Source organism: Melopsittacus undulatus, chromosome 14 (assembly GCF_012275295.1).
Source record: "Melopsittacus undulatus isolate bMelUnd1 chromosome 14, bMelUnd1.mat.Z, whole genome shotgun sequence".
NCBI lineage: Eukaryota > Metazoa > Chordata > Aves > Psittaciformes > Psittaculidae > Melopsittacus > Melopsittacus undulatus.
The window spans coordinates 4,188,392-4,249,876 of record NC_047540.1 but is presented as its reverse complement, the minus strand read 5'-3'; the positions used below and the strand labels follow the sequence as shown (position 1 = coordinate 4,249,876).

Here is a 61,485-nt window from a genome sequence, read left to right as displayed (position 1 = left end):
CATGGAAACTCCGTAAAATTCCTTATTCTACAAATCCTCCTGGATGTTAAACAGCATTGAATCTGGCAGAAAACAGTGTCAGTAAAGCCCAGAGAGGATCGGAAGCATTTTTCTGGTGCCGGCTTCAATCAGACTTTGAAATGGCATCCAGAAACATGATGGAGCTGCTAGCAACTTGGCAAAAAGAAGGCATAATGCAACAGGAACAACAGTGCTCAGAACCAGGCAGATCAAGTCCACTATGATGGAAAGGTCTCTCCTACCCCAAGGGTATTCTGATGTCCATGACCGGGTATAAATAGACTTTGAAGAGGGCAAAGACAGCAACTTGGCAGCATTCCCTGGCATCTTCTTGAGCTGACGTAAGCCAACATCCCGACCGGCCCTGGAGCGGCAGAGGGAATCCCGGGTGATGGATGTGTGGTGTTTCTCCAGGAGCCTGTCACTGCAGGCTGTCCTGCCCCACAGGGACCATGCTGCCTTTCTTGCTGCCTTGGTTCCTGCTGCTTTGAATGACACCCATAAACCTTCCAGGGTTCTGGGCCTGGCACCATGATAAATGCATAAATCAAACATCATTAAAAAAGACATGTTTTATTCCAGCTTTCCTGCAGACACTTCATTAAGATGATTATTCACTTGTACCACTCAAATGAAGTCACTGCAACCGCTGTTCCCAGTGGTGGGCCCAGAATGACAGAAACTGGCAGGGTGGTCATGCATCAGCCCGAATTCTTTTGTTCCTGTTTGCTTTCCATCTGCACACCCATCCATCAGGCCAGATGCCCCCATGGACTCCAGCTGTGGATCTCTCATCCCTGTGTCTGCCCACAGGAAAGTTCCTCTTTTTGGATGATTCCAGAGTCTTTATTACTGCATCTTCCTTCCCATACCTCTTTTGTATGACTGTCTACATCCAGCAGGTATGTTGGCTCATTCACCTTAGAGAAAAGAGCTACCCACATAGTGGCCTTCATCTCTTGATGGAATCAAGAGATCATCTTTAAGGTCCCTTTCAACCACAACCATTCTATGATATGGTGATCCCATGATCTTTACAAGTGCTAAGCCTTATATTGTTGTTTTGTTCAAGCAGTTTAGTAAGTTAGATGTAACTTCTGGTCCAGGCCAGCATTGTTGGTGGAGAAATCAAGACAGGGAGGACATGAGCTGCCCAAGGTTTTGCAGGTGGTCAGCAGGAGAGCCAGGAATAGTGCCCAGGAGGTAACTCAGTCCCAAGGGGAAGATGTGGGCCAGGTTAACACAGCAAATAAAAAATGATCCCTCTGAAATAAATGTGACCCATAAAATGCATAAGCACTGCCTACCTATAAACAGCATTTACTGTTTACAGCATCAAAGCACAAGTATATTTGCCAGCCATTTGCAGCTTAAAGGATAAACAGCAGTTCTTTTGATCCTGAGTTGTCAAAAAGGTTATATTTAAAGCCATTCATTCCTCCCCAGTCTTTGTCCCTTTACATCATTTCTTTTATGCCTTGCACTGATCCCACTGCTGTAAATACCACTTTTGCCATAGAGTGGTGGTGTAGTAAATATCATCTCTGGTAATGAAGCAGGCGGGGAGGGACTCCTGAACTCCCTGTAACAACCTGAAATAGAAACACCATGGGGATAAAGTATGAGAACTGGAACTTTGACTAAATAGCAGCTTTTGTCACCATTTCTCTGAGCATTTGAAGAATGGAGGCTGCGAATCCAGCTCCGAAACACTCACCTGGGTACATCAAAGAGAAAGATAAGAGAGTTACTGAGCATTTTGCTCAACCTTGGAGTTTGCTGGTGGCTGGAGGGTGAGAAAGCTGTTGGAGATAGAACAGGTTTGTTTAGAATGAAATACACGTCTTACACAGTAGCAAACTACACAGCATTTGGCTGCTTGTCCCATCCCAAACCTCTTCTTGCGCTGCTGCTTCAACTGGTGTGACCTGGCCACATTTCCACATCACTTCTAAGAATGGTCCAGGGCTACAAGCACTGTCCTTAATTTTGAACTCTATTGGAAGTCTGGAAATGTCTTGGGATCTCTGAAGTCTGATTTCCCTTTTTCCCTCAGAAAACCATCACATTCTTCTGGGTTATACACATGGATGTGCCAGAGGAACTGGTTCATTTGATGTTATCATTTGAGTTGGTTGCAGTGTGCAATGTAGCCTAAGCTATTAAATGGAATAATTATATGTTTATTGGAAATACGGAAATAGAAACCAAATATACTGGTTTAAAATAAAACCCGAGCAAAGCAAATTGGAAAAGGAAAATGCCAAATGAAAACAAAGCACGTCTGTGCTATTGAAATTAAAATGTCATTTTTCTTGGCTTTTCCCATCCGATTCCTGTGAAATGTTATGCATGTATTGATAGAGAAATAATCTCTATTTGTACAGTTTATGCTATCAGACTTGCTTGGTTTATGACAAATGAGAAGTTAGCACTTCTCCCAGTTGCAATGCATATTATAGATGTGCTGGCTTTTTGGTACTTTTAGCACTTAAACTGGGCTTTGCTCTTTCCTGGCCCATCCCAAGGCTGGCAGATTCGACTATCCAAAGAATGAAGGCATCCAGCAGAGTGGTATTTTAGCATTGGGATTTTACAAACCAGAAGAACGTTTTAGAAAGACAAGGAAGGATCCGAAGGAGGATACAGCAAGCAAGGAAAACCTCTCTCTTGCCTGGGTGGCAGTGGATGATGCTTCCCCAGCTGGTCATGCTGGGGAGGGTAAACTGCATTTAGTGGCTTCACAGTGGAGTCTTCTGCTGGACCTGTCTGCATTTGGAAAGCTGTTTGTTTTAATTCAGCCTCTCACCCACAGGCAGAAGCTTTGGCTGTCGTTAGGTGTGTTGGTGGTTAAGGCAGTGCAAAGGCTCTCCAGCCCTGCTAAGCACTTATGATATTCCATTCCAGCTGAAGTCTCCCAGCAGTTTAAGCACTTGACAGTGAGCTTCATGCTGCCATGTTGTTAAACGTGTCTCATTCGTGCTGTGACATCCAGACCCTGCAGCCAAGCTCATTCATCCAAACTGGCCAACAAAGGCATCAGTGCCATGGTCTCACAATAGCAACAAGAAGACGGCCCCAGCAGCTCCTGCCGGTGGGAGCACAGAGGCTGCATCCATCAGCAAAGGGTTTTTACCCATAGTGTTGGTGGAGCAGAGCACTATGCGTGCTGGAGATGTCTCCAAAAATGGTATTTGTCAGCTCCATCCTGAGAATAGTCCCAATGGTCATAATCTGTGGGTGCAAACCCAGGTCAGAAATAGCCATGTGGAATTTAACTTCTTTCTTTGTGTAAGCTTTGAGGCAGCTGCCTCACAACAACACCTTCGGCTTGACAGTGGGGAGGGAATCCTCCATCTCATTTCACAGAATGGTTTGTATTGGAAGGGACCTTGAAGCTCCTCCAGCTCCAGCCTCTGCCACAGGCAGGGACCCCTTCCACTGGAGCAGCTGCTCCAAGCCCCTGTGTCCAACCTGGCCTTGAGCACTGCCAGGGATGGGGCAGCCACAGCTTCTCTGGGCACCTGTGCCAGCGCCTCAGCACCCTCACAGGGAACAGCTTGTGCCTAAGAGCTCAGCTCAGCCTCCCCTCGGGCAGGTTAAAGCCATTCCCCTTGGCCTGTCCTTGCTTGCTTCTGCTGACCATCCTGCTGTGGAAGGAAAGAGGGGATCTGGTATTTAAAACAAGCCCTTTTTTAGTAAGGAGGCATGGATGTGACTGTGCTGGAGGGAAAGGCAAACCCTCCTTGTGCCAGGACATGTGAAGCCAGCAATAGTGGCTGTGCAGAACGACAGAGCTGCTCCGGGGCCAGCATCAGCCGTTAATGGTTTGTCTGTTACGGTGCAAACAGGCTCGGGAAGAGCTTTAAATGCATATTTTCCTCTCGAAATATTGAATTCGGTGTTCTCATGGGGAAAAGTTATGTTTCATATTTTCAAAGTAAACAGGGTTTTACAGAGGCGTACATGCAGAGCTCTGCTGTCCAGCACACCTTCGCCTCTCGCCGCCTTCTCAAAGCTTTAATGTTGCTTGGGTGCCGCAAGCTCTGCTAGTGAAAATATTCACCTGAAATGTATTTATCTTCCTTTGCTAATTAACAGCAAAATGACACAGAGAAACTTTATATTTTCCTCTGCGAGAACAGCCATAGAGACTTCATTTATGGAGCGCTCTGAATGATCCCTATTCATGGCAAGCGAGGACTGTCTGCACCAATAGATCCTTGTATGCATGGCAGAGCAACAGGAGAAACCCCATCGCAGACAGGGCTGGAGGTAAAATCTCCCTGATTTTATGGTTTTATTTCATGTTGTTCCCTAACTGTTGTCAATGTACCAGTGTGGCTGTTCTAGGTATTGGGGGAGCAAATGCATCTGTGTGCCTATAAGCACACAAGGATGTCTGTGAATAGTAATTATACATCTTAGCAGCCATGTGCATCCATGCATATAGAAACACATCCATGAAATATATGCATAGAGTTATATGCATGCATGTATGTGCACACATGCATATTTATATGCAGAAACACATATGCAATCATGTTTATGTGCATGTATGGTATATTTTTATGCATCCATTCACAGGCATGAGCATTTACAGATGAAGTTTTCACACTGAGCTCTTTTTGCATGCACAGGTATACGTGAATGTGTGTGTGTTCTATACTGCTCCATGACCATAGTTGCAATTTTCACATCATTCATGTCAGTCCTTTTAATCCCAGGGGCTCTGAAATAATAAGCAAATAAACAAGATGTTACAAAGCTTGGGGAAAGGGGCTCAAAGACAGAAAGAGGGGAAATGGGAGCAAAAAAAACCTCTCATCACCTGGACCATTTTCTCCTTCTGGCTAAAAATGTCCAGCTAAGGCCAGAGATGGATGAAGGCCTGTGATTGATGGGGGGTACCTGGAAAGACAGCAGTGGGGCAAATCTGTGCTGATTTTGCATGAGAACATAGCTACATTTTATGTTTTCATTAACACTTTTAATGTTAAAAGAGTTAAGAATACCTGGCAGCTTCACTAAGGACAGGTCCTTTATTTCCTAATCAAAGGGCTTTTCTCCACAGGAGCTCTCAGTCTCTATTGAAGCACTTTGGGAGTAAAGAGTGAATCTGGATACAGAAAGAGAAACTGGGCTTTGAATTAAAGGTAGTTTGCCACAGCACTGCACTAACACAATGCAGATTAAATGGATGAGTGCTCCAAGGGTGTGTGACTGGAAAGGTGAGCAAAGACTAATCCATCTTTAGAAGGGCTTCAATCAACTGACAATATTACAATATGGTACTTAGAGAATAGATGCACTGCTTTGCGATGAACCCATCATTAAATTCCCCTTCCTCTGGTACCAAATTTCCCTGCTGCTCTGCCATAAAGAAAACATTGGATTTCTGCTCACTTGCAGCATCATCAGCCTTATTTGTTGGTTTAGATTATTGGCTTTCTGTGGCTGTATCCCCTCATGTGCAGAGACCCAAAAGCTACACTGTAAGAAAGAAATCAAACTTCTAATCTGTTTGTCTATGCTGAGTTTCTGGTCTATTTATCTAGTTTAGGCTACTGAGTTCTTTCTTTCCCTCCCTCCTCTGCTGCACAGGGGCACAGACTCATAGAGAAGCAACTGTTTCCCGCAGGAAGGAATTTGTTCTGCATCCGTTGCTGTCGCTCCTTCCTCCTCCCCAAACCTTGCTCTCCTCTTCCTCTCCCCTCCTCCTCCAACTATGCCAAGGCAGCCAAGTCCCCTGGTCCCTCAGGCTGGTTTCCAGCCCTGTGCTTGGCAAAGGGATGATTTGTGTGATGCTATTCCCGTGCCCCCCTTCCCACCATCACCCCTCCCTGGGCTTAGGCGGAGGAAGGACACGAGCCTGACACGCTGCAGTTTGCTTACAGTGGCAAAGCCCAGGGTTTGAGGCAGGAGCTGGTGATTGACAGGTTAACCCCAGTTCCCCAGGGCTGGTTTCACTGCTCCCACTGTTACGGTCCCAGATTCCCCACATACCATGCTGTTGCGGGTCTCTTTATAGCTTCCCATCCCCTTCACCAGCAATGAATCCATTGTGGAGGGGATGGGGGCAGGCAGAGCTGGACATCCCCCCCCCCTTCCCCATCTTCATGCAATATTTCCTAGTCCTCCTTGCTTGTCCCTCACCCCTCGGTGCCCCCCCCAGCCCTTCACACGTGTCAGGGGCTGGCCCCATGCCTCCCCGAGGAAGGGCAGGTTAATACCTCTGGGCCAAGGCTCGTGCTTGCTACTCTGCATCCAGGCACTGGCTCCTGCACAGCCATGGACGGGATTTTCTCTGCCTTGCTGCTCTCTTTGCTGCTTCTCCTCCAGAGCTATGGAGTTTGTGGGACACCTCCACAGCAGAGAGGTAAGTGGGGAGCATGGCATGGGATGCACGGTGCTGGTCCTCTACCTCCTTGCCACCAGCCTGCTTTAGGACCAGGAAGGAGGTGAAGGAAGAGGAAACACCCAACATTAGTCAAGGAAGCAAAGGAGCTTCCCAAGTGTTTTCCCAAGGCAGCAAAGGCTGGAGATGGGTTCGCTTCTGCCCCTTACACTGCTTTAGGGAAACAGTGGGAGGCACAGCAAAGGTGGCAGCAGGTCAGCCTTAGCTCCCAGCATAGCAGCAGTCTGAGCTGTAGGAGGCTTAGGCAGGAGAAGGGCTCCCCTCTGCTTCCAGAACTGCTTCTCCTCCACACATTGCCTTCAGGTGGAGCTGGCCAGACATCCCAGGCTCTGGTTAACCTCTCTGAGCAGGAAGGTCTGGGTCAGGCTGCTGAGGATGGGCCTTTCCCCTCATCCGTTCTTGAGCAAAATCCTGCCCTGTTTGTCTTTCCAAGTGGGGTGTGGAGCAGCCAGATGAGAGAAGAGCTGCCTGCTCTTTAGTTTGCACGGTCTCTGACTCCTGGTTTGCAATTAGTGCCAGCAAGTACCAAACACAAAGGGAAAGGCTGGAGGGGCTGGTGGTGAGGAAGCCAGGAGCAGGATGCTGATGATGCTGATGATGCTCTAGCCAGCCTGGGGAGCTCAGTGCAGGAGAGGAGGCCGAGGCAAAAGTTACTGCTGGGTTCTAAAACTGTTTGAATGATCTTATGATGATGCATAATGCATATACCTGGGCAGCTTGACAACTGTAAAAGAGGCATGACAGTGACTGCAGCGTTAGCTGTTGCTCATGGAGTTTGCTGACATACAGAGCAGCTTCTCCTCAGTAATTTGGAAAGGGAGAGTTATCTTTGCTGCAGAACCATTAAGCACTACTGAAGGCAGGAAACTAAACAGACTGGTCTTTCAACTCAGCCCTACCGTGAGCAATCGCTGCTTCTAGAATAAACACCTAATTCTGACTTACCAGGCAGGTTTCCCGTTCTTCTAATGAATATGGCCCTAAAAGAGATTTTCTGCTAAATCAGTGCATGAAATTCAGTCCTTCCTGAACTACTCCAAGTGTGGAGGTTGTTAAAAATAGAGGAGCATTTTCTTTCTGGTTTAATTCAACTCTAAGATCAACTCTGCTGGGTCAAGATGTCAATGAGAGCAAGAGTGCCTGACTGTCACCTCCTGGGGATAACCAAGGCCTGTCCTGCAGACCGATGTGTGCAGGGGGCTCTGACCAGGCAGGCTGAAATCCCAAAGCTCCCATCTGATATCTCTTCATTGCCCTGAGATATACTTCATTCTCATAAAAAGAGGTTAAAAAAGTTATTTAGGGCAAAATCACTGAGTTTCCATAAAGAAAAATCATAAATCTTGAAAACTCCTATTGGATCCAAATGCTTCTAGGGAAAAAAAACCCAACTTTCTTACTTGGTTTGTCACTAAAACCAGAGGAGGTTCATTAGTTACAGTGGCAAAGGGGAATCTGCTCTTTATTTCTGACAGAACTGATTGCAAGGCTTTGAGCCTTTCTCTGTACCTTCATTTCTCACCTGTAAACTAGGCATAAGCAACCCCCGCTAAAGGGATTTGCGATGCTGCAGATAGATTGCCAACTGAGTTTTTCCTTCCTCTGCAACGAATTATGGTGGCAAAGTGGAAGTCACCCACATGGGAAAAGGTTATATTGCATTTTAGGGGACACTAGAGCATCTGACAAAGTAAGCACTGCCTGCATCCCTTCCCCACACAGCATCTTTGAGAGAGACCTTTCTGGGAGCCAGAAGCACATTCAGTGTTAGTGTCTCTCTGGAAACTAACCTGATTAGATCCTTTATGGATCCATCACAGGGTATTTATTTGTATCTGTCTGAAAGACTGAAAGCTCCATTACATCTCACGCCGAGGACCAGCTGTAATATTTATGTCATCATTTGGAACAGATTTGTTGGCCCAAAAGCTCACATCTAAAAATCTATCCACAGAAATCGCCTTTATGATCTAACCTATATCGTCCCTCTCTGCAGAAATCAAATATTAACAGAACTCTTGATGCCCCTACAGAGACAAGCTAAATGACAGAAAGAAATGAAAAGAGCAGAATGCTATAGATCTGGGGGGGGGGAAATGGGGCAATTCATTTAGAAAACCATAAAAAACGCCAGTCCTTTTTATGTTTTGTCACAGCTGAAATTTAAGATGGAAACAGCATGAAAATGAGAAATTAAAACCAAAATAAAATCACTCAGCTTTTTTTTTGCAATGCTAATGCTTCCTGTTTGTGCCATTTACTTTTTACAGTGGATATTCATGTCTTATTATGGGGTTGAAGAGATTAACTATCAATTACATGGTTCTATGTCTCTCTATTGTATTGTACTTCACCAGCTCACAGAAACAAAACAGTGCTGGTCTTTGCTGTGGTACAGTATTTCCTAGTCCACAGTTGAACAACATGAGACCGGTTCATGGTATGCTGGTTAGATAACCTGGGTATCTCAAGCCACAGCTGAATCTGAGCTGCTGAGTTCCATGCCTGCTTCTGGTCATGCATGATGAAGATATAATCTCATTAATTAACATCCATGGGGATTGCTTATCCATGTCTGAAATGTGGTAACTCCTTTTTAGATGCTGTTTGATGCCAAAGGGCACACACAGGCTGCACTTCACAGGCTGCTGTAAGTGAATTAAGTTTCATGTAGACATTAGCAATAGCCTGGGGTGACAAGGGGTAACCTGCTCCCACAAGCGCAGTGCCAGCGTCTCATCAGCTTGCTCCCTCAGAAGCACATGTTGTGGACCAGTAATGATGCTTTCCTTACAGATGCTTTTCTATGACAGGAAAAAGAACATTTAGGATTATTAGGTTAAAGTGCTCTCACTTGGCCTCTCTGACACAGGCAGAGAAAGGATGGAAGCTCTCAGGTCCTCTACCCTCCAACGAGACCTTTCATTCCCTCCCGGGATCCTTTCCTCTGCTTTTCCTTTCATTTTTCTCCTCCCTCCTTATCCCTTTCCAGGCACCTTGTGCAGAACCAAACCCACCGACCTGGTGTTCATCATCGACAGCTCCCGCAGCGTGCGCCCGCATGAGTTCGACAAGGTCAAAGTCTTCATGTCCCGAGTGATTGAGGGGCTGGACGTGGGCCCCAACTCCACTCGGGTGGGTGTCATCAACTACGCCAGTGCTGTCAAGAACGAGTTCTCCCTCAAGACCCACCAAACCAAAGCCGCGCTGCTGCAGGCGGTGCGAAGGATAGAGCCGCTCTCCACTGGGACTATGACCGGCCTGGCTATCCAGTTTGCCATCAGCAGGGCTTTCAGTGACTCCGAAGGGGCCAGGGTGAGGTCTCCCAATTTTAATAAGGTAAGAAAATGATCTGTTCCTTGGAAGCTCCTTTTTGCTTGTGCCTTATCATGGAGCAGCAGGGAAAAGGATTTCTCTGTGCTTTGGTTGTGTGGGGACAAGAGCGGGGTAATTGGCAAAGGTGGAAAACCTTTGGAAGGTGGGAACCTCTCAACTCGTCTTGAAAACCAAGCTCAGTAGGTAGGCATGAACACACAGGGTTATCGATGCACGCCTTAGGGTCATAGAATGGTTAAGGTTGGAAAGGACCTTAAGAACATCCAGTTCCAACCCCACTGCTATAGGCAGGGACACCTTCCACTAGACTAGGTCTCACCGTGTTGATCTATCAGCAACTTGCAACTACAGATGATCCCATCCTCATATGGTCTCTTCTTGCAGAGCTCACAGTGGGGGAAATTATCTGAATATATATATGTCTAACTCACCTCTTCCACACCATTGAAGTAACCATTTCTTCATGTACTGTCTTCCTGCTCTTGTCTACTCTGCAACTGGGCTGCCAGACAACTCATCCAACATGCTCCTGCAATCCTTGCTGTTTCCTGCTATCTCAATGCACATAGGAGCTGCTGTGTCCTACTAATGCGTCAAACAAACCTTTAGCTTAAGTATCTGAACTCTTAAAAAGCAAACCTCATTTATTCTGTGGATGGCTAAAGCATCAGTGCTTGTGTGGACGGTGGTACAAAGATCTCTGAAGCTGCTTTGTCTCCCTAAAACCTTATTTCCTGGGCATCTGAAAAAGCAGAATAGTGAGGGGCTGATTTATCTCAGGCATTTAAAAAGAAGCAAATAAGATCACCATCTGCTTCTCCCTCTTCCTTTCCACTTTGGAGCTGATCACAGAAAGGCTGAGGCTGGAAGGGGCCTCTGGAGTCATAGTGACCATGCTCAAGCAGGGCCACCTAGAGCTGGCTGCCCAGGATCATGTTGAGATGGCTTTTGAGTATCTCCAAGGTGGAAGCCTCCACAACCACTTGCATTCCTTGGTTTCCTGGTTATGCTTTGCCTTTTTCCATGATGTCTTGAAGCCTAGCACACTTTTCCCTGCTGTCATTCTCATGCTGCCCAAGGTGACTCAGTCATCCGCCTTGGGTCATGCAGTAATGGAGGGAGGTGAAGCTTCCAGAAGCATTGGACATGGTTCTTCCTCCTTTACACAGCAGAAATCCAGCAAGGCCTTGTGAAAACCTGTGCTCTGTTTGCAACCATGTGGGATACTGGTCAAAACATCACAAGATCCTCATCTGATCTCGCTGTGCTCTGTGTGGCAAATGTCACCCCAGGACAAGGGAAAGCACCGTTTCTGTCTGCAGGAGCTCAGGGCAGAGTCTGTTTACACTCTCATCAAGAACTACAGGGGTGCCCAAATACTTTTATCTTTCTTTAGGAAGAACAGCAAATAGGATGTCAAAATCCTGAGAAAATCAAGGGCTTATTCAGCTTTCTGCCCAATTCTCCTTTCAGCACTGCTGCACCGTTCACATTACACACTGCATAATGAGACACAGCTAGCTCATTAGCTGCTGGGTTGCCTACCCTGAAATAGGAATACCTAGGGATGCTTGGGAATGCTCTGGGGTCTTAGTTAACCAAGAATAAATTGTGTCATGAGACCATGGGGGGATTTCTTTATGACAGAAGTAACACATGAAGGATCCAGATTGAAGGGAGATTAGAAAGGTGGTGCTTAATATGAGTAAAAGTTTTGACCTTGAAAAGCAAAACGTTGTGAGTTTCCTTAGGGAAAAACTGAGGATCCTGTTTAGCTCTTTGAGACAGCAAATGTGTTCACCCTTTCCTGATTCTCCTCCCATGGCTACCTGCTGATGCCAGCACAAGCCCTCTGCAGTGTCAGCCGCTCCGGGATGCAGCGGTTGCTCCTTTTCTCTTTCCTAAACAAGGCACATTCCAGGACTCTCAGCTCTTTAAATGAGACAAGGTCACAACAGAGGGAGCTACACAAATCCTGTGCCCGCAGAGGGTTTGGAGGTAGGTTAAAACCCCAGGATGCTGGGTTTTTCCATACTAGAGCTCCCTGCCTCAGGCTGGCAGGAAAGGCAGGTGCCTGGAGGGGGATGCTAGGGAAAACTCAGGATTTCCTGAATATCAAGATTACTCCATAGGAAAACAAGATCACGTTGTCCTTGTTCTATTCCTTACTCGGTCTATAAGCTCCAGTGCCTGTTCACAGACAGGCTCCCTGGCTGGTTGGTGCTTGCTCTGAATCACTACTCCATCCATTACAGCCATGGCTTCACTGGTGAATTCCTGATGCCTCATCCAGACTCTTTGTACCCAGAAGTTTTGTTTTCCCAACAGCAACATGAATTCTGAGTGTTCTGTAGCAGATTTTCACATAGATGAACTATGAGGACCTTTTCCATCTGATCCACATGTGGATGCTGCTAGCAGACACCTGGGTCACATCTGAGGCTCACACCTATGTGAGGATGCCACCCTGATGGGCGGAATGAAAGGAGCTGGTTAAACCTGGAGAATCACTTTGTTTAGACAGAGAAATGCCAGAAGGACATGCAACACCTCATCCTGTGACACACACCACAAGGAAGATGCGCAGCTACTGACAGAAACCTGCTCACAGGCTGGTGTTGCTGCTTGTTAATACACCTTGTTTCCTGACAGGTTGGCTTTTGATAAGCTCTAATTGGCAGCCCCTATCTCGGTGCATGCAGGAAGCAGAGTTGCTGAGTCGAGGGCTCCATCTCCGGGCACAAAGCAGAATTGCATGGCTGGCTCGGCTTGGCTTGGCTGGTGGTCCGGCATCCACCCCAGGGCTTCTTTTGGTCTCTCTGATTGTCATGTTCATTCCACCTTCACATCACACACTCACATCTGCCACAGGGGACGCTTCTCCTTATTTTGGTCACAAGCAGAAGAGAAATACTTGAATGTATTTCTTGATTCCCTTGGAATGAGCCAGTTACAGAACTGATGTTACTAGGAACTTTTGCTTTTGTAGCCCTTAGGAAGCACGGATACACACCTGAACTTACAGCCCTGCATCAGAATGAAAAGCTCTACATTCTTCCTGTTTCACCTAAGTTTTGCATACAAGAAAAGCTCTGAACAGGGCACCAGATTAGTATTGCAGTGCTACTTTGGGACAGATGACTGCAGCATCCATCCACCCACCTACCCACCCATCCATCCATCCACCAATCCATCCATCCATCCACCCACCCACCCATCCATCCATCACTCCCTCAGCAGAAGGGTAGGCAGAGAGGTAAAGAGACCACTTCATCTGCATGGTCAGCACCCCTTGGATGAGTAGGGCAGGGAATCCCACTCCTGACCATCCACCTGAGGATATAAAATAGCCATCACACTGAGCAGCTGGTGGGTCTGATTTATATAGAGGAGAACAGCAAATACTGCCTTAATGACCAGATGATGGCTCATTTAAACTCACTGTTGCTGCCAGTTGGATTTTTCATTTCATCTTTCTTTACTTTCCATATTTCCAAGGGTATTTGCCTGGAATGTGGAGCTTTCTTCTGCTTAGCAGCTCACCTGCTCCTGCTGGTTGTATTTCTCCACACTGCATTACAACCCAATCACTGCCTTTGGAGGTGGAAGCAGTGTCACTATAAAGGAGTTGTAAGGAAAAGGGGCAGGAGCAGATGAACTGGCAAAGAATAAAACTTCAGGTTTTGTGACAATGTCACGTATCAGAAGGAGAATAGAGAGGAAAATGGACAAACAAGCAACAGGAGCAGGACTCTTGGGGGATTTCCACTGGTTCAGAGCTCCATCTAATCCAAGGTGAAAACCAGTTTCCACTTAAACCAGCTGTCACTTTAACGCTGATGTTAGTAGAGGTAGGATTCCATGTCTGCTCTTTATTGCAGAACAAGGTAACGCACTGACACACAGCAGGACCATAGGCAGATCTCTTCCCCTTCATCTGCTTCAGCTTCTCCATGTACAAAATGGGGCAAAGTCTTCCTCTCGTGATGCTTCCATGACATTTCCTATCTTTAAAGTCCCACACTGAGTTAAAGTTGTCCTTAGGTCAGCAGGGGGCTCATGAAGATAGTTAGAGTTTGGCTTGAGTGTTAGTTTGCCATTGAAGAATGTAACCTTCACTTTAGTTTCCTTAAGAGTGAGATGCACCAGTTATCCCTTAACTAAATCAGCCAGGTCCCTGGCGGTTTAACCTTTGCAGCTCAAAAAGTAACAAATCCCACATGAAAGAATGACTTGTGTGATCTCAGGAAGAACGGGAAGAGGAGGAGGAGAGGGTGGCATTTCCTTTCTCTTCACTTTTAGAAACAGAAACCTTCTTTCCCAACCCATCCCATTCCACAAGCAGCAGTGCCATCAAGCACCCACCTTGCCTCTACCCTCCTCTGCATAGGTGGCGATCGTTGTGACTGACGGGCGGCCCCAGGATGGGGTGCAGGATGTGGCAGCGAGGGCCAGAGCAGCCGGCATCGAGATCTTTGCCATCGGGGTCGGCCGGGTGGACATGCACACGCTGCGGCAGATAGCCAGCCAGCCCCAGGATGACCATGTGGACTATGTGGAGAGCTACAGTGTGATAGAGAAGCTGACCCACAAGTTCCAAGAAGCCTTCTGTGGTAAGTCCTTGCCACACAACCCTTGGGTTCCTGGCCCAGAGCTGCCAGGAGCTGCCAGCTTTTCACATGGGAGCTGTAGGTGTGAGCATCCTTCATCCATCTGCTTCCTTGTTCCAAGGACTGGGGTCTGCAGGAGCATCAAGCAGTATGGAAGATGGATGACTTTGAAGTTGCCTTTGAAGTAGTTCAGGTTTGGGTTAGGGAATTGCCTGGTTTAGTTAAGGAAGTCTCCAGTTTGTAAACCTGACCCACATGCTCCTTGAGGCCTTGAAAAAGAACCTGTAAAACACATTCTTTATAGAGTTAAAACAATCAGCCTTATGTTTAAGCCAATCTGGGCAGTCCTGAGAATCTGGCTTTGTCATTTCCCCCTCCCCATTATTGTCTTCGGAATTCCCACTTCAGCAAGGGAATAGTTTCATTTCCCTGCTAGAAGCTGAACTGCCTTTGCTGACTACGCTATTGGCTTTGCAAGCCTTGTGAGGCAGGAGACCCTCCTGACTACTGCAGTATCTAACACCCTTCTGCACAGCATATAAAGAGCCTGACTCTCCTGCAAACACATACTCACTCCTACATAAACCAGTGAATGGAGTGAGAAAGCTTTATTACTTTCAAACGTACCCACAAGGCTGTAGGAGGTGGCCTATAAATATCCATTTAATGTGTCAGCAAGAGAGGCTCGGAGGGTTCGCATGCCCATCTCATGTGGCAACACCTTTTAAAAGGTGTGATACACCACGGTGCCTATGGCAAGGTATTGCAAACACATACACGCAGATGGACCTGTGAAACTCCAATTCCTTCCAGAGGTGAAAGATTTCATGGTTCAGGCTGGAAGTGATGGGGGGGAAGAAGCTGCTTATGGAGGTAAATTTCCTCCTCTGCAGGAAGGAGGAATATTCTGCTTATAAAGTGAGTTGTGTGCTGTAATCTGGTGTCACTGCACCAGAAGCACATGAAAGAGGGGAACAAATATTTCATACTAAAGGGATAGAGGTGAAGCTTCAGAAGGTGGGATCCAGGCCATGAGTATTTGCAGGAGTTGGTGTTGGCTGCCCTGGAGGCAGCCTGAGACAGAGAGGGCTGACAAAGTGTTTTGAAGCTCTGGCACTGATGCCATTCCAAAAGATAAAGAGGAAAAAGCCCCTTTCTGTGCTTTGCTGTTCCAATTCCTAACATGCAGATGACAAAGTGCTCCCCATGGTAAAAACCCTCAGAGGTGCATCCAAGGGAAGCGCTGCACTAAGGGTTATTACAGCACATTAACTGCCAAGTGAGCTGTTATCATGCTATGCAAGCAGCTGCATGAAACCATCCTTGGAGATGTACCCAAACACCACCTGCTGTTGCAAAGCACGGTCTGTGGGTACTGACAGCAGGAAGGACTGTGCTGCAATGTCCGAGCTGTTTCCCATAGTGCTCAGCAAACACATGGCAAAAAGGGAGACCCTTGGCAATCTACCCATTAGTTTGACTAATAAGATCTCTGTAGGCTTCAGAGAACTCAACCTGGAGTCCAGCTTTACAGCCAGCTGCATGGTTAGTGATATTCCCAATGATGCGAGCTCTGTCTATGCAGGACAGACCTACCAGCCCTACCACAATCTGCACACATGTGGATTGGGAAGACCGGAAGAAGTACAAAACATATGCAGAGCAAAACACAAACAACTTGAAAGAACAAATAGAAGCCCCTTGACTTTTGATAGGCCTCAATGCTCAGTTTTCTGCACAGATTTCCCTGGTATTCATAAATGAACTTGCTTCAACCAGACCTGTTTACTTCTGAGTTTGTTTTCCATCACCATTGCAGTAGCTGTGACAGTGTTGTCAGTCACAGGATGCTGCTGGCTCAAACTGCTGCCATCCAGCTCCTGTTTGCTCAGCATCCCAGGAGTCAGATCCAGGTTAAGATCAGCAGGGGAAGTGTTTGTAGAGTGAATCTGAAAGCTGCACATGAGGGGGGCTCTGAAGTGAATGCATGTGGATCCCATCCAGGAAAGACAACTGTACATGGGGCTGATCTCACTAATCATATTTGTATGACATAGCTGGAAATAATGGGTATTGGCCAGCCCAGATGGCAGCAAACCTCATCCAGTAGCTCTGGAGAGTGAAGGATATTGTGATATGCTCCACAGACAGATGGGTTTTGCCTTCAGAATGGAGTCCTGGCTGTGCCTTTGAGTCAGGAGACTTGTGTAAACTTCTTGTATTGCAGTCACTATCCTCTGCTGTTTTGTCTTGCTGCAGAATGGACTGAGTTATGCTCAGGGTAGGGGACAAATATCATGCTTTGTGCATGAGCTGGGTTGAGAAGCCTTGGCATGGTCTCTGGTTTTAATCTCCCCCTTTGCTTACAGTGGTGTCAGACCTGTGCGCCACTGGGGACCACGACTGTGAGCAGATCTGCATCAGCACCCCAGGAGCATACACTTGTGCCTGCAGAGAAGGTTTCACACTGAACAGTGATGGGAAGACCTGCAGTGGTATGTAATCATTTCCATTCACATGGAGCCGAGCTGTGATCTGCAATGCTGTGGTGGGGACAGGACTGGGACACAGTAGATGTGTTCTGTTCAGGAAAGCCACTTATAACCAGGGGTTATTTCGAAGCCCTGAGTGTGAGCTGTGGTTTGAGTTCTGATTCATTAAACCTATTCCATCAGCAATAAAATGACTCTCAGGTAACATCTTCCTGCACAATTAACTGGGGTCTCGGCTGCTGTTTCCTTCTGCCCTCAGCTTGCAGCGGTGGGTCAGGATCTGCTCTGGATCTCGTTTTCCTCATCGATGGCTCCAAGAGTGTGCGGCCTGAGAACTTTGAGCTGGTGAAGAAATTCATCAACCAGATTGTGGACTCGCTGGAGGTGTCGGACAAGCAGGCTCAGGTCGGCCTGGTTCAGTACTCCAGCTCTGTGAGACAGGAGTTCCCACTGGGGCAGTTCAAGAACAAGAAGGACATCAAAGCTGCAGTCAAGAAAATGGCCTACATGGAGAAAGGAACAATGACGGGTCAGGCTCTGAAGTATCTCATTGACAGTTCCTTTTCCATCATCAATGGAGCCAGGCCCGGGGTCCCCAAGGTGGGCATAGTCTTCACTGATGGACGGTCACAGGATTACATCACTGATGCTGCTAAGAAAGCCAAAGACTTAGGTAGGTGTCTTGAATTCTCAGGGTCTTGTTTCTCCCTTGGATCAGGTACTGCACCTAGCATAATCCTAGGTATGCCTGGAGAGATGCCTTAGGGTAAACATGTTACTATGGAGTGACTTTGAGATGCTGCCTGACTGTGGATGCATGTTCATATAGAACTTGGAGCAACTCTGGCTGGGGTTCAGACTAATCTTGATTTGCCAGCCCTCTGTGTCTTCAGCCCAAGCCTGCTGGGGTCTCTGTGCTGGGCAGGATGGAGCTTCACACATTTGGTATGGGATGCAGACTGGGCTAGCATGGCTCACACAGATGTGAAGGAAACCGCAGGGGGAAGCTGAGGATTTGTCTGATGTTGGTAATCAAAGTCAGGTCAGCAGCAGTGGCACTTGTGGTGAGGTGAAGCCAACCATCAGAGAACCCCTTAGAGAACAATGGGAGCTGTAGGGCCAAGTGTGGCTCGGCTGTATCAGCCTGAAGGAAAAGATGAAACAAGAAACAAAGCAGAAACATGGATTAAGAGGGTATCCATGAACTCCCTGCTCAAATCCCAGGCACACTAATAAGGAACTTTACCCAGCTTCTGCTGTGCACAGTGGCCACATACTGATGTATTTATATGTCTAAACAGAGTGAAGTATAAATAGCTTGAGATCTGCCCCTTTGCTGACCTGCTGAGCAAGTTCCCAGTCTTCTGACATCTCTGTGGTAAATGGATGCAGCCCATATGAATAGGCTCATGAATTGCTAAATCCTTTACTTCCCTTTAACTCTGGGCTCCACCACTAGATGGGACTAAGGGCTAGCATGTGATAATAAAGCTCAGGTGTGGGCTCATGAAAAGCTGCTGTTTACAAAGCAAGCTGATGTGTTATGTGGATGTTCAGCTCTTATGAAACAAAAGGTCCTTATCAGCTGTATGCATAGAATTTAGTCCTCTGTGATGATACAACTCTATGCCGTTTTGATTCCTCCTCTCCTCTTCCTACACAGACATCTCCAACGTGTTCAGAAGTTCTTTGAGGGGGATGAATAACAAGATGTTTATAACAAGACTCCAAACATGTTCATTAAGTAGAACAGTAGGGAAAAATATAACTGTTGTATATAACCAGAGGTAGAAAATCCAGGCAAAAAGGGGAAGGGGAAAGCATTACCTGTGTCTAGACATGGACAAGTGGAGAAAGTATTTCAAAACAGGGGTTAACCTGTATCACCATTCAAATCAATGGGAAAACTGCAGTTCAGCTCAACAGAAACAAGCTTAAGGCAGAGGTGACCAATCAGTTTCCTGGCAGTGAAGCCTGTTCTCACCTCCCAGCATTGGGTCGCTCTTTACATCCTCCATAAGTTGTGATTTTGGAAGGAGATTCAGCTGCAGTTTTGCTGACCCAAAGGTCTGTGTGGCACAGGGGATGGAGCTGCACGGGCTGATGAATGGTGGCTGCAGGCTGCTTTGAGAACTTCCTCTCTTTGCTTTTGCTGTGATATTGCTTCCATGTGAGCTGGATGGATGATCCTGTCAGGGCGTTATGATCATCTCTCCTTCCCTGTAGCTCCAAAACATTGTTCTTGTGCTGATAGTGGTCATTGTCCAGATAACTCTGGTAAGACTTTGCTTGCAAAATGACTTTGAAACCCTGGGTGAAAGCAGTCTATGATAGTAGATGGTAAGGGGGGCAATTTCCAGTTAACATTTACAGAGCTGTGTGGAGACCAGGGGTCCAGAAGGTGAGCAAGGATGCACAACCTGGGTACCACAGCAGCAAGATGCTCCATAGGTGTCCAACTGACAGACTCCCATTGCTCCCAGGCTTTAGGATGTTTGCTGTGGGAGTTGGCAATGCCGTCGAGGATGAGCTGAGGGAAATTGCTTCAGAACCAGTAGCTGAGCACTATTTCTACACAGCTGACTTCAGAACCATCAGCAACATCGGGAAGAGGCTACAGATGAAAATCTGCATTGGTGAGCCATCTCCCCCTCTCACAAACTGCCTTCTCCTTCCCTTTCTCTCTGCTTTCCTTCCCCTCTCTACCTTATTCAGAAATGATGAATTCAGGCTGTCCCAGGGCCTGAGAACAGCCAAAAACAACACAAGGAAAGGAGAGATGCTCTTAAATGAGAAGCTAAGGGTTGACTTATTCCAGCTTAATTTGAAGATCATCACAAAATCAGACACCTGAGCTGAAGCTCACCAGCCACTGGCTGCTTCTGCAGTCAAACAGGCACCACAGGGATGACACATTTCAACTTGCAATAAGCATCTAATATCTTCCACACGACTTGTAGGTGTATAAATGTGGGTAACATGAACATTGCATTGCTCGCGTTTGGACAGCCTAGTGAAACAAAGGCTGAGAGAGGACTGAGTGTGGGAGCCAGGCATGACAAGAGGAGGTAAAGAATAACTTAACATTTAAGGAGTGTTGACCTGTAAATAACTTGAGTCTAAAAATGGTTTTAAAAAGAACTACCAGTTACATTTTTGCTTGGAAGGAATCAGATGCCTCCTATGGAATATTGGCCTTTTGCAATGCATCTGCTCCATCAGGCAGATCACAGCGAATCCCAAACACGGCAGCTTCATGCCAGGCATTGAATACCTTGCAGAGAGCTTACTGCCAGGCCCACCAGGAAGCTGGCACTCTCCCATTAAGTCCAGGTGCTCCAAGTGTTTTATCCTGGAGGGTGAATGTTGCCTTCCAGTTTCCAGCAAGATTTATTGCACCCAGCTCTGATGGGGCTCATTCAGTTCCCGAGAGAGCTCTGCCAAGCTCATCTCTAGCTCCCATGAGTGTGTAGACCTGCTTGAGTGCCCCATAATCCCATATGAGTTGCTGTCATGGGATATGGAGACACTCCACAACATGAACCAGATTCAATGATAAACATTGCCCAGTGTTACTCCCCTTTTTCCCTTCTTTTTGCTATTTCTAACATTGTTATTGGTGCCAAACCCAAGAGATATCCACGTAAATGTTAGTGGGTAACAGCAGTGACTCATCTGGGTTTGTCCTTAGGTGTATATAGGAGACGAAAAGCACTTGGGAAGTTAGGGGCTTTGCCTCAAGAAAATCAGATTCTGCTCCTTACACCACTACAGATGGTCTGGGTCATGCTGGGCACATCCCCTGTTCTCCAGATCCCTAAAGATGGGATCTCCCTTTCCTCTTGGGGAATGCTGAGGGACAACACCCTCCAGGGTGCTGTGTCTGCAGAGCCTGGAAGCCAGGCTTGCAAGATAGAACCTCTCTTTGCTGCAGCTGCTTTAAAGAGTAGGAGCAGACCCAAGATGATGGGAGCTATATGAAAGCCCCCAACATATTGCATTAAAATGTCTTTTGAGGAAACAAATACATTCCAGGTTTCAGCATTCAAATAAATAAATGAATAAATAATTAAAGTAAAAACAAAGTTTGGGAAAGTGTTTGTTTGCCAAAAGCTCAGTTTTGGTGAAGAGCTTAACATTTGAGTTAAGAAAAAAGGAAGGAAATATTTGTGTGTGTTTGATTTCCACTGCCAGCTCCTATTTATCAACAGATGGCTAGAAATCTCCTCTTAATATCCAGCTTTAGTTTACTCATAACTGGCTTAATCCTGTTGTGCTTTTGTGCAAGTCATGTCCTTTCCCTTCTCCTATTTCCTCCTTCCGTTTGCTAAGCAGTTGAGCTGACTCACTGTGGTCTTGTAAACATTTCCCCTCCTTTCCCAGCCATCCCCGTACCCTTTTTTGCTTCTATTCCAGTTTAAGTTAATTTGCCTCAAAGATCTATATGTAAATTATTGACCTAGATTAGCAAACCAATGCATGCACGTTGCTCTGCCTGCTAAAGAAATGGAGTACTGAGAGCAAAGCTCAAACAAGTCTCCACTCTCAGATGGCAAGCAGGGTTAAGGGTATGGCCCAGCATGGTGATGCTATTGAGAGGACAGAGGTTGCTTTGAGCACAGTATCTGATGCAGTGCTCAGATTCAACTGTTGGGGGTAAAAGTTAAGCATCAGTGGTAGAACTCAGTGTGATTTTGGGAAAATGGAAACCCAGGAAGGATGATTTCTGCACTATATAACAATAGAGCAATATTTCTGGCCTATATAACAAGAAAACGTGAGATTTTCTAGTCATCTGAGGTTAAAGCCTGAAGTGATCATTCAGATAAATAACAGGAATAACCTTTTGGTTTCCTTCCTGCTTCTGATAAAACACAAATTGCTTTATTTCACATGTCTCAGTGATTTTGATCTAATCCCTTTATTCTGCCACTTAACTCATCTTCTTGATATTGTGACCCACAGAGGAAGATCCATGTGAATGTAAATCCATTGTGAAGTTCCAGACAAAAGTAGAAGACCTCATAAATTCATTGCAGAGGAAATATATCCTTTGGAAGCTGTGTTTGGTCAGAATTCAGCAGGTTGGGATGTGCCTTTTGGAGGGACCAGTGGGGGAAATCTACTCATGGAGGATGGAGGTTGAGTAGGTGTTCAGGAAGCTGGGAAACAAGACATTAGGTTATGGATGCATACAAGAAGAGTCCCTGCATCAGAGTGAATGGTCTGACACAGAATAAGTCGACCAAAAAGAAATAGACCCCAAGGAGAATATGGCAAATCATTGAAGGCAGCAAAGAGCTGTAGGCACCAAGACCTAGGTCAGGTTTTAGGCAGATGCTTAATCACGCATGGGATGCTGCTGCTCCCTCTGCAAGCTGCTGGTCCTGTGAAGGCTGAGAGCTAACACTGGGTGTGAGCACTGGTGCACACTTGCAGCTGATCATTAAAGCCCCATAGATGGGATTCTGTTCATGATGGTTAATGTCTACAATGCAAACATCAGAGCTGGCTGCCTAAATCCCTGCACACCACTGGAGAGGAAGAAGGTCTTCTGCAGTGATGGTCTGGATATATGCAGGTGGAGAGGTCCAGTGAGGTGAGTTGGATCCCATCTGACCTGAGCTGGCTGGGGCTGCATTCTGCACGCTGCATCCTGTCACATTGCACAATGACCACGAATAAGAGGTCAAAAGAGAAACAAGAGTAAGATTTGTGTATAGAATCATAGAATAGTTAGTGTTGGAAAGGACGTTAAGATCATGTAGTTCCAACTCCCCTGCCATGGGCAAGAACTAAACAAGTATGAGATGCTAAATTCTCATAGGGAGAGGAATTAGTGAACCCTCATGGCTGGGGAGATTTTCCATTACTGAGAATAAGGAAAGAATATGATGTTAAAAGCAATGTTTTAATGTATTCACACATTTCTGTGTATTTTCTCCTCTTTCCTCAAACTGAGTGAAATCCACAAGTTACGTTATGCAAAAGGTCAGAGTAAATCAGTAGTTCTCACCCAGTGGGTTGCTGCTCCCAGGCACATCATGAAAAGCAATTAGTGGAAAGAGCAGAAAATTGTGACACACCATAGAGCTCTAAGAAAAGCTCCCTGCTCCACTCATCACACAACCCATGCTGCTCGAGGTCAGGAATTCTCTGTCAGCCACTCAAAACACACTCCAATCAGGCTCACCATTTGTTACTCCTCCTTTCATAGTAAATATAGAGGTGCAAGTGAGTGTTTGTGCGCACAGGAACTTTTCCTACCTTCAATAAAAGCTCATCAGCCTCATCATCTCTGGAAATGCCAGAGCAGATGATGGCAGCATCCCTGTGCTACCTGCTCCCAGCAAGGTAACCCCCTTGGTTACCTGCTCTGCAAGCCAGGGCATGACTTGAGCACTGAATCATTCTGTGCACTGTCCTTTTTATCCCTTAACTCTCACTCACTGGAAGCTGTGGCAAAGAGGATCGAAGCCCTGGAGAACAAGATCATCTAAGATCCCAATACATCAATTTCCCTCCTTCCTCATGGATGAAGACTAGAACTCCTTCAAGTCATAACAGGCGGCAGCTCAGCCACAGTGCTATGGCAGCTTCTATTCCTTTAAAGAGTCTAGTCTACCTGCATTTGTTTAAAAGGGCAGAAGTAGGACAGTAGAGCAGACATTGTATAACAGGCAAAGCACGGTGTGTGACTGAGAGCTAGACCATACTGATGTGTGTTATATCATATAGAATTCATATATGGAAAAAGTGGAAAGATTTGGTTTTGATTTAAAGCTTAATATATATGTGTTAATAAGTACTTGATGACGAGTTCTGTGAATCCTTGCGGTGTTCTTCTGCATCTTTTGTTTCTATGCATGAGGTAATTTAATTTAAAAGTCAAAGTGACTTTAAAATCAACTCAGATGCTGGGTGTAAAATGCCAGAGCTGCTGATCAGCTTCTTATTGTAAGCATGATGCATTTGTCAGTAGGTAAAATATAGTAACGAGCTCCAAGTGTGCATTGCAGACAACATAGGGTAGGGTGCTGCTGCTAGGTGGGTTTATCCATAGCTGCTGTACAATATAGGGAGAAGAAAAGCTCAGCTTCCCTTGCCAGTGGTCTCACAACATCTCCGAGAACTGGCACCTGAGCTAGACCTGTTCTAGGTAAGCCCTGATAACGTGCAATGAGCCAGCAGCTGTGGCTCTCATAGCACAAGGCAGTGCTGTCAACACCAACCCCAGGAGATGTGCCCCTGCTCTTCAACCCTCTGGTCTCTACATCCTCAGCTGGAGCTACAAAGCATCAGAAGCACCTAAAACACAGGGAACTGCTGCCGGTGGATGTGGTGCCTTCATTGTTGTGTCAACCTGAGGATCCCTCACTCCTTCCTCATCCCTCACCTCTAAGCACCTTCAGAACCAGTAAGTTCATCTTAAGAACTTGCAGACTCCTCTCCTGTTCCTGGACTCCCAGCACTGGCAAGACAAGAAAGCAAAGTGGACTGGAAGCATCCAACGCTGCCTGTCTCCTACAGCTGTAGCCTGGCTAAGGGTGAAGGGAAGAGGCCGCATGGAGCATCACTGACCGCGGGCACAAGGGCTTGGGTTTGGAGGGGGTTGTCTTTATTTTTTGTATCAAAATATTTATACCTGAGCCACGTGAAGAGCTTTTGAGGATGACTTGGCCTGGTCAGAGCTGTCACCACAGCACGGGGCAGCATTAAACGTTTGCTGAAAGTTGTAAAAGGGGATTTAACTTCTTTGTGTAAGCTTTGGTAACAACACCTCCCCTCTGGCTTGACAGTGGGGAGGAAATCCATCTCATTTCACAGAATGGGTTGGGTTGGAAGGGACCTTAAAGCTCCTCCAGCTCCAACCCCTGCCATGGCAGGGACCCCTTCCACTGGAGCAGCTGCTCCAAGCCCCTGTGTCCAACCTGGCCTTGAGCACTGCCAGGGATGGGGCAGCCACAGCTTCTCTGGGCACCCTGTGCCAGCGCCTCAGCACCCTCACAGTAAAGAACTTCTTCCCTATATCCAACCTGATTTTCCCCTGTTACACTTGGAACCCGTCACCCCTTGTCCTATCCCCACAGTCCCTGATGAGGTGCCCCTCAATGCCATAACCCTTCAGTTCAGTCCCTAGAGAAACCTGAGACCCTTCCTGCTGATGATCCTGTTGTCACTCCCTGTTGGAAACCAGGGCTCAAGCATAGCCCAGAAAACACCAAAGATGATGGAAATACTTCACAACTGTCCCCATGGTTTCACTGGGCTCAAAACCCCTTCCAGCACCAGCAGCCTGGGAAGAGGGGTTTTCATTGTGACAAAGCCAGGAAAAATGATAACAAAAATCCCTGTCCAGAGGAAAATCCAGGAAGCAACTGGGCTTTGAGAAATGCATCCATGAAAACAGGGCTGGAAGACTCACTGCTCACTGATGGCTGCTCATGTCCACACTGAGGTGGGGATGAAGCCATGGAGGTAGCTGGGAGCCTCATTTATCACTCTCAGCTGGGCTGAAATGGCTCTCTTGTGACAACAGAGCTTCATGGGCAGTAATGTTGCTGTTTCTGTCATGTCCCATCAGCCTAGTACTCACCTGGTCCTCATGGAATACAACATCCAGGTTCCCTGACATATTTCTGGGCTTATTCTTCACTCTGCTTTCCTCATTTCCCATTTTTTCCTATGGCTCTTCAATTTAACAGCTGCTCAGAGGCAATTCACTTCCATCCGATATGATGATGACAGCATTATTTTTCTGGGGTTTTTTTTCCCAGTTATAATCAGTTTGCCAATGATGGCAATGAGCTCCTGGAGCTCATTTTCTTCCATGCCTATTTATTCTTTAAATGCCTTGAAAGTAAGATTTAATAGTCTCATGATCTAAGAGATGGATTGGATTTTAATTCCTGTCATGGCACCCATGGAAAGGTCTACATGATAAGAGATTGCTGTTGTCATTCTGCAGTTTAAGCCATTTACCTGGCTTTTTCTGGTAATGGGATAGATTCATCTAAAGTGAGGGCTCGATCTTCACCTCCACAAGGAAACTGGATCTATTCAGCCCACCCTTGCCCATTGCCACTTTAAGCCACCAACTCCCATGAACTCAGTGCTGTTCATATCTTTGAGGAGCAAAGCAATCCTCATCCCTTTCTGGGGAGGCTTATCCAGGTAGGACTATGCCTGGGGGCTTTGTGGCTCAAACTGGGATGTGAAGGGTTCATACACCAAGCCCTTCAAACCTCAGCAAGCCTCTTTGAGGAAGGACCTGGGAGACACGGTATCTAAATCACCAAGTTACTTGTTTGAGAGCAATACTCCTGGATGCTGCAAAGAAATGCCCCTGCATGCAGACATAGCAGCTCTTCTTTCCAGTTTTGATGGGGATCATACCATTGTATCTGCATTTCCCAAGCTATCTTTCCTGTCCATCCATCCATCCTATCCCATCAGTCAAGCAGCAACCTCTGTATTTCTCCACGCTACAGTCCTTACTCATTGAAACCTCAATCCAAGCAAACCTTTTGCCTTCTCCAGGCCTACTTCACACAGTAGAACCCTCCAGAAGGACCACAAGGCAGGACTGCTGCAGGTACAACCAGACTGCGTTCCCAGTGCCAAGGTCTATCATCAGGCTGCTGTAACTAACATTTCCTTTTGTGTTGCAGATAAAGCAGAACTAAACTAATTAACAATTCATTTTCCTCCCTTCTCCTGGCTTAAAACAACAACAGAGCTTTTGCATCTCCAAAGCCAATTAGTCACTGGGCTAGAACACAGGCTTTTGACGTTGTAATTAGACTTCATTAATGGATCGCCAATGGCAGCAAGATGGAAGCCTGTGATGAGCCTCTCTCTGCATTTCCTTTCACCTAATTACATCCTTATCTTGGAAACAAAAGCTGCTGCACACAATGAAAACCCCCCAAACACTCATACATCCCCAGTTATGGAGTGATGGGCTTACAGTGAAAGCCTCCTTCCTGCAGGTTTTTAAGTGATCCTTCTATAGACATGGGACTTCTTCACCCTCTCTTTGCCTTGGCATCCCACACATCACCAGCCCTTCTCATTTGCCACTAATTCCCAAGTTCCTCGGGATTTTCTGGCAAAATGTTGTCCTTTGGGAATGGAAAAAATCCTGGATCACCTTTTCCTTTCCTCCCCTTGCGTGCTGAGAGGCTTCCATGGAGAGATGCAAACCTCCACTGCCCCTAAGGGCACGAGGGAAGCTCCTTCTTCCATCAGATCCCTCTGGGGAAGTAATTTCCTCATGCAGGTCATTGATATTATAACACAGGGCCATTAGTAATCAAATAAAAAAGTGCTTTCAATTAAACTGAGGGTTTCTAGCTTGGTAACAGCTTTCAATAGCAATTTGTACCACTAATACAGCATAATTGCTGCTAATGAATGGGTAGGTAGCAGACCAGTTATTATTATGATCTTTCTCCAAGCAACATCAGGCAGCAAAATCTGTCTTGGGCTTTATGAATTTACTGTTCCCTGTGAAAAGCTCCCTCGCTCTCAGGTAATTCAATGAAGAGACAGGTTTAAGGTGCTGGTAAATTTACGGTGTGCACGTTATGATTTGTCATTTTACGTCCAACTTGAGAAGAGGCATCACCAAGGCAGAGCATGCTACCCCGTGTGATCTCCTTAGTGATGGACTTGCTTAGGATCAGAGCTCTGGCAATAAATTGTGAGTGGTTTTATACTTCAGATAATCATTGGGATTTACTTATCTTTTAATCACCCATCATGGCAGGAAGTGGTTTGCAAGTTTTGTGGTGTTTTACTGCTCTGTGGCCTATCCCTATTACACCCTGTGTAGATGAGACTAGAAATAACCATAAAAACTCAACAGTTCACCCATTACCAGTTTACCCATTACCAGTTGGTGCTGTGTTCATTGGTGGGGATCAGACTGCTCTCCCTCTTGTCTGGATGGAGAAAGATGTAGAGCAGGCAGCATCACAGAGTGCTTGGACCATGGTGGAAGGTGCTCAGGGATGGGAAGGAAGAGTCCTCCCTCTCCAGGGCTGACCAGAGGTACATGAAGGACAAGGCACAGAGGTAACTTTACAGCTGAGCAATGAGGTTCATTACTTCCTACTCACACATATTTTATTCTCCATCCTGTCTTGGGATGCCCAAGGCATTTCTGCTGCCTTGCAAGCAGGCATAGCAAGGGAAGAAGCCTCTGGTACAGTGGGTATAGGAGTTAGGGGCAACTTCTCCACATCCATCCACCAGTCAGCTGGAAATGGGGTCTTTGGCACCACAGGTCAACCTTACATGGTTGTGAACAGGTAACATGGGCATGTCCTGTGCCAGAGCTCCTGGTGAATTAATGCATACAGGATACCTGCAGACAGCAAGGAACATGACTGGGTATGGCAGTGGTTGCACTGGGATGTGTCAGGGATCCAGGAGCCTCAGGGACTCTTGTTACACTGTCAGAAAGGCATAAAATGAATAAAGCATCTCCATGGGGGAAATCACTGCCTGACCTTTTATGCATCAGCTTCAATGTAATCACCTGACACTTCTGGTTTACATCAGCGCACCCACAAATTAACCACGGTGCCTCACCAGCTAATGGCAATAGGAAGGAAGCAATTACTGGCACCGCCACTGGAGCCGAGAGCAAGGGCTGCTTTGGGAAATAAAGGCTTCATTTCAAATGTATATGAAGGAGATCTCGATAGCAGCAGGTGTAAAGGGAAAGAAAAGTTAAGGTAGACGGTGGGAAGCGAGATGCAATAGCAGAAGTGGAAGCCTATTCAGGACTGAAGTGCAATCATTTTACCATGTAAGAGAGTGATGAAAACTTCCCAAACACACACACCATTTCCTTCTAGTAACAACTGAACTGAGAAAACTCACAGAGAGAAGGTACAGACAGGAAGACAGTGGTTTGCATGTCTCAGGGTCCCCAAAATCAAGGTTAAGGAGAGGAAAGGGGGAGGCTGGCATTAAACCAACAAAACTCCATCTGCTTAAAAAGGACCACCTGAGCCATCAAAGTGCTGCTCTGGGGTGCAAGGTAGCAATTGGGCTGAACCAGGACCAAGTCCATCTCTTCCTAGTCTCCAGGGAACCATCACACCATGCATGGATGCTCCATGTCCAGGAGCCTCTTTCCGCCTCCTTTGTCTTGTTTTACCTGGTTTCTTATCTCCCACTTAATATTTCCAGGTCATTTAAGCTGCTTTATTTCCTTAAGGAGAAGCAAGTGCAGACCATAACCGGAGCTGATAAATCCTTAGACTTTGACCTCCAACATTTATCTCCTTAGGCTGCTGCTGTTGCTCCATACCCTTGCAATATGCCCCTGCGGCCACTAGATGGCCCCATCTGAATAGGAATTCCAAGCTGGCACCCCCTCACCCGGCTGTTCTTGACACCGACAGTGATTAAAGAGGACACCACTTAGCCCTCTGTCATTTGCACCGCATCAGGGCTGTTTGATTTAGTTAACCTTTGCGTCAAAGAGCAGCTAAATAAATACACGAGCACCTCTGCAGGGTGTGCAGCACCCAAGGAGGGATCCACAGCAGCGCTGGGTAACGTGGGGATACGGGAAGGTTGCACCGAGGTTGTGCTTACTCCTTGGCTGCAGTTTGATGCACCCTGTTCTATCCCCCATCCTCTGTGTGCCACCAGGATGATGGGACTCTTACCTTTGCTGTCTTCTCAGGGGGAATAAGAAGGAATAAGAAGGAAAAGATGCTGCTTCCTTGCTGAAAAAGCACTGCACTAAACCAACCCAGCAGCTCCCATCTCCCTTTTTATGCTACAGGGGCATTAATCAGGGTTATCTTAGCTCCAGGTGAGGGAAAGGAAGGAGAGAAGTGGTGTGAATCCCCTACAGCTGTTTTAGAGGTAGGAAACAAGGATGGCCAGAGGGAGATGGAGCCTGTTCCAGGGAAGGGGGAACTGAAACTCAACAGCATGAGGTGTCCATGGGTAAAGGATGGATGTGAGGTTTTCAGTCCTCAGAGGCTCAGCAGCAGCAGTCAGGGAAAGGACCCTTCAGAGCTCAATTGGACACAGCTTGAACCCGTTCTGTGCTTGTCCTGCTCTGAGCAAAGTGTAGACCCAGAGAGTTCCAGAGGTGCCCTCCCATCCAAACCACTGCGTCCTACATCCCTCCTCCAGACCCCTTCTGATCTCTGTTCCTATGAGGCAGCAGTTTGGACACTGCTGCCTGATCCTGATGTTTCCCAGTGGCTGCCCCCACTCTGCAGTGTCCTCACAAGACAAATGGCATTACAGCATCCCCTGCAGACACTGCGTCCTGACCTAAACCAGGGCCAGCAGGCTGTTGGTCCCAAACTAGATTCTCTCCTCCCAGACTTCAGGAGGGTTCCTCATCTCCCTGTCTGCACCCTCACTGCAGTGCACAACAAAGACCTCAAGGGAAGAGATTGGATTCTTGCTGGACACACTCTTTTCTCCATAGGGACAAGCTCCTTCCCTGTTCTCCTCCTTTTACCTCAATATAGGCTGATGCTCTGTTTCTCCAGGCTGTGCAGAGGAGGGCAAGTAGCTTTATATCCCTTGGACACAGGCTCTTGTTTGCTCTGCTCTCGAGTGCTCTGCTTGGGGATGCTGGTCTTTAGGCTCAGGGTTTATTCAGCCTGGGCTCAGCTCTTCCCTCTTCAGCGGCCTGGTTTTGTCATGCTAGCACACAATGTCCCCGGGGGACAGTTTTCCTCTTTGGCTCTCAAAAGAGAGATCACAGAAGTGACTGGGCTGTGTGACAAGGCTCATCCCGTAATATGTCCAGGAACTGCAAGACATCATTTCTCACATCACAGGAAAATCGCCCACAGCCATCAGAAAGGGGAAAAAAAAGATGCTCTAATAGCAGGCCATTATCTCATGACAATGGTTCTGTTAACACATGCTAACCCTTCTGATGTGCTTAGAAATCTGAGAAATGAAATGAAAGGTGCTGTCGCTAAGGAGCGCTTGTATTTAGTGTTTCTGTCCAAGTGGAGAAATGGGACGTGGAATTTGAGACAGTGGTCCTGCCGGCTTAAGGAAATAGATTGAAAAACGTATTTGGAGTGCAGAAACAGCATGGAGCATGTTGCAGTTTGGCTCATTTGGGATTCCAGTCATACAGGCAGTGACACTGTGGAGGATTTAGCTTGCCAATCAACATCTTATTTATTTCCTCTGAACAGGATATCTTTATTCTGCGTCCGTCTCTGCCTCCAACTTCTATGGAGACTGCAGAATCAAGCAGCTTGGCTCATTTTGGTTTGTTTTGTTTCGTCCCGAGCAGCATGAGAAGTAGGAAAATATCAATAGGAAGGAGAGAGCTCCTTGGCATCATGGGTTGCATTCAGACTCATTCACCTCCAGGTCACCCGGCTGTGTCTGGCTCACATCGAGGGATTACATGGTGGTGAGGCTAGAGCTCAGCTTGCTGGGGATCATCTGCTTGGTCTTGGGTAGAAATACCCAAGTAAATGCCTTAAGCCGAGGTGGATGAGGAAAGGAGTGAAGAGGTTTAGAGGAGGACAAAGACTGCAGAAGAAAATCCAGCTTTTCTGTCTTGGGTAACTTGGCCACTTGAAGCAGGGTCCCATCTGTTGGCCCATGTGAAACAAGTAATGGCCCAGAGCTCAAGTGCAGAGCAGCTCTCAGCTGAATGTACCAGAGATAAGAACCCTGGAGAAAGGCTGGGGCTGTGGACCCAGAGCTGTGGGGTCCTATTTAAAGCTCTACTTCTCCCCAGCATGGAGTATAGCACCCAAAGGAATGTGGTACCCAAGGGGATGTGGTACCCAAGGGGATGCAGTACCTAAGGAGATGCAATTGGGCAGCACCCCCAGGGTTTGCAGCTCCCCAGAGCTGGAGCCAGTGTATCCCTTCACTCCCTTCCAGGATCTCCCCATGTCTTCATGGCCTTCTCAAGTTCCTGGAGCTCCCAAAAGTCAGAGAGAGTGTGGATTTGTTGTAAACATGAGGACTGCCCTGGTAGTCTGGGCAGCCAGAGGCTTGGTGTTGTTTCAGGGGAGAACCAAACCAAACCAAACCAAATCAAACCATTTCAAACAGAAACAACCGACTGAGATTGGCTCTTTTCCTGTTTTGTTGTGGGGTTCTTTTTAAGGCTTTTCCAGAACTCCATGGGTGGGGAAAAGCATTCAAAGTCTTCTGCTCAAGGAAGAAACCTTTTCCTGCAGTTTTTCCCTCAAAAAAGAATCTGGAGGTTTTTTTTTCCACTAATCCTCCTTGAATCAAATAAAGAAAAAAGGTCATTTAAATGAAAGACAGTGCTCAGAAGGTTTAATCCATTAAATTGGATGCAGTGAAATAAAACCACACCAGAAACGTTTCTTCAATGAAGTATTTATATACAAGATCTCTCTATTCAAAAAGAATTTTTGCCATTGTTTTTCCCTGAAAATATTTCAACTCTTCTACAAAACAAAAAACTCACTTCCTATAAAGAGCCATCAGAAAACAATTCTGGATTGAAATGAATGTAACATTCTGGTTTGTTTGGGATTATGGAATGGGAAAAACAGGGTTTTCTGCAGACAAAACTACAGTAAATGCAGGACAGTGGGATGGAAGGTCCCAGGCAGAAACATCAGCACAGAAAAATGGGGTTTGCTTTAAAAATACATCTCAAGATTCTCAGATTAGGGTGAAAGAAATAAAAAGCATCATTTCCATGTATCAGAACAGCCAAATGTTTCCATGTGGAGGTTTAGTTTTGTTTTTCTTTGTTTTCCCCCCAAAGTTTCATGTTCCTCCCACTTCATAAAATGAAACAGAGTCCAAGGGGTTCTTTTACCTCTCTCAAACGTCTCCAATAAAAGGTTTTCTTGCCTCATTTTCTGTGGGAAAGGTGGTAGTTTGCAGAGGAGCTCTATCACAGCCCAAGCATCTCCATGGGCAGCAGAGCTCTACCTTTCCCCCCTTCTGCCCATCATCCTCCCCACAACTCTACCAAGGTAAAGGTTTCTTATATACACTAAAGGAGAACTGGTTACAAAGATTAGCACCATGAGTTGCTCCTGAATTAAGATCTTGTGCTGCAGGACCTCAGCTATTCCAGCACATAGAACAACACAGTAACTTACTCCTATACTAACCTATAACCTATTTCAATACCTACAACAACACAGTTAGTAACTCCTATACTAACCTATAACCTATTTCAATACCTACAACACAGTTAGTAACTCCTGTACTAAGCTATAACCTATTTCTGCTCTCTGGCTCTTTCTACCTATGCCTGGTTTTTGGTGGGGATGGACCATTACTGTCTATTGGGGTGGCTGCAGCATCCTCCCAGCCCGGTGTGCCTGGAGCCGGTGGCTGCAGAGGGCTGGGTGCTGGTCTGCTCCTCTGCACAGGCTCAGCACCACGTTGGTGTCTTCTCCCATGGATGTCCTTCATGTTGGGGCTTGGGGGGAGCTGCAGTGGCCATTCCCAACCTCTCACCAGCACCTTCTGCCATCGTCTCCATCCTGAGGAGGTTGGGGTGATCCCTCTGGAAATAGGGGTGGTGGTAGAAGAGCAGCTACAAGATGCAAAGGAGAGGAGTCAGCTGCAATCGGTGCAAGAAGAGACAGAGATGTCTCCTAGCAAATCTAGAGTCTAGGCTTCAGTGGAACTAGGGTGACCCAGAAATCTCTGCATTCATCTTCACTGCATGGGAGTCAGTCCCACCCAGAATACTTCTTCTTTCTTTTCTTTCATTCATTTCATCCTCTTGGGAAAAGAGAGAAAAAAAAAAGAAAGAAAAAAAGATAAAATATCAGTTTTTAGCGTGGGGCAGAAGAGAAGGAATCTTATTGATAATAGTAAGTGCTGATGAAGAGGAAGCACATCTGCAGAGGATACTTTCCAATAGATTATTGTCTGCTGGGTGTCGCCAGCCCATTTCCTCCCATCTGAATTCTGCTGGCAGAAGCACTCCCGAGACACACAGCTTCACATCTGTACTCAGCACCAGAGCTCAGAAGAAATGTGAATCCTGGCTTTCAAATGCCAGTAATGAGAGGAGAGCGGGGGAGTGAGAATTGCTTCTTTTATTAATCAACCCCCCCCCATCTGCTATCTTGGAGAGCATCCTCCAAGCATGAGGGCATCCCTTGCCTTGCTGCTTGTGAAGTCTATCCATACGCAGCCTCAGGGACCATGTACTGTTTGACAGTTCTTCCACTACCATGGTTCTGGAAGCTAATGGAGGACTTTGTTTAGCTGCTTGGAGGGGTGATCCATCATCCAGAGTGCAGGCCTGACTGGGAATGGAGGATGCCTGGCTCATGAGGGTGATAGCTATGGGGGTACCTAGAGTAAGAACAAGGAGAGAAGTGTTCATAGTGATCTGTTCAATCATCAGTGATTCCTACCCCATCACCTCTGCACTGAGGTGCCCAAGGGGAGAATGATGTAGCCTGGGGCAGAAGCAGCCTCAAAAAGAGGAAGCTGTCAGGAAGTACAAGGGAAAAACAAATCATCCAGGTATGGGCAAGGGTCAGAAATCAAAGATCTCCAAATGTTTCCTGGCAGAGGAGGAGAATCAGCTTCAGTTTACTGCAAGCAAAATGAGGTTGTGTTTGCAGAGGGAAATAACAGCACAGCCATTTCTTATCACCCAGGTCTGCAGACAGTGCTGGCTCCCCAGTGGCTGGGATAAGTGACATCTGGGACATGGACAGTGTCCATCTGCAACAGCCCTGGTGACCTAAGGCCATCAGCTCATTTCACTGGTGTCAGTGCAAGTTTAGGGTTTATGCACATCATGGCACCTTGCAGACACTGGTACAGGCCTATAGAAGCCCCTGTTGCTGTCTGTGTACTGGGAAGTTTAGTCTGGGCATTAGCATGACTGGCAGAGCTTCCATTCAGGGCGCTGTGCAGTACCAGTGTCATGCCTGAGAAATCATACCTGAGCACTAGTCCGTGCTGTAAACCTCTAAATAGCGCAGGTCCTGCTTGTTCTTGGAGGGTGGAGATGCTGGAAAGACCCAGATTTGCATCAGGTACAATTCAAATCACTTGAAAGAGCTGACTCCTGTGGTGAAGAGTACAAATGGCTAAAAGGAAAAGAGGGGCAGGGAAAAAAAGGGGTTGTTCAGTTTTACAGGTAAAACCCCTGCAGTGCAAAGGCTAAATGACTCACCCTAAATCACCACGGGCCTCTTTCAGCACAGGATTCTCTCCAACATACCACAAGAGCCTCTTTAGACAAGGGCACTTTCTGATACATGCATTCTGTAATCATGGGCAGAGCCATTTCCAACCTGAGGGTAAAAGGATTTGTGTAACTTTCAGTGGCCCTATTGCCAAAAGGAACGTGTGATTTCCATTAGCATCAGCAGAAGTGATGAACCTGCACCTGTGAAAGGGGGGGGGAAAAACATAGCCTTAGCTAAAAGTGACCCTACATAAAGGATAATACATTTGAAGCTTTTAATCAATCCCATTAAGCAGAAGTGGTATCTACAGTCCTGTAATCAAAATCCAACCTGCAACACTGCCAGTCTGGCTTAGACATGCTTGTTCCTCCTTGCAGCCTTTTTCACATCTCCAGATTGCCTTGTGCTGAGGTGATATTGAATTGATTCAAAACAAATTTTAGGATGTTTCCAACATTAAAGTTCTTCGGGAAGGTCACTGGTTTATACAGTACCAGCGGCTGCTTTTCAATCTACCCTTTAGTTCCAATTTACAGCTCTGCAGAGAAACATTGACTGCTCTGATTCCTGGGTTTAGACGAAAATAAAACAAACTCATGTGGTGAGCATGGGCAGATGTCTTTGAATCTGATTGTAACAATGCCTCTGCCGGTGTCAGTAGTTGGAGCTGGGATCTTGTGTCTAAAAGCACATTCTTTGCTGGTAGGAGATGAAAGAAAAGTGTAAAATCAGACAAATGTTGCTGCCCCTGGGTGGCCTTGGTGCAGAGACTGCAGCTGCCCACTTACCTCTGGGCACCAAGGGACCTTGTGAATTCCAAGGGGGAATGGAGCAGCAGGAGCAGCAGTCGAGGGAGGGGATCCTGCCCCTCTGCTACACTGTGGGGAGATCCCCCCTGTGGTCCTGATCCAGCTCTGGGGCAGCAGCACAGGAGGGACATGGAGCTGAAGGGGAGCAGGAAACCTGGAGAGGGGCTTGGGACAAGGGATGTAGGGACAGGCCAAGGGGAACGGCTTGAACCTGCCCGAGGGGACACTGAGCTGAGCTCTTAGGCAGAAGCTGTTCCCTGTGAGGGTGCTGAGGCGCTGGCACAGGGTGCCCAGAGAAGCTGTGGCTGCCCCATCCCTGGCAGTGCTCAAGGCCAGGTTGGACACAGGGGCTTGGAGCAAGCTGCTCTATGGAAGGTGACCCTGTCGATGGCAGGGGATGGAGCTGGAGGAGCTCGATGAGCTTTAAGGTCCCTTCAAACCTTAATCAGTCTGGGATTCTACAGAGGGAACAGTGCAGGTACAGGAGCAGCCTTTGTCTGCAGCATTGTACAAAAGGTCATACTGTTTCACAGGCTATAGAGGAGAGAAATGTGACAGGGAATGACACACACTATGAGCCAGCAGAAAGTGGGGGCAGGCAGGTCTGCAGATAAGGGCTGTTGGAAGTCTGCTGGAGGACAATGTGGTGAGGCACCTGTATGATGGAAAAGTGCTAATAAGAAGGATGTGCAAGAAGAGAAAATGGTAGTGGTGCTTTGACCACGATGGTCTAAGGATTCCATAGAGACAAGGTTTGCAGGGAGCAGTAATTGCTTCTATTAGAACAATTGGTATCATTTAGGAGAAAAAATGACTAGTTTTTGAGCACTGGTCATTGCAGAGCTATGAAAAAGAAACTGGGGTGAAGTATTACAAAAAAACACATGGAGAGAAACCTGACATATGCATTTATATAGCTGGTAGGCTGGTTGGTAGACCTCAAGTCTGATGCTCTTTGGGGGCATTTCCATTCATGCAGACAGGGTGTAAATTCCTTCTGAATCAGAGTGGAATGACTCACATTTCCCTTGTTCTCATGTTTACTTGTGGCAACTACAACAGTGAGCTCAGGACAGATGGAGCTGGAGCCTTCTCGCTCCCATCCAATGTATGTTTTTCCTTCAGTGGCCAGGACTGCTGCTACACATTATTATGCACTGCAGTCAGGGATACATTGATGCAGTAAGGCATAAGGGAGATGTATAGACAGTATGAATCAAAGCAAATATTCTCAGGGTGAAAGCCGGTGTTTTGTACTTACACAGAAATGGAGCAGCTTGGAGGCAATTCTCATTGCCAGGGGCAGTTACTAGAGGGAAATATTGCCACACTGTAAACCAGCACCACCTAATTTGGGTCCATATCTCTCAAATAAAGAGCAAAATGAATGCATTATTATCAAACCCAGATGAAAAGGACCACTGACCTAGCTGACCACCAGCAGCCCCTGATATCCTCACATCTGCTTCCATCTGCAGGTGATCCTGCACTGCCTCCAGGGCTCTGGAAACCATGGATTATTCTGGGAAGCCTGAATAGCTTTTCATTTATCCAGTGTTGAAAAAATGATCCTTTCTCTTCTGCTGTCATCTCTGCCCCATTTGAGAGAAGGTGCCTCCCCATAGGATGCATTCCTTTGGGCAGAGAGGACTCTGCTTGCTTGTTGCTTTCCCCTGTGATCTCCTTGGCCTTCTGCTTTCCAACTTTTCCAGCTTGTTTGCAAATTGAATTGCTCCTTTGGTTTCTGAAAAGGGCTGATGGCCTCTCTGATTAGGGCATCTTGGAAGTGTCACTTGTCTGCAGGTTATTTAGCATTTCAATGCCAGCACACAGCGTAAAACAGCACCAGTGCTCTTTTATTCCCCAGCAGTCCTTAAGACAGCTCCATGTGCCCCAAGGGTTTTATTCCTTTCTTTTTACATCTTTTTTAACATGTAGATTATACAAAAAGCCAACATGAGAAATGTTAACTGACTATTTGTACTCTGTTATAACAGGATCCACTAAGATTAAATGCTACAGCAAGTTTTCCCAAAGCAATGCTATGATGGCTGAGAGGATTCCTGCTTTTCTGAGCACCTGTGGCTGGGTTTGGGTGGTAGCAGGAACTGTTGGTCCTCTCTTCATTAGGACAGAAAGCAAGTGCAGAGCTGATGGAAACACTTGAGTCTTGAAGCAGAAAGTGACAACTTTGTCCACCTCACTTGTCTTCAGGGAAAGCAGGAGCCATGAATCAGATGGCAATTGCTTTAATCTTGCTATGTATTAATATCGTGAGAGGAATACAGACCTTCCCTACCTCCTGCCACAGTCATAATTTATTCCCAGCCAATTAACTTGTGCTGCTGCAGAATTAATAAACTATTATATTATTGATGCCAACAAAAATGGGAATGGGACTCTTTGTCTTTCTGACAGTGTCATAAAGGGTTCTAGAGACCATTACACCAGCAGGAGGAGTTCTTGTGGACTTCCTCTTGTACCAAGCTGTAACAAGTGGTGCTCTGTGGGAATTAGTCCTTAATTCTTAGCTCATTACTAACTCTGTGGCCACCCCCATCTGGCTGCCCTCAAAATGCTGAAACCTATGTACACCCCTCAGTTTCCAGTATCAGTGGTAGTGCTGAGGTCAAATAATGAGGTCGAATGGTGGGGTTTCCATGTTTGCCTCATCGCTAACGTGAACTGTCACTTTAGATCTTAAAACAAATTCAAGGTAGCACTTCAGGATAGGATTCATCTCACTCAGACAAAAATCAGTGTAAGTGTGCTGCTCCAGCTGAAAGAGACCCTACAGACTCCTTTCAAAGTTAGTGAAGAGAGACAGGCACTGTGAGGAGCAATTCTTCTAACCAGTATAGACATCTATTGCAAGACAAGATAAAACACACCCCAGGCAGCACTGACTCTACCCAACCGGATCTGCATCAGAGCAGCCTGCACTGCAAATATCTACATGGAACTGGAGAAAGGCCCCTTGCTGTGCAACCTCAGTACTTTCAGAAGGTCACCCATGCTACCTTCTCATGCGGTAGGTGAGGTGTGGAAGTGAGGGGAGACAGCGTGACTAGCTTATCCTGGTGCCAACCCTTTAGACAGTCAGGTTTTGGACAAGGCGAGTCTCAGAACCTACATGTGTCAGCCCACGGGTACAGTGATGTGGGGATACAGCCTCTGACTATGGTGATGAGGTGCTTAGGGATCCCAAGATGCTTTTTGGAGGATTCCACAGCCAACTGGTCCCAAGTGGCATCTTCAATTCCCTTCCAACCTAACGACCTGCACAATGAAACCACCCATTACTAATGGATGGGACCTGTCTCTGTCTTCTAAGTGCTACAACTCTTTATGCCCCTTCTTCAGTACAAAAGGATTTTTAATGCAGTAAATGTAAGTTATTTCCACCCAAAAAAAGCCACTCTGCAGTGTCATAACTATACACAGTCTATATATGGCACTTGTATCTTCTGTGGTCCAGGAAAGTGCACTTGCTGCCAGAGTGTCACCTGCTCTGGATGTGTAACCTTGCTCATGCACTTCTGTCGGAGCCTTCCCATTTCTATAATGGGAAGAGAGACTGTCTCTGCCCATCACCCAAACTGTTACTGTCTCTTCCTAGATGCAACTCTCAACTTCTCTGGTTTCTCAATGGGAAAAAATAAACCCCATAAACCAATTCACTAACCAGCAACCAACCAACCTCCCCCCCAGTCCTGTTGCTTCAGTGCAATATGAAACAGAGAAACTAATGTTGAGCTATTTGTTTCCTTTCTGCAGCTCTGCAGTGGGCTGAAGGCTCAATTTCTGGCTCTTGTAAAGTTTGATTTAGAAACTGGAAAGTCTGTGTAAACAAAGTTGGAGTGCTATTGTTTCTAAAGACAGCTCAGGGCTTTTCTCTATGGTAACCTCCAGAAGGTAATTAGGGAGCCATAGCAACAGCTACACCTCCTAGTATACTGTCTACTCTCCCTCAGTCACTGTGCGAGAGCCAAAACATAAAAGCAAGCATCCTGGGGGTGCTGGGCTGCTTTACATTATGTTAGAGACAATTGATGTTTGCCAGCATCACCTGGGCCCTTGTTTTTTGACAATGTGCTGTTTAGCTCTGCTCCAGTGAGTGAACAGGAGACACTGGCCAAAAGCTGAGATGATGTGGCCCTGCCTTATGTGAGAAGCCAGGCATGAAGTGTGTCTGTCTAAACTGAGAACTTTGGCTAATGAATTATCACCTGTGGTGCTTGGATCCATGTTCTGCAGCCATCTCTACATTGGGGTGATGCTCTAGAGCTGGGGAGAAACTTTGGCTTCAGCATTCAGCCCTCCCTAGATTTGAGCTGTGTGCTTTGGAGCTCTTGTGATTTTACTCCATGGCTGATGTAGGTTATATGAGCTTTGGAGTGATCCAGTTTGAGCTCTGTGTTCTGAAGATGTTGCTCCCCTGGATGAGAATGGACTGCAAGGTGTTTGCTGCTCACCAGTGAAGATGCTGGGGAGGTTCAGAGGATGCCACTTCCTGACAGTGTCATATGAGATCTACCAACCAAGCACCACAGGTCACAATGGAAGCAAACAGAGCAGAGGACAGCATGTCCTGTCCACCTTACCCTACCACCCCCAGACACTGAGGACAGAAGCAGCAATTCCTGCTAAAAGGAGGAATGATTTGGAGTGCATTTCAGCCTATCCACCCACTTAAGCCAGGTATTTAGATGCAACAGGTTCCTGGTTTGGAGCCGACAGGAGTTTACCCTACAAACACACAAAAGCTGTAATTTCCCATAATGAATAGCAACTGCTTCTTAGCTGATCTCTCCTTCCCTAATTCTGTTTTATGTGTGATCTTGGCAGAAGTGCAGCCACACAGCTGCAGGTGGGAGATAGGAAGCAAACTTTAATATGGAGGAAGAAAGAAAGAATCAATCAGAGAAATGCATAAGAGAGATATAAAAGTTCTGCAGAAAGGGATCAGGGAAAGTGGGTGAGGAAACCTTTTCCTCTCTGGATGAGGATCCCAGCCTGCCTTACCTGTGGGTGGGAGCACAGTGGTTTTCAGTCTCCTCTCCACAGCAACTTACATCCAATACTGCTAAATATGGCTGTTCCAAGATGAAGAATGGACACATCAACCTAATTTCTCCTCCTCAGGCTGTGGCTGTTAAAAAATAGAGTTGATTCAGTTCAAGGACCTAAGTGGCACCCAGTGATTCAGCATTTCTTCTGAGAAAAGGGCACTGCAAAGGCTTCTGTGCCTGCCTGGTTTTGCCATCTGATTTCTGTTTGTGATAAAGCTGAGTCTCACCTACAGCTCTATTGCCCTAAATGAGCCTCTAAATGAACATGAATTGAGTGTTTTATGAGCTCTATCTTGCTGGAAGGAATGGGTCTTTCTATATCCCACAAGCCTAACAGGTCACAGGATTGTAATTCCCACCAAATGATCGAGATGGGAGTGAGACAGGTGGGTTTGAAGATAAAGGACAAGCAGCAACACCATAGTCATCACAACCATTAAAACCTAACTAGGGCTGTGGGATTGGCTCCATGGGAAGACTGGCATTGAATGGGCTGTGGAGAGGAAAGAACACTCTCACACCCTCTTGGCAGTCCCATTAGTGATGTCAGGAGACTGGCAGAGCAAGGCAAGGGTTTGAACTGTCATCATGCACCTTGCAATCACCCTGCAAGGGGTGTATCATTACAGACTGTCCATCAGGGAATAAACCTTACCCTGCAAGAAAAGGAGAGTGAAGCAATGTCTCAATGCAGTGCTAACATATAAATGCACTCACCCTGAGTCCTTACATTGCTGTTTTCCCATCTCTGACCAATGGTCACACCACAGAGTGATCAGCTTTAGGAGATGTGATCACTACCATCAGACATTACAACCTTATTGCCTTGTAACCCAATCTACATGGGCAAACCCAGGAGCCCAGAAATGTTCCCATTTGAACTGAAGGAGCAAACAGGTTAATAAGAGTGGTAAGAACCAAGTTCTCATCACATGTACATGAGCTGACAGCCTAAGGGGCTAAGGGCAGAGTTGGGTGGAGGACAGAGCAAGAGCCCAGCACATGCTATGTGGCAGTGAACAGAGGTTTGCTGCAGGCAAAGCAGCCTCAACTTGGGGAATTTCTGCTTAATTTGATTTCTTTGTCAATTAACACCAACTTCTGATGCCTGATTCGGGTATTGAGCAAAAAACAGATTAGAGAACACAATTAAAAACCACTTAAGGAAACAAATTACCTCCCATTTCCCATGGCTCAGCTAAAACCACTTTCCCCCTTCTCCCCCAGCCCCATCTGAGTCTGTAGGCAGTGAAGCTGATGCTGCTCTTTGCTTTTTACTGGTATTCCTCCACTCAAACATTGTCATTCACGGCCACAGCCCCTCAGGGGTATCCCTGTCCCAGCATGGGTTGCCCATAGCTACAATCACAGATCACAGAATCCCTCAGGGGTGTCCCTGCTCTGCTGTGGGTCACCCACAGACCTTGCATAACTCAAACCCTGTGATTTATACCTGATGCCAAGCCCTGTAAAAGCTTGACAGGAGGTTTCAGCAGCGGATCTTGAAATGGAGGTTATGATATTAATATATGTCCTGCTGTCACTTCATTGACTGACAACAGACTGATGGCATTAAGCGCCCTGTCAGCTCTTCATTAAACGCTTGATTGAAGACTGCCAGTGATGCCTTTTCTCCTTTAATTAAGACAGGCATTTCTGAAGGCAGACTGGAAATCAGCCTGTGGACAGGGCAGCACTGGGCTCCTGGGGCTGGTGCTGGGCAGGCGGAGCAGAGGAGGATGCTTCACCCCTCTCTCCCCTCTGACTGTGGCTTTAGCAAGCGTGTTAATTAAAAACTGCTTCAAGGATTCATGTGCTGTGGCTCCTTTCTTAATTAGCAGACCCTATTAGCAGTAAAACTGAGTAACACAAACAAGCTTTTACAGATCTTCCCATTTCCCTCTACATTTGCTGGAGCGATAAGGGAAGATGGATGATCCGTGGGTGTTCCAGCTGATCAGGAGCCAAAGTTTTGTTTTCTTTGTCCCTTTCTGAGGGTTATGAATGTCCAGATAAAGGAGGTTTCCTCTGTGCCAACGACCCTGGCAAGTGAAGCCTTGTGCATGCAGAGGGGTCACTAATGAAGTGGTTTGGATGGCAGTTAGCACACTCCGAGCATGTTAACATGGGGAAGAACAGCTCCCAGAGGTGCCCCAAAAGATTAAAACAGCAATAGCAACGAAGAAATACATTCAGTCAGAAAAAAGGGGGTTGTTAGTGCTGAAATTCATGTTCTTGAGCTTCTCTGCACTCTTCATTTCCAGGGTTAATCCCTCTGGAAATCAGGGCACCTCATTGAGGGATTTCAACAGGGACTGGGGAGGGAACGGTTGAGTTGTGCCTTGTTTTGCAAGGCTGGGGCTGGCTTGTGGAGGGAGCAGTGGGAGCCGACCAATGCATCCTCCTTTGCCCACTGCTTCCTGCAAGTGGGTCCCCTCTGAAGCAAAGAGCAGAGCCCAAAGCACCACTTCAGGAACCTTCACCTTGGCTGGCAGCTCCCATCTGCATCAGTGCTATTCACACAGAGCCACAGGCCTGGGGCTTGGGATGATGGAGGGTGGTAATTTCTGCATTCTTCAGAGGAAAACAAAGCCCAATATTATATGCAAGTATAGAGTCTCCAAAAACCCTATTAACAGGCTTCTCTTCATTATTCCTTTGATTTGCATATTGCTGTCTTAATGCAGGCTAAATGTAATTATTTCTCAGTGTTGTTTTGCCTGTATTAGTGGAAACTATTGCCACAGGGCCCTGTTCAAAAACTGCCTATATAAATATTGTTAAAAATAAATGCATAACATTAATTCTCTGTCGTTCATGTCACTGTTTATTTAATGCTCTAAAAAGCTAATTACCACTCATTTTACTTTACATCTTTTTCAGGTCTTAAAGTCTCAGCGCTATAGGATAAAGGAATTAATTGTTAATTAACATACCTTTTTTGGAGCACACTTTTTTCCTTATCAAAGATTACAAGAGGAGGAAGAGAAGGGGAAGGGGGAGAAATGAAGCTCTTGGTATTTCTGCCAGCTCTGATGCCAAAATGGGCTTTTGCTTAAATAACACCACAAAACTTTTATCTGGCCCTGGGGAGAAGAAGTACAAGCTATGGTGTGTGAAGCCAATAAAAAGCATCAGTATTATTATTAGTTTTCCTTGCACTGGATGTCTGAACACATTGTACCCGACTGTGTCTGCAGCCTGATGGATTTGTAAAAAGGGAAATGATGTTGCTGGAATTTCAGGCATCCAGCACCAAAAAGCAGGATGCTCTTTGCTGGGAAACAAGGCAGCATGACCTATGAGAATTAATCCTCAATGATGGCTTTCTGCATTTGAAGGGGCATTGATGGGGATGCCAAGCATCCCGATGCCCATTCCCAGGTATTCTACAGAGACCTCTAAGCTGGGCAACCACATGAGATGTTTCACATTACCACCTCAAAGGGTGTAAAGCAATCAAACCCATCATGCAGGGTCAGATTGATACTACTCACCTGCTTGTTGCCTCACTTTATCCTTACCCCCTCCCACCAGCCATAGCTATGCCTCTGAGTCGGTGACACAGGTAGGTGCCATGTAGAAGACACTGAAGCAGGAGGCCAGAAGGAAAACTGCAGTTACACCACGGATACGATTCCTGCACCCTTTTTACTCTGGGGTGGGGAGGGTGCCATATATCCTTCCAGATCTTGGTTAGTACAGACTACACTATCTGTGGGGATCACCCCCACACATGGTGCCTCTCATCCATGCTGAGGACAGGTTCCTGCATGGAGAAACCATAGGGCAAAAGAGACTTTTCCATCTTTCTACCCCTTCCTGGGGCCTCCCTAGTCCAGATCAAGATGGATTTCAAGGAAGGAGTAAACAAGGGGTGCTGGGCTCCTGTGGGAAGGCAGCAGTCCTATTGCTGCCCTCATTTCAGGATTCCACCCGCCCGCCTCCATCTCCTTGCTTCAGTGCAGTTGCCTGTCTCACCCATATGTGTTTCAGGCAGAGATGTTCACAGTAAGCTCGACCCTGACAGCAGCAGCTTTGCAGGTCACAGGAAAGGGCATTTCAGCAACTTTGTCTTGGAAGCCTGTCAAACATCACCATGCTGATATCCTAAACCCATTCCACTCCCCACTTAAGCCTCAGATCAGCCAAGAGGAGCAACACTGGGTCAGGTTTAGCCCTAATGCCGTTTTCCTTGTCCTTGTGTCCAAGTTTTCAGCTATTCCCTGCCACAGTTTCTCTGTTACCTCCCCAGGGCAATGGGTCACCATGCCATTAATCTCTGCTGCAAAAGCCTCACCGTTGGGTGTCGCGATGGGAGCGTGCTGCTCATGCCAGAGCAGACTTTACAGCTTTGTGATGTATTTATAGTTGTGTTGCTTTTCTCTCCAGCTAATTGGAAATGTCAGGGAACTTTTAATTTGTAACAATGAAGTGAAACTCTTCCGCCTCCATATTTACATAAATTAGGGCAAGTTTGCACACATCCATTTCCTGGAAGAAAAGACAAAAAAGAAACAAATTCAGGATGAGTTTCCTACTTGAAATATTCATGAAGCCAGGCATAAAAATACAGTAACTGCCTAGACAGGCTTGTCCAAAGGGAAAATTAACAACAGAGCCATGAGGACAATTTAAAAGCACATCCTGGTAGGCTCTCCTTGCCCTTCCACTCAGTTGGTGGTGGGCTCTGACTGCCCTTGGGTTTTGTCACGGGCAGGAGGGGAGGGTCCCTTGCACTGCATCCAATGCTGCCCAGTCAGTACACAGCACATCAGGACAACCAGTGCATTCTGTTACATCTCAGCAGGAGGGGAGATCCAGAAATACTCAGTGCTTATGGGCAGTCCTAGTTCCATCCAAGCATCTGTCCATATCCCTGATCTCAGTAAATATTTAAATCTCAGATAGCTTAGCATTTGGGGGCTATTTTTATTGTACCTGCAGACAGAGCACAGCGAGGGGCAGTGGTTCAGCTGCTAGCATAATTCATATACAGTATTCTTCAGCATTATCCTGTGAATCTACTATTAACCTGCATTATTCCATTAATTCAATATTTATCTCTGGGGCTGTTAATGGAGTATTTGATTTAGCAGTATATGAATATTGCATCCTGCAGCAGTAAGAAAAAAGGTGAATTTAAAACCAGAACAGGGTAACTGCTAATCAAATATAGTCATGAAATGCTTAAACACAAATCCTACTCGGCTTACCCCAACCGTGGGGCTGACATTTCAATCCACTTAGCACAGATGGAGCACTTTGTCATTTGTTCAAAGGGACATATCCCATCAAGGATGCTGGAACCCTGAGAAGTTCACATCTGTTAGACGCTCCATAGAGTTTGCTGTGGCTACACAAAAATCCACTTCCAAGGGTGAAAATATGTCTTGGAGGAGCAATAACAGCTGGATTTAGTCTTGATGCTTTGTCATTTTCAGTTGTAATGGCACTAGGACACAACCTGTTGAAAAGGTCCAGGCCCCACATGAACAACCCATATGGAGGGACTGGGCTTGGAGAACTGAGTTGATTCCCTGTTCATATGTTCTTATGTCTTCAACACTGCTCAGAAATTCTTGCCTGCAGACCTTGTAAGTTCCCAGACAGGAATCAAGTAGTGATGGATGGTAACATAGACTTTGAGAGAAGCCTGATCTCTTGCATAGGTCTGTTTTGGGTCAAATGATGGACACCTGACAGACGCTTGAGTAGTATCTTCCAGATTAATTGCCACATTTTCACTTGAAACTGCTTGTTTCAAACCACTGCTTGTTTTAGTGGTTGATCATTCACAATGCTCATGTGTTATCTTGCTCCTCTCCCTTGCTATAGTTTTCAACTCCAGGTTTTTGTTGTTCTTTCCTAGGGAGAGCTTTGAAAGAGTCAAACATCAACTCAGCTCCAGGTTTCTATACCTGAAAATCTGCTTAGATCTTAGCATTGGTCTGAAATGTTTGCAGGTAAATACAGCTGGGAAAAAAACCCCAAAACCAAACATAAAGTGAAGGCTGCCTGCCAGGGCTGCCACCATGAAGCCCTCTGTTCCATGGCTTGGAGCAAAACCTGCCCAACAGCTCTATGCTATTTGGACCACTGCACACTTCCTGTGCCTATTCCACCTGGAAAACCTTCTTCTTCCTGAAATCTCCCCTCCTGCACTAAAGACAAGTTACTTTATACTGCCTGTCCTGCACTTCTGACTCCATTCCTAATGCACGGCTCATGGGAGGGTTTGAACATCTCTCTTTCCTTTCATTCGAAATACCCTTGCAGATTCCTAATCAGGCTTTAAACATACAAAGAAGGTGCTGTCTGCAGACAATCCCTTTTGAGTTTTATCTTGCTTCCACTGTATGCTGGGAGAGGGGACGTGAAACCTTTACCAGGGCTTTGTGGTTACCCAGGCAGTGCAGATCGATAAAGCTTGTGGATACACACCTCATTATCCTGTCTCTAACTCAAGAAGCTCCTATTTACACAGGTCATCAGAGAATACCTTTAAGTAGGTCAATTCGGGAGAGGAGGGGGCACCTACCCACCCTCCCTGTTTAGCATTCACAACTGGCACTGTATTTCCCATCTATCATGGGGTGGTGAGTATTAATTACACGGGTGATGAGAAGCCAGGAGGGTGAAGGCAGCATCAATCTTGCCCTTCTGGTACTTGCCAGAATATTCATGCAGAGTTTTGCTTTGTTTTCCTCAAGCATGTAATGACAAGAGGGGTTTTTCTGTGGAAGTTCAGACTTCTCATACCATGAGAGCCTCCTGCTCCAAGGTGATGTTTGCAGAAGTGCATTGCTGCAGCCTGGGGAAAGCAAAGGCCTGTCTTGCTCTTGCAGAATACAGAGAGCATTTGCAAGTTGTCAGTGTTTCTCCCAGTCTCTTTTCAGCACTGGAAGATGTTAGCAAGCAAAGCTTTGACGGGAAGTGTAACAGACCAATGTTGAAAAGAGATAGCTGCTATCTTGTAAGCGCAGGCAGTGATGAAAGGAAAGCAGGGTCAAGGATCAGAGAGTCTGTATAGGGCAGATGGATCAGACATGTAGCATATCAAATTGATGAGCGAGCTCTCACCTGGGCATTTACGCTATCAAGGGCCTCGCTGGAAGAGCAGTACAAAGGGAGGGTTTTCAGATGCTCTTGCTGCAGTGTGGTCAACCATGTCAGCATAGCGTAATTACCACCATGCAGAGAGGCCCAAACTCCTCCTCACCTTTCCACCACAATGTCTGATCCAGGGAGAGGTTTGGACAAAGTGCTGAATAAGAGCTGATGTTGAGTGATTAAAACTGAGTCTGGGCTTTAGTACTGCACCTCGTCTGAACTAAGGCCTCAGTAAATGGCTGCAAGGGCCTGCTAATCCATATGAAAGTGCTGCTGAGCTCATCCAGCGCCTTCCATGGCCATAGAACCACAGAATCAGCCAGGCTGGAAAAGCCCTTTAACCCCATCATGTCCAACCATTCCCCAGCACTGCCAAGGCCACCGCTAACCCATGGCACTGAGAACCTTGTCTCCATGGTATATGAAGACTTGCAGGGCCAGTGACTCCAGCACTGCCCCAGGCAACCTGTTCCAATGCCTGAGCATCCTTTGGGCTCTGGCTCAAGGAAGGCCAAACTGGAAGGTTAGATGCAACTTTGTGGTTTCAATGCATCTCCTCTGATGTCTGCCATCTTATCCTTGTTTCCAGGAACAAGGATAAAGGCAGTTGTTTTCAAATAGTCTTCCCCCAGTGTCTATACAGTTCAGGGAATGCAAGAGTTACATCAAACACCAATTAGATGTTTCCCCTTCTGAATCCAAGCTGTCATTATATTTTCCATTTGTTACACAAGATACAAATACAAAGTAGTATTTGGCAGCTACGTGTGATGGAATTGTTTTCATTAACACTAGAAGAGGCAGAAACCCACCCCACAGGCTCTGATCTGGAAATCATGATGATACCTTGAGTTCAGACAGAAGTGTTTAACACAGCCTGCTATCCTCTCACCTGTAATTCCTTCTCCTTTTCTCCAGTGCTTGCTTGTATGTCCTGAATCCCCACTGGAATGGGTTGCCCAGGGAGGTTGTGAATGCTCCATCCCTGGCAGTGTTCAAGGCCAGGTTGGACAAAGCCTTGTGTGGCATGGTTGAGTGTGAGGTGTCCCTGCCCATGGCAGGGGGTTGGAACTGGATGAGCTTAAGGTCCTTTCCAACTCAAACCATTCTATGATTCTATGACTTGAGTGAAGGGTGTCAGTTATGGCAGGCAGTCCCTGATTTAAAGCTCCATTCCTATGTTAGGAACAGGTTTGCCTCAGGATATGTAAGAAAAGTGATTAATTTAAATCACATGCAGTGATGAAAGAGCATTTGTCTGACAGCAAATGTATCAGCAGGCTCTGGTGAGGCAGCCGCCTTCTGGGGCTGAAGCATGAATTGTTGCCACATGCACCCAAGGAACTGCTTTCATCTGGGGGTCCTCAGGGTCCCCCTCTGCAGCCGGTTCTCCCTCCCCTCTATGCTGTTTGTCAAGGGAATCAGGCAGGTTTTACAGAGCTGCTAGTCAGATACCACCATCCTTCCAAATGAAACTGCTTATTTGTGCTTTTTGGTCTGGAGCTCTGCAGTTGTGCTGATGCTGGCACAGACTGATTGAAACTAAGGCACTTTTATTTTTTCCCCCAAACCAAAAAATACAGCAAGAACCTCGGGTTTTACTCAGAATGCAATTTCCAGCAAACATTTCCAGCTGGCTCCAGTAATTACCTTTAAGGGCTCTGTCTGATTATCTGTAGCTAATGGGAATCCTGCACCAGTTCCCATTAATGCTTTTCCTCTCTCTTCTTTTGTTTCTTTTTATTACTCACCAGAAAATCACTAATGATGTCAAATTCAGGGGTAAGGGGATTTTGATGATTTTTACTCTTGTAGCCATTCTTCTGATCCAAGAGATAGATTTGTGCTAACTGGGACCTGCACTAAGCTCTTCACCCTTTATCACACACAAGATTGGCAATTCTGCATAGCACAGTGTTCCCATGGAAGACAAATCCTGGCCCTTAGCCTCTTCCTGTTCCTGTCCTAAGAAGAAACCTCTGAAACAAATTCATGATGAAGTTGTTACTCAAAGTGTTGCTTACCTTCTAGATGGAATGAGACAAGCGTTGAGAACAACCCAATAGATCAGAGTACCCTGGGCTGATGCCGAAATGAAGCAGTTCAGGTTGGAAGTTTCTGTATCCCTTTAAACCTTTTGAAAAGTTAAAATTTAGGTCAATATCAAAGGAAAACATCATTTCAGCCAAGGCAAAGTATTCACTTTGCCAGTGTAGAAACCGACTTCAACAGTTCTTACATATTATTTTATCCTGGTTTTTTTGTTCTCCCTCTCTCCCTTTTGCCCAAAAGCATTTGTCAAAGTTGGGTCAGATTCATAAATAATTATCCTTAACCTGGCCAGAAAATGAAAAGAGTAGAGCTGAAACTCACACTCATTTCCCCATCTCCAGCCTGCCAACCTGGTCAGAATAAGGATTTCAGATGCACACACTTGTGTGCTTTGAAACAAAATGATATAGTTAAAAGATGACTTTAAATGGAGTTTCTGCCCAGTTTTCCCTCTGCAGAGGTTTCTTGTTCCAGATACAGCCCGAAGTGAAAGGTTTGCATCATGGCAATCAAATCCTACTCACCTATTTCTTAATCCACCTGCCTTAAGAAAGCAGTAGGTGATGATTTCCCTGCTTCTATATCCCTCACTGCAGTGACAAATGCAACAGAGCATTGCCCACTTTCCATTAGAGATTAATCCTGATGTATGAATGTGCCTGTGTTTGTCATTAGCACAGCAATGTATAGGCCCTGCTCTTCATGGCTAATTTTTCATCTCTATTAATATTCACTCATCGGTGACAGTGACTGTTTTCCACCTCATAAAGTGACAAGACTCACATGTCAACACTGCTTAAAGCATTAAAGGTGTTTCACATTAAAAAGCACCACAAACCCCAAATGCACTGTAAACAAGGGAAAAGAGAGCAGGGTTTGAGTGCGGCAGTCATGTACAAAGAAGTCTTTCCTATAGCAGTTTGGTCCCTAAAGCAACCCACAGAGACTCATGAAGACAAGATAGATACACCTGCCAGGCTCAGGTACAAGGAACATCCTTCTCCTTTAAGCATCAGCGTTTCAGAACAGCACAGTTGTCATTTTTGCATCAAAATGAATGGCATGATTTTCAAGGGGTTCAATAAAGATATAATAGCTAAAATACAGAGACAGCTGACAAAACTTCACACAGGCAAACTGTGTCCAGATCTGCAATCCCATCAGGACAGAAAATTATGCAGAATTCTGTTGGTATCATCAGTATTTCACCTTACAAAAAAAATCCAAAACTACTGACATATCACTTTTAAAGCTGCTTTTATTTTAATCCAACCTTTTCATACTCCAGTTTGAAGTGACTTTTCACTTCATGCTGAGAGTTTTAATCTCAAAATTGACTTTAAAATGAAGTACATTTCCTCACAAATCTTTGTTTCCAGGATCAAAAGTCCTGACTCAGGTGGAAGTTCATTGGAAAACAAGTTGCTTCATTCAGTCTGGGCTAAAGTTTTAACTTAAGTGTGATATTGTGAACAGAGAATTAGGCTTTAAAGGAAAGGATCCCTTAGCATCACAGTTTGGGCCTTATATCCCTGTTTCCCTAGAGGAAGAGCAAATTGTTAGTGATCTCTGTAAGAGGCTTGAAGAACCTTTTTAGAACCCAGCTTTCAGCTTTTCCATTACCCTGCTTCCCACAGAATATTGCACCCATTGCTCCCACCATCATCATAGTCCCCACTTCATTCCCAGCTGCAAACCAGTCTCAGGGACACTGTGAATGATGGTGTCTCTCTGAGCACCCTGACCACTTTGCTTTTGCATATGGAGCAGATTAGAAACTACCAGATCAAACACTGTTCACTGTCCCTGAACCTGCTGTCACTGCACCTCTACCAGCAGCAGAGGCATCTCCCTTTCCTACCATCAGTATAAGCACCTTCACTATCTCCTCTGCAGTGCCAAACAGCTACACCACCATGAATCTCACTTCATTTATTGCTTTCCCAGGGCTGAATTCAAAATCACCATATCTTATTAAAAGAGAAGCTTTAAAGAGTAGTCCTCTCTCACTCATCATCCTGTCTTGTGGGATTCAGCCTCCAGGCTGTGCAGGGAGGGAGGTTGTACCCATATTGTGGAAAATGCAGTAACATGCCTTCTGCATGACCCAGGGGACTAGGCAATGATATTACACAGCACAGTAATATTTCATTCAATCAGATATACGTACAAGAGAGGGTCAGGTATTAAAATGAAGGGGAAGAAATATTAGTTAGAAATTGGTTTCAAAACCAGAGCCCCAACTCAATTGTATTCCTTCTCTCTTGGCCAAACTCTAAAATGCTGAGAGTCAACTCCTTGCCTGATGTAAATTGTAAAAGTTAATGTGACCACGATGCTTTGTGAGGAAGTTCTGGTTTGTATTAGTTGTTAAGCCAGAGTAAGCCCTGTGAGAGCCAGGAAATTATTTCAGCTTCTAATTGAGATCTCTATCTAGCCCCTAAAGAGTAACCGTAGTCTACAGCCTACAGCTAATAGTTTTATTAAGAACTGCTCAGTTCTCCTGCTCCTTTAGGGGAGTGAGCGAGCAGCTGCGTGGTTCTGAGTTACCAGCTGGGCTTAAACCATGACAAATGGAAAGCTGGATCTTCTCTCCCCAGCATTTGTCCCCATTTCCCAATCCAGATTGCTGGAGGTATGGAGAGCCTCAGAGCTCAGTGATGGCCTCATTGCCCTATGGGGAGATTTGCCACAACAGCAAGCAGAATGGCAACTCAACAGGGCATTGGGTGGCTTATACTTGAGCTATTGCTTAAACTCATTCACACCTGCTGAAACATTTTAGATGAACAATGGAGTTTGTTCAGGGAATTTCTGTGATTATCTCATCCTGAAGCTTTTATAGGACTTACTATCTCTAAGTCTTTATAACACAGATTGAGCGTGTTCATCTTGCTCTCCATTCAGTCTTACTACAAAACTGACTTTGTCTTCATTGCCATTCTCATTATAAAATTGACTTCCAAAAAGGGAATTATCAAAGCACATTGCTAAAATGACTCCCAGGTATTGATTATGCAATGATATGATCTGTAAGGATGTATAATGGATATACACTCACAGAGCTATTCTGTGAATTCCGGACTAATCATCATGGGAAAAAGCGTAGAAACACATTTTTCTCTCCTCTGCATCAACTGCAACTCCCTCTCACTCCCCTGTTATAAGATTACCATGTACATGGTAGTTTTGCTCATGTCAATGAGCACATGTACACATTTAGCATGTCCAAAGCCTGAACTGGTAATTAATGCTGCCTAATTACTTGGAGAGACACACTTGGGAAGGTTATTGCTCATCACGAGGAGCCCCTTCCTGCTGCCTCCTGGGCTCTGCTGCACTGTGAACTTGCCTTCCACAGTCACCTTGTCAAATTACACAAACAAGACCAGGAGGGAGAGTAAATAAGAAACAACTTCAGGTCTTAATATAAGCTGCTTCTTCAGTGCTGCAGATCAGAAGTAAGCCCCGTTCATCTAGCCACTGTATTAACAGCATTACCTGGGGAAGATCACAATCTCTTTTCTGTTTGTCATGAAAAAGAAAGACCAAATCTTCCCTTGTTCGTGCGTTCCTTCAGTTATTTGGAGAGATTCAAGGGAATCACCAGGAGTACACACTTGCTTTTTATCTCTCTCCCTTTTCCCAGCCTCCACCTGGATTTATCTTGTACCAAACTTCAGCAATTTAAAGCAGTGTGTTGGCTCCGGCTGCTCAGACGGAGAAGTGACAGGAGACAAGGTCGAGCTGCCCTTTGCTCCTCCTGATGCACAAGCTATTTCAAGTGTCTAAAGCTCTGGCTATAACAGGACTGGAAAAATATCAAATGATATTAAAGTTAAGAAAACAAGTCACGAGGAGACTGTAACCTTCATCAAGTGGGAAAGCAAAAAGATTCCTCTTTTTGGCTTGCCCGGTTGCCGTGCACTTGCCTGAACCCACGAGCCTGCTTTAATGTTCTATTTTATTCCAGCCGCTCTTGTTTGAAATGTTATAGTTTCAGAATTGAAAGCAATCTTTGTGAATTGATAGTTGAAAGGCGCTGGAAGGAATGTGTGTGCACATACACACACCAGCCCAGAAAGCCCAGAGTTGTCCCAGCAGAGGGGCAATAAATATGACCATGAATGCCAATAAAACCAAAATGCTGAATCTTTTCTGATGATTGATTTCAGAGAACCCTCTGTAAAGACAGTGATTATTGCTCCCTCTTGGATACTTTATGCAATTGTGCAAGCACATCAGGGAACTCTTTTGAGCTTTACTTTTGGTGCATTCAAAAGAGAGCAGCAATAGATAAATAAATAAATGCATTTTGATCATCTTTGTTTTGTCCACAGTAACGGCAGAGCTGGAAAGAAAATCTATAGTTTCTTCTTTTATTGCTGCCATTTCAAATATCGAGTAGATTTGAATGGGGGAATCTATCTAGAGAGTGATATGCTTTACTCAGTCAAAGGTTTCAAAGATAAATAAACAAGTTTTACCGGCTGCTCCTACATCTAGATGTGGTATTTAATAGATACATTAAGCAGTGATACAGCTGCCAGATATTCCAAGGAAATATGATGCGTATCACAGCTAAGACTTACAACGTCATAACAAATCTATATTTCACTAATAGCAACAAGGCTTTCTCACATAAACTGCTCAGGGCTTTGGAAGCTCGTTTTCCACTACAGTCATTTCTCCCATGCTCTCCCAGATGTCTGCAGTTATACCCAACTGCTGCTGCAGACAGGACCATGCTATATGAATGACCTTCACTTCCTAATGGTTGTGTTGATACCTCCCAGCAGGAAATGAAATGGAAACTTGGGGTGGAGCAAAGCCTTGGCTGAAAGGATACAAACAGAAGGACTCTTTAATGGACCATGGGAGCTTGTCAGGCAAAACGAATGCAGGACAAGTACCATATCGAAACCAAGACTAATCAGCTAAAGTAGGGCTCATGTAAATGAAAAGTCAATGCCTAAATCCAGATTTAAAAAGAGACAGAGACCCTCCATATGCACCACATCTCTATGGCAGCCATGCTGCTCTCTTAAGAGACAGTGAGGTTTAATCTTTTTGGGAAGCAGAGAGAATCAGACCTGGGTCTCCTACATCTTTGGGCTATTATTGCTATTTATAGCCTTTAGGATAAAGGCTCTGTATGTTGGAAGCAGATTTGAAACAGTCTCTTTCAAAAGAAGAATAAATCTCATCGTTTCTCTTTAGGCAATGGCAGGGCACCTGCCCTGTGGGGAAGGTATCAGGTCACGAGGAGCTGGCCTTGTTACACCTCTCTAAATTAATCCCAGAGGATGTACCTACAGCAAAGATCTGACCTCTACTGCTGCAGCCCATTGCTGAGCCTGCTCCTCTTCTCCCTGCAGACCTGCAGTGACTGCTGGAGCCTGCTGATGGAGCAGGAAAAGCCATGGGGCCCTGTGCACTCCTGCTTCACGGTGTTCTTGCATGGAAACAGCCATGTGTTGTGTGCAGGGTGCTGGCTCTAGCAGCCACCAGAAGAGAAGAGCCAGTGGGGCTGGGTGAAGGTCATCAGATGATCAGACTCAATAGTGTTAGTGAAGTCCAACCCACTCCAAATCAAACTGGTTGATCCATTGCTCACATTGCAAGACCACAAGCCTGCATTGAGAGATTGGTTCAGCCTGAATTGCAGGGTAAACTCTTGGCCAAGGTGAGTGCTGAGGCGAGTCAAAGGTCTTGTTTAGGCAGCTTGTACAGGACTCAGCACAAGTAGTGCAGTTGCACAGTCCATCACCAGATGCTCCAAGTCTGACTCTTCCAAATCTCCATGTGAATTATTTCAGCCCAAGATACAGTTGTACTAGCTGCTAGCAACAGGGACAGAACCCATAATGCTCATGTAGCCAGACAAAATTAAATCTGGATTCAAGCCCACCCTTAATCTTATGGAAGACTGGTACCATGCCAGCTTTCCTTCTGTATTGCAAAAAGCACATTTTCATGCAGCTGCTGTCTTCTGTCCTGTTCTTGTTGATGCCAGGATGTAATAGCAGGGTTATATTGCTGGCCCCTGGCACAGTTATAGTCAGAGTACTGAAAGTACTAAAAGATATTAGAGGCCAGAGAATGTAATAAAAGAATGATCATAGTCAGCTTTTAACTCTCTGTGTATTAATGGGCCAAATGTCACTTGGAGTTGCAATTTAGAGAAGTGATTTCTTGACACGAACACTAGTTTCTAGGAAGAGTACCTCTTTGGTACATAAGTAGATGGATTTGTCCTAGTATTAACCTTTATTGCAGATTTCCATCCACAGCAAATGTTACCAGCATGCAAAGACTTCATATCTCACAGATTCTTGAGTGACTTGGATATAGCTTCTGGTTGTTTCAGCATGAAGACTTTATTGTGCTGAACTGCGGAGACATTTGTAACAGCTTAAAGACTGTGACCATGGTAGATGGAAACCAAAGTTTTCCCGAGTGCACAGCTCTCAGTGACTTGCTGCCAATACTGACCAGAGTGGCCATTAGTTTGAGATGTCGTTCCTAAATCCAGAGTTCAAAAGGCCTCCACAGTTTCAGGATAAAATATGCTTAGACCAGCAGGCAGGGCTGAAAGCACTGTGTTTAGGGAATGTGCTTATCATGCTGCTTGTGCTCCCTAAATGAAGTGAGAAATAGTCACAATTTCTGTGAGCTTCCTAATAGAGCCACTCCTAAGTTCACTGTTATAATTGACTCTTATGAGACACTATTCTTAAAAGCCAAAATGTTTTATCTTCCTTCCTGGGAATCTTGAGGAGAACCTTGGTTGAGTTCTGAAATGGATCTGAACACTCCAACAGTAACATTTCTTTACTATTATCTTCTTCCTACTCCTATAACCTGTCTCTGAATCTTCTATGGGGCTTCAGGATGAAGGAACTTGGCGTTGCAGAGAAATTTAGCTCAAGGCACATGCACTGTCAAGAGTCCCACTGAACCTAATGGTTTGCTGTGGGATGGACATCCTAGAGGCTGAGCAAGACGTTCAAATGCCCTTGCATCAAGTGAGAACCTCAAGTCCAGGAGTCCATGGCCACACAGGAACTCTTTGGAAAAGAGGTAGAAAGGCAAAGTCCAGTGAAGATGAAAAATGTATCAAACATCAAGGAGAGCTGAAGAGATGAGAGAACACTAAAATGAGGAGCAAAGGGAGGATCAGAAGAAAATTCTTTCTGATACAGCACTCAATAATAAATAATGTACTACAACAATACAGTGCAGCAACCTGGCTTTGGGCTGTTCCCTCTATAGCTCATATAAACAAAGTTCCCACTGCTTATTAAATTCATCATAGCCATGCCTCTGCTGCCTGGAGCTATTTGGTCTCCTCAAATACTTGTATTACAAAACTGCTGCAGGGATTTAATTTCTAGCTCTTCTTAAGATCTGCTTCCATCAGGATTTCAGCTCCAATCTAATCATCATACTAATGAAATGCTCTCCTGACTGTATACCGTGTGCTTTGCTTGTAGCCACTGTTTATTTTCTTCCCCAGAAAAAGTCCAGAACAGTTCTCCAGATACAGGGAAGAAATACCAGCATTATCAAGGCCCCTAGATCTTTCCATCTGTGCTGGGTCACTGTGTTTCTACGCTCACCGGCACACTGTCAATCACACTGCAACAGTACATGCTAAGAAATCACTAAGGCAGGCTCCCTGCAAGTTTGTTACCTGAGCGTAGCTCCAACCTTGCTCCCCTCTGTCATGCCACACTCAAGCTACAAGCAGAACAGGGAAGCTGTAGGGCTCAGTGTGTTTACTTCTGATTACACACTCCATCACACATCACCCCTGTGACTCCATCCCCTATTTAACAGACACAACAGTAGTTAATCCTTTCTTTGTTCTGACATCCCCGGAGTCCACCTGGACCCTGGAACAGCCCCTTGGATTAATATCCATGTGTTGATCCCACCACAACACTATTGTTCTCTTCAAGACTACTTTGTCTCAGGCAACTTGCCAGTCACCTCCAATCAGGGTGGGCAGAAGAGCTCCATGCTCTGCTGTTCTAGGGATGGCACCTCATGAAGCTGCAGCTGATTCATTCCTCTCTACCTCAGAAATGGGTCCCTCTGGATGAGAGATACAGGCTTTGAGTGACATAGGATGGAGTGAATATTGGCAGACCTAAGAGGCTAAACACTAAGTGAATGGAAAAGACCCAAAGGCATCAGCAGTGGGACAAGTGACATTTGCTTGTGGCTGTAATAGTACCCAAGGGAGGGCAACTGCTCAGCTGTGTTAGAATAAGGACAGCTGCAAAACCAGATGCTGTGTTCTTGGTCCAGTATAAAAAGAGGCTAAGATTGACCCTAAATAAAATGGAAGGTAGGGCTCTGGATAAAAACAAGCTGTGTTTTCCACAGGGAAAAAAGCCTAAAGGATGAGTCAGTCTGATGAATGAGTCACAGAAAGGGAATAAGGCTTATATAAATTCCCAGAGACATATGGCACCATTAGACTTAGACTAAAGCTGCAATGTCCAGTTTGGCTTCCTGATTTGTGGTGTTTCTAAACCTTCACACTGTTTCAGCCAGTAGGAAATGCCAGGTGCAGAGGATGAAGAATGTGGCAATAGATGGATCAAACCCACCGGGTAGGCATATGCTGTCAACATTTCACAGCTAGGAGCAGGAGCAAATGGACTCAGCTGAATTCTCCATTGAATCTCTCATTTTTTTTTATAAGAACAGCATTTTCAAGCAAAACTGACATTTTCCTGAAATATTTTTAGTCCTGGAAAAAAAAAATTACTTTAAAGTATGTTGTTCTTTCAGTACTCCGAGGCTCTTTTTTAGTAGAAAAATTGGTTTGAAAGAGTAAAATCCATCTTCCCCCTCCAACAAACCAAAACTTTTCAGCCACAAATGCACTGTTTCCTGTTTCTGAAAACAGAAACAGGGCTGATCCCCAAGCTCTTTTCCAACCTGGTTGATTCCATGGGTCTATGAGAAGATGATGGAGAAAATGATGTAGTGTTGTACCAGAATCAGTTAGATATAGGGTGGTTTTTACAAAATTCAACTACTTTTCTCCCTCTAGATCCTTACAATAAGCCAGACTCTGCTCAGGTTGGATAAACAGCTGAGCTCAGACCTCCCAAGAGAAAAAGGAGAAGGAATACAACAGTAATTTCATCTTCAAAAAGAAATGCATGAGAAAACTCAGAAACTAAAGACAGAGAACACTCCATGGTGCAGATTCCATATGGAGGCAGGGGTGGGGATGAGAGGTTTAGGGCCATTCTGTCCTGGGAGGGACAAAAAACCCCAAACCTGCACTTTGCACTATGGATGCTGTGGGAGGCTCAGCACAGAGCAGGCTTTGCTGACAAGTTACTGGCATGAATTTTTAATGCTAGCCAGAATATCAGAGAACTCCATCCTCATCCACGCTCTCCCTCTCTGCTCTCATGCATGCGGTATTTTTACTAACTCTCTATTTTCCTTTCATTTGCAGTTGAAAGCAGGAATCAGTTTTGTACTCCCATGGCACTCTTCAAATTCCCACCCAAATGATTCTCGAGCTGATCTCCTCAGCCAGAGGGGCTCTGCTGGCAGCATTGCCATCCACCATCATTTATATTCCCACTGAGTTCAGCAATAAAGCTCTCCTATGTGAATGGCTGAGGTCAGCACACCACACTACCTTGCTGGGAGAGCCCATTCCCAATCGGCTTCATGAGTAGTTCCCAAGTTAGCTGTCACGCTGTTAGGAAGCCACTCTCATTTGGACCCTCTCATTTGCCTGCTGAAGTATAACAAATTATTTTTCTCTTCCTCTTTTTTACTTTTCTCCAAATTATACACAATTGCCAAGAGCAAAGCAATGGCTTTTGTGTGAATGTGCAATTGAAGTGGGACCCCTGGTACTCGTTATTATTCTGTTGCAGTAATGGCCATGCCTTGAAAAGCCAAAGGAAAGCAACAGAGCATAAAAGAGAAGCTCAATGAAGCAGAAAAGGTTTGATATGATATTCAAAGCTCATGTTCTGTTCAGTGGACAAGGTGGGAGACTATCCTATCCAAATACCAATGCTGATAGAGCTTCCTTATGCAGATCTGGAAATCCAGCTTCTAAATACTGTTTTCTCCTTTCTGAGCCATGAAAACGCAGATTGGGCATGAAGCACCAAGGGCTGCTTTCATCAGATCCTAACCACAGGGCCTGCTCAGGGCTGTCTGATTCTAAGTTGCTGCACAGTTTGTGTCTGGCTATTGCTAATCCTCCCTAACCCGATTCCTGGGATTGATGTTACTCCTCTTTTCATGACACAGAGAATTCCAGTTAAGTTTAGCCCTGTGTATCTCAAGTGCCATGGACACACAGCACAGGAGCTCCTCTTTCCTCAGGCTTCCTCAGGCTGAGCAATCCTATAGTAATTATTGCTGTATTAATATGCCAGTAGTGGAACTGTTCCACCCAATGTCTCTCATGCCAAATTCATTATAATGCACAGCACTGAGTCTTCCCTTGGACAGATTTCCTGGTCAAATATCTGATAATTTTAATGAATTCCTATCAAACAGATAAAGGAAACTTTTGATAATTTTTAATCACATGGCTTAATACAAAACAATATTATCCACGGATATTACAATGATGAGGACATCACTGAAACGCATATGAAATTAAATGACTGTGCATTTTATCTATGTAATGAAAGTATTAAGAATTGCCACTGACTGCACTTAAAACCCTCTTAAGTAACTTGTGGAATGGCTCTAGACCCTCATTCCTCAGGAATGCAGGAGCAAAGCTATTTGGGTTCAGGAGGTAGATTTCCAAGAGGAAGGCTGCTCACTGAGTACCTTCTGCAGCCCTTCCTTGAAGCATCTGGTACTGGGCAGCAGAGAAGACCTTGGTCTGACAAGTTGAAGGTCTCAGTACATGAAAGCTTGCAGTGCTGTGGCTCACTTGCACCAGTGCATGCAAATGGGAGTCACAGTCTAATTAAAACATTATTTCAGACACATCTTCTTGTTGCTTATTTTTCACAGGGAGATTTAAGCTGTGTTATTCAGTCCTGGGTGAGATATTGATACATGTATATATTAATTTCCTATTTCAGCTGTGGATTTGTTTTTAGTTAATTACACAGCTACTTCATTTATCTTTTGTCAATTTGTTTTCTCTCAATAAATGATGTGCCACCAATACGTTATTTTTAATGAGCCTGCAGCAAGTGTCTCCACATATGTAAATCAAATGCTTGTTTGAGGCATTAACTGTAAAGGAGAGATCATTGAAATTCAGATTGTGTTGTTCTTGGGGGTTCTTTTTTAGTTTTCTTATTCTAAAGAAGATTGTGACAAAACAGTGCCTGCAGCAAGAAATTGACACCACACTATG

At 45.7% G+C, this 61,485-nt stretch overlaps 1 protein-coding gene across 1 annotated transcript; it reads left to right on the top strand.

Annotated features, from left to right (window-relative positions):
• Positions 1-6,312: 6,312 nt before the first annotated feature.
• On the top strand, positions 6,313-23,943 carry MATN1 (matrilin 1). Its single transcript, XM_005143170.3, has 8 exons — positions 6,313-6,400; positions 9,432-9,778; positions 14,166-14,388; positions 16,755-16,880; positions 17,137-17,550; positions 19,361-19,513; positions 21,843-21,923; positions 23,328-23,943. The coding sequence occupies exons 1-8, from the start codon at positions 6,313-6,315 to the stop codon at positions 23,375-23,377; spliced, it is 1,482 nt and encodes a 493-aa protein (XP_005143227.1). The 3' UTR covers positions 23,378-23,943.
• Positions 23,944-61,485: the final 37,542 nt, after the last annotated feature.

Bases quoted from the DNA above. Each gene is read 5' to 3' on its own strand.
- MATN1 (XM_005143170.3), top strand. From the start codon at position 6,313: ATGGACGGGATTTTCTCTGCCTTGCTGCTCTCTTTGCTGCTTCTCCTC. The intron at 14,389-16,754 runs GTAAGTCCTTGC...CTTTGCTTACAG, and splicing joins GTTCCAAGAAGCCTTCTGTG to TGGTGTCAGACCTGTGCGCC. The intron at 17,551-19,360 runs GTAGGTGTCTTG...CATTGCTCCCAG, and splicing joins TAAGAAAGCCAAAGACTTAG to GCTTTAGGATGTTTGCTGTG.